This window comes from Medicago sativa, chromosome 2 (genome assembly GCF_051527215.1).
Source record: "Medicago sativa cultivar Bolivia chromosome 2, Bolivia_mono, whole genome shotgun sequence".
Taxonomy (NCBI): domain Eukaryota; kingdom Viridiplantae; phylum Streptophyta; class Magnoliopsida; order Fabales; family Fabaceae; genus Medicago; species Medicago sativa.
In genome coordinates, this window is record NC_140750.1 from 60,908,064 (window position 1) to 60,980,152 (window position 72,089).

The 72,089-nt window shown below is 35.2% G+C and overlaps 4 protein-coding genes, 1 long non-coding RNA gene and 1 other non-coding gene across 7 annotated transcripts in view; 4 read left to right on the top strand and 2 right to left on the bottom strand.

The window, feature by feature from the left end:
* Positions 1-37,837: 37,837 nt before the first annotated feature.
* Positions 37,838-37,944, top strand: LOC146949355 (small nucleolar RNA R71). The gene has a single exon (XR_015029551.1). It is a non-coding gene; the product is annotated as a small nucleolar RNA R71 (small nucleolar RNA).
* Positions 37,945-41,528: 3,584 nt separating this feature from the next.
* On the top strand, positions 41,529-43,102 carry LOC146949356 (uncharacterized). Its single transcript, XR_015027231.1, has 3 exons — positions 41,529-41,667; positions 41,767-41,906; positions 42,404-43,102. It is a non-coding gene; the product is annotated as an uncharacterized LOC146949356 (long non-coding RNA).
* LOC146949357 (O-methyltransferase family protein) lies at positions 42,567-45,766 on the bottom strand. Its single transcript, XM_085745398.1, has 4 exons — positions 45,330-45,766; positions 44,125-44,461; positions 43,884-43,948; positions 42,567-42,967 (listed from the first exon to the last, which is right to left on the bottom strand). Exons 1-4 carry the CDS (start codon positions 45,690-45,692, stop codon positions 42,668-42,670), a joined length of 1,065 nt encoding a protein of 354 aa, XP_085601524.1. The 5' UTR covers positions 45,693-45,766; the 3' UTR covers positions 42,567-42,667.
* Positions 45,767-50,840: 5,074 nt separating this feature from the next.
* Positions 50,841-56,008, top strand: LOC146949358 (pfkB-like carbohydrate kinase family protein). 2 transcript variants are annotated; one of them, XM_085745396.1, is made up of 6 exons: positions 50,841-51,268; positions 52,761-53,036; positions 53,813-53,998; positions 54,829-55,024; positions 55,120-55,226; positions 55,692-56,008. In XM_085745396.1, the coding sequence occupies exons 1-5, from the start codon at positions 50,903-50,905 to the stop codon at positions 55,209-55,211; spliced, it is 1,116 nt and encodes a 371-aa protein (XP_085601522.1). In that variant the 5' UTR covers positions 50,841-50,902; the 3' UTR covers positions 55,212-55,226; positions 55,692-56,008. The 2 variants fall into 2 exon arrangements, with proteins under 2 accessions (XP_085601522.1, XP_085601523.1); XM_085745397.1 differs by having other exon boundaries at positions 55,120-55,213.
* Positions 56,009-65,406: 9,398 nt separating this feature from the next.
* LOC146949359 (mitogen-activated protein kinase 19-like) lies at positions 65,407-70,692 on the top strand. The gene is made up of 10 exons (XM_085745399.1): positions 65,407-65,722; positions 66,554-66,962; positions 67,073-67,200; positions 67,306-67,365; positions 68,216-68,365; positions 68,485-68,640; positions 68,771-68,982; positions 69,084-69,185; positions 69,635-69,798; positions 70,089-70,692. The coding sequence occupies exons 1-10, from the start codon at positions 65,699-65,701 to the stop codon at positions 70,508-70,510; spliced, it is 1,827 nt and encodes a 608-aa protein (XP_085601525.1). The 5' UTR covers positions 65,407-65,698; the 3' UTR covers positions 70,511-70,692.
* Positions 70,693-70,830: 138 nt separating this feature from the next.
* The window catches only part of LOC146949360 (uncharacterized), a 6,665-nt gene continuing 5,406 nt past the window's right edge, over positions 70,831-72,089 (bottom strand). Inside the window, exons 2-4 of the mRNA XM_085745401.1 lie at positions 72,085-72,089; positions 71,213-71,728; positions 70,831-71,046 (exon numbers count right to left, since the gene is read on the bottom strand). The exon at positions 72,085-72,089 is cut by the window's right edge and continues 588 nt beyond it. Coding sequence (XP_085601527.1) covers positions 70,909-71,046; positions 71,213-71,728; positions 72,085-72,089 — 659 coding nt within the window. The 3' untranslated portion in view covers positions 70,831-70,908. The remainder of the gene's footprint in view (positions 71,047-71,212; positions 71,729-72,084) is intronic.

Consider the following 72,089-nt stretch of genomic DNA (forward strand, 5'->3'; position numbering starts at 1 on the left):
CATTTTGGGTCAATTTGGTCCCTAGGGGCATTTTGGTCATTTCACACGAAATTTTGACAGAGAGAGGTTACTTTGAAGTACCTCATTTATGTAGTTGGTTCATTTTAGTCCTTTTTGTGTTTTTTTATTGGTTTCACTTTACGTTGTTTACAATTTACATTTTTTACCCAATTTTATTTTAATTGCATTTTAATCCTCAAAGTCTCATTATTTGCATTTCAGTCCTCAAAGTCTTATTATTTGCATTTTAGCCCCATTTTTCATTTCAAGTCCTCTGAGTTGTTCAAGTTGTTTTTTTTATTCCTTTGACAGTTGACATTTTAGTCCTCAAATGTTTTAATTTCATTTTTAGTCCCTTTTCCATTATTGCATTTTGGTCCATGTATTTTCAATAATTGCAGAAAGGCCCTTAGGTCTTAAACTCAGCAAGGCCGAGTTAGTTACAAGTCCAGACAGGTGTCAATAGTCCATTGGCTACCAAGTACACATGGCAGCCTATATAAAGGCCATATCATCAATGCACAGGGCAATCAATCCCATTCACAACACGCCACATCATCAATCACAGAAACAGATTCCATTTTCTCTCTCTTGGCAGTTACGATCAAAAACACCAAGAAACCCAGAAATTCATCCCCAATTCATCAAACCCTAAGTTTTCAGAATCACAAATTGAACCAAATTGAAGTGAATTTCGTAGTAGTTCTCAGAGATTCACCAAAGAATCATCATCATCGAACTATATTTTTCTTATCTTCTTGCAATTCAAGCTCAAGGCGATCACAAGAAGAAGATTGAAGAAGAGAAGAAGAAGAATCGAAGCAAGTTTTGAACCAGTGAAGAAGAAGAAGAGAAGAATACCGATTTATTTTCGGTTCAAACTTACCAGAAGAATCTGAAGCATTCTTGAGGATCTTTTGTTCGAATCTTCACCTCAAAACCAGGTAATCACCAAACACTTCTTCGTTTTCATCGCAATAGCTCATCGAAGGTTTACAAACACAAATAAACGGTGAATCGAAGCAGATTAACAAGTTCTAAGACTTGTTCTTTCACAAAACTTTGAAAAGATTGAAAAATTTTGAAACCGAAACCCTAAAATGTAGATCTACGAAGATTCACCGTTTATTTTGAAAAACTAAGTTCATATTCGTAATTAGCATGAAAAATAGAACAAGTTAGGGTTTAGATCCATGCAGATCGGAGTAGTTTAGGTCTTGCCGGAATCTGGAATTCACGGCGGTGACGATGAAGATTCCGATGAATCTTCATCGTCTCCAGCCGTTTCATTCCAGAAACCGGCGGTGGAGAGATGAACAAGGGAAGAGAGAAGTGAGAGCTTCTCTCACTAGAACGAGAGAAGTGAAAGAGGTGAATGAGGTGAACCGGTCCCCTTAGGCTTTTATAGCCAATTGAACCGGACCGGTCTAACACCGGTCCATCCCTGTGCATCCTCCATCGTTGGATTTAGGTCTGATCCATTTGGATCAATCCAACGATCCTGGGGCATCCTGAGTTGGATCCTGGACTTTCTGGTTTGGGCATGGGCTTTGGGTTGTGTTTCCTGCGTCCTTTCTTTGATTGCTTGCTATCTCCACTTCATTTTTTTGATAATTGCACCCCTACGTGTTCAAAAACTTTGATAAAAAATTCCTAAAAAATCTTCTATTGCTTTTCTTGATATTTTTGTTGATTCTTAGTGAGTTTTACTTGTTAAAATTGGTTAGAAAAATATAAGGGAAATGTGGATTTCTTGGTTAAGTTTAGTACTTGTAATTTTGTTAAAATCTTGTTAAAGCTTCCAAAGATTGTGTGAAAACGCTTGTGAATGTCATGGATGCTTGAGATTTGTTCTTTGTGATATCTTTGCATATTAAAAGCTATAAAAATATATGTGATGTTTCTCATTAATATTTTCACTTGTTTTGTTAAAATTTTGTGAACTTTTACTATGTTCTTGATTCTAATACTTTGATACATGACAGTGCTACTTGATGAGTGATTCTATGATGTATATGCCTCTGAATTTGTGGTTATTTTACTGTTTGGTGTGCTGATTTGTGACTTACTTGTTTTACAAGTCATGTAAATGTTTGTTTGTAAAAATAAATTGTCAAATGTGCCTAAAAGTGTGTCATAACTCTTGGCTTGGATATGTTCCTATAATCCCCACATTGTGGCTGCAATAAGATCTTTAGAAAAGTGCTATGATGAGAGAATTATAGGTCATGTGCACATTGAGGAGTTATGGTAAAATTTTAGTGTATTTTGACACTTTATTCTTGTTAATTTTACCACTTTTGTCTAACACTTTCTTGCCTTATTTCCTTACCCTATTATATCTTGTGCTACTAACCCCTTTCATTTCATGTTTCATACATTCCATAAGCATAATTCATTCTTTAGCTTTAGTTTTATTTCTTGCATTTCAATTCTCTTGACAAGACTTAGCATGTAAAAATTTAGGGATTTTTGTATTTTGCTTCATGCAATTTTAATTTCTTGCAAGACCATAGAATGTAAACTAGGGCATGTGTAAAGGACAATGGACTCTAACGATGTACACCGACACAAGCACCGACACATGCACACACATCACATGGATACTTTAGATGTATGCCTAGGGAATGTATGTTTTAGATGTATGCCTAGGGAATGTATGCTTTAGATGTATGCTTAGGAATCACGATACTTAGAAAAATTCTCTTTTCAAAGAAACATGAACCACTTCACTCAAATAATTTTCCAAAGAAACCATGGGATCAAAATCCCATTGAATTTTCCCTTTGCTTTCTTAAACAAAAAACCTTAATGAATTTTAATCATACCTAGACCCTTTTGCAAAATAACTAATCACACCTCACATTTTCCAAAATCCTATGCCCTTGAGGACTCTCTCTCTTATTCTTCAAAATTCCATTTTTCAATCTTAAAATCAACCAACAAAAACAAAAACATTTTTGTTTTTTGGAAGAGAACTACATGGAGTTTGATCCCTTAAAAGGGTATGTAGGCAAGAGGCCAAAACCTCTCCAAGTCCAATAAAACAAAATTCAAACATCTTCTTCTCCCTCCAATTCTTGACTTAGTGAACTCTTAGGTGTAAATATCATTTTTCAAATAGCATTTAAAAATAAAGTGCGCGCGTAGAAAGTAAAGACGGTTCCTATAGGATACTATAGTCGTTATGGGTGCCTAACACCTTCCCGTAGCAAAAACAACTCCCGGACCTCGATTCTCAAGGGTTTTTTCTTATTTTTTTCCTTCCCAAGAAAAAATGAGATATCAAAGGTTAAAAAGGTTCAAACTTAATCAATGTTTGACACCCGAAAAACCAAGATAAAACAGCTGGCGACTTCACTGGGGAGATTCGAGAGTTACGCCTAGTCTTTATTTTCACTTGCGCTTTTGTTTTTACTTGCTTCTTTTTGCTTTCTTATGTGAATAAATGTTTAAATTCTTGCTAACGTGTGGGGGTGAGAATATCAAAAGTCCTACACCCGGGCTGAGTGAACTTAGGATTTAGGGGGGATATAATCGACAATTCATTCCGAGGGTTGCCTCGTGTATTGGATTATGCGATCAATCCCACATAGCTGAGGCATTTTGGGGGTGATGTTGTCGGCGCGTGTTGTCGCGTCTAGGCACTTTACTTCTAATTGTTCTATGACGCTATGAACCGTAGATAACCGAACCCATCCATGGCCATTTTCTAGGATGTAGTGCGGAGGCTAAACCGAGTGTTGTCTCGAGTTTTAGTCGTCACGCGATACTACACTCAAGTTAGACCTTCTTACGGATAATCATGGAGCGAGTGTTTGTCTCGTGACACCATGATATACGTCGGAGAGGTTGCGACTTGGGAACTTTGTAGAACCCGGTTACTATTATCCAAAGCCCTAGATTCACCGGACACCGTGTCCACCCTTTGACTCCTTGTCTTTGAATTTCAACCCACCATGCTTTCTTCGTACTTGAATATGATCATGCATACATGCATACATGCATAAACTTTTTTCCATGCATTTATCGAAGGGCTTAGACAAATTGAATTTGTAAATATTGTAGGAATGGGGAAGACTAAGTCCTACAAGTTCAAGGAGGTGGATTTGGCTAGTTTGAGAGATTTGGCACTCAAGATCAAGGATCCGACCGGTTTTCGACATCGTTATGGGGCCTTACTTACTCTTCTCCGGACTAATGTGGATGAGAAGCTTGTACACACTCTAGTGCAGTTTTATGATCGAGATTATCGGTGCTTCACTTTTCCCGACTTTCAGTTGGTGCCCACACTCGAGGCTTATTCTTGCTTGATGGATCTATCTATTGCTAAGTGGGTACCTTTCGCGGGACTTGAGAATCCTCCTACTCCTTTGGTTATTGCCTGTGATCTCTATCTCAAGACTACCGATGTTTCCAAGAATCTTGTCACTAAGGCTCACATCCGAGGATTCACTTTGGAGTATTTACTTGAGAAAGCCAACCTCAAAACTACTTATCAGGACACTCTTGAGGCTATTCTTGCACTACTCATCTATGGGCTTATTCTCTTTCCAAATCTTGATGACTTCGTGGACATGAATGCTATTATGATCTTCCACTCCAAGAATCCGGTTCCTACTTTGCTAGCTGACACATACCATGCTATTCACGATCGATCCGGCAAGGGTCGTGGATACATTCTTTGCTGTGTACCTCTCCTCTATAGGTGGTTTATTTCGCACCTTCCGAAGTCTTTCCATGATAATCCAGAGAATTGGACTATTTCACAGAGGATCATGGCTCTCACCCCTAATGAAGTGGTTTGGCTCACTCCCGCTGCTAGAGTCAAAGAAATCATCTTCGGTGGTGGGAAGTTTCTTAATGTACCTCTTCTTGGTACCCTGGGTGGAATCAACTATAACTCGGAGCTCGCCTTGCGACAATTTGGTTTCCCGATGAAAGAGAAGCCCATCTATCTTGCCACATCTCCATATTTCTTCCATTACTCTAATGCTCCCACAGGAATAAGAGAAGATTTCATAAAGGCTTGGTCCAAGCTTCGGAAGAAAGAGGTGAAGCATATGGGTGTGAGGTCCGGTATTGCTCATGAGGCCTATACTCAGTGGGTGATAAACCAGGCCGAGAAGATTGGCATGCCTTACCCCGCCATGAGAAATGTGTCTGCATCTATTCCAACCATGCCTTTGCCTCTACTTCCACCTACTCAGGAGGTGTATCCGGAGCATCTAGCTATGGAGAGCCGAGAGAAGCATCAGTGGAAGACTAGATACTATGAGGCTGAGAATTTGATCATGACTTTGGATGGAAAAGATGAACAGAAGACTCATGAGGTTTTGACATTGAAGAAAGAGTTAGCTAAATCTAGGAAAGAAATTGAAGAAAAGGATAAGTTGCTTATGAGAGATTCTAAGAGGGCTAAGGGTGCCCGTAACTTCTATACCCGATACTGCAGTTATGAGTCTGAGACTGAGTCCGAGGATGATACTTCCACTTCCTATGCTTGAGGATTTCGGTTTCCTGTTGTTATTTTCAGTTGTTATTGTTGTTTTACATTTCAAAGTCTATCCCTTGGCTTAGTATTTCAAAGGGAGTTATCTTGTAAGACCTGGTGATGTTTGAATGTTCCCGTTTGTTTAGTAATGTTTACAAATTTTTAATTCGTCTAAAACCCTTTGATAACATAAAAAGAGTCTTTTTTTGCATATGCATCTACACATCTCATGCATCATATGCATTCATTGGTCACAAAAGACTTCTCTCGTGCTCATTGCCTCCTGGTTCTTCTGCCGCAGTCTGAAAAGTAGCTCGTGCTCGTAAGGTTTACCAACCAGATAGAGTTCATCAAACAAGATTGTACAAGAGAAGAAACATGGCCAACTTTGAAGAAGAGAATGCTCAGCTCCGTGCCGAATTGGCTGCTATGAAAGATGACTTGGCTAAGGCTCATGACACTATGTCTACTCTGATGGCTGCACAAGAACAACCAGCCACATCTGTTCCAGCTTCTACTGAAATGATTCCATCTATCCCATTATCCACTGTGGTTTCTGATGCTCAGTTTGTTATGCCCAATGGACGCCCTTATGGACTCTCAGCTTTCTATGCTCCTAATACTGCAGCTGGTATTTCTGGTATTGGAAATCAAGGACAGATTCCTGTGACAACTTTTGCTTCTACATCTACCTCTATGCCTGAAGTGACCACTGTTGTTACCGATCCTGTTGTACACACTGTGCAACAGGTAATTGATGTTGACACTCCGCGTGGACAAGACCCTATAATGGAGGCTATGGGAAAACAGTTAAGAGAGTTAGCTGGAGAACTCCGCGAGGTCAAAGCTAGACGTGGGAACGGTGTTTCTGCGAAGGCTCGTGATCTATGCCTGGTATCCCAATTTGAGGTTCCTAAGAAATTCAAAGTGCCAGATTTTGACAAATACAATGGATCTTCTTGTCCACATAGCCATGTCATTCGGTACGTCCGAAAAATGGCCAACTACGCACATAATGATGCGCTGATGATCCACTGCTTCCAGGATAGCTTGATGGAAGATGCGGCAGACTGGTACACTGGTTTGAGTAAAGACAATATCCATACTTTTGAGGAACTCGCTGCTGCTTTTGAAAATCATTATGAGTTTAACACCCGCTTGAAGCCAAATAGGGATTCTCTTAAGTCTTTGTCTCAAAAGTTAGATGAAACCTTCTGTGAATATGCTCAGAGGTGGAGAGGGGCAGCTGCCCATGTTTCTCCCCGGCTTGATGAGGAAGAGCTGACACAGACATTCCTGAAAACTCTGAAGAAGGAATACGTTGAAAGAATGATAGTCTCTGCCCCAAATAATTTCTCCGACATGGTTACTATGGGAACTCGTCTAGAGGAGGCTGTCAGAGAAGGTATCATTGTTCTTGAAAAGGGTGAGTCCTCAGCTAGTGCGCCAAAGAAGTATGGCAATGGTCACCATAAGAAGAAAGAATCTGAAGTAGGGATGGTATCCGGTAACCAGTCTACAGCTGCTACTCAGTTACCCCTACCCTACCAATATATGCAGTACTCTCAACATCCTTTCTTCCCACCATTCTACCAGCAATATCCTCTGCCACCGGGTCAACCACAAGTGCCCGTTAATGCCATTGCTCAGCAGGTACAACAGCAGCCTCCTGCTCAACAGCAACAGCAGCAACAACAGGGTCCTCGGCCCAAGACTTATTTTCCGTCAATACCAATGCGGTATGCTGATCTGCTCCCAACTCTACTCGCTAAAGGCCACTGCGTCACCAGACCAGGCAAGCCTCCGCCTACGCCATTGCCTCCCCGGTTCCGACAGGATCTCACTTGTGATTTCCATCAGGGCGCTCAAGGCCACGATGTGGAAGGTTGCTATGCTCTGAAGTACGTTGTAAAGGATCTGATAGACAGAGGACGGTTGACTTTTGAAAATAGTGTTCCTCATGTTCTTGACAATCCACTTCCAAACCATGCTGCCGTTAACATGATCGAGGCTTTCGAAGGAGTTCGTGTTCCTCGAGAAGCTCCCACTTTAAATGTCCGTAATGTTGCTACTCCTTTGGTGCCGTTACATGTCAAGCTTTTCCAGGCTTCTTTGTTTAATCACGATCATGCTTCTTGTTCGGAATGTCTTCAAAATCCTATGGGTTGTTGTATGGTGCAAGGTGATATACAAAGCCTAATGGATAGCAAACATTTGATTGCCAGTGATGTTTGTGTGATTGTGCCAGTGTTTCATGATTCTCCTGCTACGGGTGTGCCACAGGCAAAGAATGTTGAACCCTTAGTAATCAGGTTACCTGGCCCGATATCTTATGCCTCTACTTAGGCAATCCCTTACAAGTATGATGCAACTATGATTGAGAATGGGGTGGAAGTGCCTCTGGCATCCCCAGCTACGGTTGATAATGTTGCTGGAGAAATTACAACTCTGAGAAGCGGAAAGGTCCGTCCACCCTTGTTCCAAAAGAAGGTGGTTACACCTGTTGCCATAATAACTCCACCAGTTGCTCCTCCTGTTGACAAGAACGCCGGCCCATCAGGCCAGTCTATTGAAGAGTCTAATCTGGACAAAATTTTGAGGCTTATTAAAAAGAGCGATTATAAGATTGTAGACCAGCTGCTGCAAACTCCGTCAAAAATATCCATCTTGTCTCTGCTCCTGAGCTCAGAAGCTCACAGGAAAGTGTTAATGAAGGTACTGGAACAGGCCTATGTTGATCATGAAGTCTCCGTGGATCAGTTCAATGGAATAGTGGGTAACATTACTGCTTGCAATAACTTGGGGTTTGGTGATGATAAGTTCAATGGAATAGCTCCCCGAAGTAGGGAAATACCACAATTTAGCTTTGCATATCTCAGTACACTGTAAGTCTGACATGATATCCAATGTGTTGGTGGACACTGGATCATCCTTAAATGTAATGCCTGAGTCTACGCTGAGACAGTTGGGTCATCATGGAATTTCTCTGAGGGGAAGCAGTTATTTGGTTAAGGCTTTTGACGGATCTCGTAAAGATGTTCTTGGAGAAGTAGATTTTCCAATTACCATTGGTCCTGAGACATTCCAGATCACTTTTCAGGTCATGGACATCAATGCTTCTTACAGTTGTCTCCTCGGAAGATCGTGGATTCACGATGCTGGGGCAGTAACTTCTACTCTGCATCAAAAGCTCAAGTTTGTGGAGTGGTAAGCTTGTCACTGTACATGGTGAAGAAGCGTATCTGGTTAGCCAAGTGTCATCTTTCTCTTGTGTTGAAGCAGGGTCCGCTGAAGGGACGTCATTTCAAGGCTTGACTGTTGAAGGTGCAGAACCCCGGAGAGCTAGTGCTAGTTTGGCTTCATTGAAAGACGCCCAGAAAGTTGTTCAAGAGGGGCAAGCTGCTGGCTGGGGCAAAGTGATACAGATTTTGGAGAACAAGCGTAAAGAGGGCCTTGGGTTCTCCCCGACCTCAGGCGTTTCAACAGGGACTTTCTATAGTGCTGGGTTCATTAATGCTATTGCTAAAGATGCTGCTGAAAGTAGTTATGAGCCTACATTTGTTGTATCAGGAGGCACCGTGAGAAATTGGGAGGCCATTGATGTTCCTTTAGTCATGCATGCTTCCATGTAATGTGTCTTGTTGCTCATGCTTTTCTTTGTTTTCAAAATAACAATCCTTTCGCTCTGCCCAAGGCGAAAGTGATATCCTTGTAAGGGCATGTTTGTTTCGGCATTGCCGTTATCAATAAAAGTTGTCGTCTTTTCCGCGACTCTTTGTCTTTGTACTTTTTAGTGCCTTTTTCTTGGAAATAATGGTAATGCCAGAAAAAACCAAAACATCTGTATTTTCTTATTAATTTGAGAAATCTGCATGAAAAACATTTTTCTAAAATCATCCCAATCATATTATGCAGATTGAACCATAATAAACCCGTTGAACACAGTGACCCTATGGTTCCTCCAAATTTTGAATTCCCTGTATATGAAGCTGAAGATGAGGAGGATGATGAAGAGATATCGTATGAGATCACTCGACTGCTTGAGCAAGAAAGAAGAGCCATTCAGCCTCACTACGAAGAGATTGAGCTTATCAACCTGGGTACTGAAGAGAACAAGCGAGAGATCAAGATCGGTGCTGCACTTAAGCCAGAAGTGAAAAAGAAGATTACTCAGCTTCTCCGTGATTATCCAGATGTCTTTGCATGGTCCTATGAAGATATGCCGGGTCTAGATCCCAAGATTGTGGAGCATCGGATACCGACAAGACCTGAAAGTCCTCCTGTCAAACAGAAATTGAGAAGATCCCGTCCAGACATGGCTCTTAAGATCAAGGCTGAGGTGCAAAAGCAAATTGATGCGAGCTTCCTCATGACAGCTGAATATCCTGAGTGGATTGCCAACATTGTACCAGTACCAAAGAAAGATGGGAAAGTTCGAATGTGTGTTGATTACAGAGATTTGAATAAAGCCAGACCGAAAGATAACTTCCCATTGACCCATATTGATGTGCTCGTTGACAGTATTGCTCAATCTAAAGTGTTCTCCTTTATGGACGGTTTCTCTGGCTATAACCAGATACGGATGTCACCTGAAGATAGAGAAAAGACGTCCTTCATCACTCCGTGGGGAACGTTCTGTTATAAGGTGATGCCGTTTGGCTTGATAAATGCTGGTGCAACGTATCAGAGAGGTATGACTACTCTGTTTCATGATATGATTCACAAAGAAATTGAAGTGTATGTTGATGACATGATTGTGAAATCAAGTGATGAAGAGCAGCATGTTGTGTATTTGAAAAAGATGTTTGAAAGATTGAGAAAGTACAAGCTGCGGTTGAATCCTAACAAGTGCACATTTGGTGTAAGATCTGGAAAGTTATTAGGCTTCATTGTCAGTCAAAGAGGCATTGAAGTTGACCCTGACAAAGTCCGAGCCATCAGAGAGATGTCGGCCCCTCAAACTGAAAAGCAAGTCAGGGGTTTCCTCGGACGCCTGAATTATATTTCAAGATTTATATCTCACATGACTACTACCTGTGGGCCAATTTTCAAATTGCTCAGAAAGAATCAGCCGGTTGTATGGAATGATGAGTGCCAGGAAGCTTTTGATAGCATTAAAGAATACTTGTTGGAACCACCTATCCTTGTCCCGCCAGTGGAAGAAAGGCCTTTGATTATGTATCTGTCAGTGTTACATGATTCTGTGGGTTGTGTTCTCGGTCAACAAGACGCGACTGGAAAGAAAGAACATTCTATCTACTATCTGAGCAAGAAATTCACCGACTGTGAGACTCGGTATGCAATGCTTGAAAAGACTTGTTGTGCTTTAGCTTGGGCTGCCAAACGCCTGCGTCATTATATGGTGAACCATACAACTTGGTTGATATCCCGAATGGATCCAATCAAGTACATCTTTGAAAAGTCGGCTGTTACTGGAAAGATTGCACGTTGGCAAATGTTGTTGTCTGAATATGATATTGTGTACAAAGCTCAGAAAGCAATCAAAGGAAGTATCCTTGCTGAGCATCTTGCTTGTCAACCTTTTGATGATTACCAGCCGATCAAGTTTGATTTCTCGGATGAAGAGATTATGTATCTAAAAGCAAAAGACAGTGAAGAACAACTGATCGATGAAGGGCCGGATCCCAGTAGCAAATGGGGGTTGGTATTTGATGGTGCTGTCAATGCTTATGGTAAAGGGATTGGGGCCAGTATTGTAACTCCGCAGGGGTACCACATTCCCTTCACTGCACGAATAACTTTTGAATGCCCAAACAACGTGGCTGAATATGAAGCATGCATCTTGGGCATTGAAGAAGTCATTGATATGAGGATTAAGCACCTCGACATCTATAGAGACTCTGCACTTGTTATTAATCAGATAAAAGGTGAATGGGAGACTCATCATGAGAAGCTGATCCCTTACCGTGACTATGCAAGATGTCTGTTGACATACTTTACCAAGGTTGAGTTGCACCATATCCCTCGGGATGAAAACTAGATGGCTGATGCCCTTGCTACTCTGTCTTCCATGTTTCGTGTGAACCACTGGAATGATGTGCCCGTAATCAAGGTACAGCGTCTTGATAGACCCGCTCATGTGTTTACTATTGAAAGCATGCCAGATCAAGCTGATGAAAATGTGAATGATGGAAAACCTTGGTATTATAATATCAAACAATTCTTGCAGAATCATGAATATCCACCTGGTGCTTCCAATAGGGATAAAAAGACCCTGAGGAGATGGGCTAGTAAATTCCTTCTGGACGAAGAAATCCTATACAAGAGAAACTATGACATGGTCTTGTTGAGATGTGTTGATAAACAAGAAGCTGAGAAATTGATGCACGATGTACATGACCGCACTTTTGGGACCCGTGCTACGGGTCACACTAAGTCAAGAAAGCTGTTAAGAGCCGGCTATTACTGGCTGACCATGGAGCGTGACTGCTACAGACATGCCAAGAGGTGCCACAAATGTCAAATTTATGCTGACAAGATTCATGTGCCTCCACATGCCCTCAATGTTATATCTTCCCCATGGCCTTTCTCTATGTGGGGCATTGACATGATCGGAAGAATTGAACCAAAAGCTTCTAACGGACATCGTTTCATTCTGATGGCAATTGATTATTTCACCAAGTGGGTTGAAGCTGCTTCCTATGCAAACGTGACCAGGCAAGTGGTAGTGAAATTTATCAAGAATAACATCATCTATCGATATGGTGTTCCCAACAAGATCATCACTGACAATGGTTCCAATCTGAACAATAGCATGATGCAAGCTTTATGTGAAGAATTCAAGATTGAACATCACAACTCTTCTCCTTATAGACCTCAGATGAATGGTGCAGTTGAGGCCGCTAACAAGAATATCAAGAAGATTGTTCAGAAGATGGTCACTACTTACAAAGACTGGCATGAGATGCTACCTTTTGCCTTGCATGGTTACCGTACTACGGTGCGCAGTTCAACCGGGGCAACGCCTTTTTCTCTGGTATATGGCATGGAAGCGGTTCTCCCTCTGGAAGTGGAGATTCCATCTCTTCTAGTGATCATGGAAGCAAAATTAACTGAGGCTGAATGGTGTCAAAGTCGGTACGACCAGTTGAATTTGATTGAAGAGAAACGTATGGATGCCATGGCTCATGGACAGTTGTATCAAGTGCGAATGAAGAATGCCTTTGACAAGAAAGTCTGACCTCGAGAATTCAAGGAAGGCGAACTTGTATTGAAAAGAAGGATAGGCCAGCAACCCGACCCAAGGGGCAAGTGGACACCTAACTATGAAGGTCCTTATGTTGTCAAGAAGGCTTTCTCTGGTGGTGCTTTGATTCTCACACACATGGATGGTGTTGAACTTCCGAATCCTGTAAATGCCGATATAGTCAAGAAATACTTTGTCTAAAAATGAAAAGAACAGCGTGGTAGGTCAAAAATCCGAAAGGGCGGCCTAGGCAAAAATGCGCTTCCCGGTGGATCGAAAACTCGAAAGGGCGGTCCAAGCAAAAGTTAGGGACAAAAAAATGAATATGAAAAAGCTCGCTGAGATTGCACGCAACTCAGGCAAGAATGAGCGTCTCGATGAGCCGAAAACCCGAAAGGGCGGTTCATACAAAAATGAGATTGATAATAAAAGACAAGTAACTATATCCGGCAAATCACCATCACCCCTTGCGGCATCTGCAACTGTCAATGATCATCTTCATCAGAAGCTTCTGTACTTGTGAATTCAAAATTTCTATGAAATGTAGCGGTCATCGTGTTCAATGTACCACCAACCAATAAAATTACCATTTTCCAAGCTTTGTAAATCCGTGGAGTTAGGCCTTTGGCTGACTCTCACTCTTCTACATCAATGTGAGCCTGTGCTTTTGTTTGAAACTCTATTTTCTCTCTACTTTTAATACTATATACAAAATACTTCCTTTCTATTTGATAATGGCAATATCTGAAACAAATACCTTTGAAAATTGAAAAACCTTTTTCTGTCTATTTTGAAAACAAACATGAGCAATAGGATACTTTCAAGTGAAGCATGCATGAATAAATGTATATCAATGTCTATTTCAATACATGTTACAAGCAGGTGGTTCCCCAGGATGATCTGTGGTCAATGGCAAGAATGAAAAACAGAATGAAAAATGAAAAATGAAAATGAAAAGCTCGCTAAGTTGAAAACCCGAAAGGGCGGCTTAGGCAAAAATGAGAACCCCGCTGATTGACGACCTATGAAGGCAATTCAGGCAAAAATGGGGCAATGAAAAGAATTTATTCCCGGTGAATCGAAAACCCGAAAGGGCGGTTCAGGCAAAATGGGATTGAAAAATGAAAGAATGAAAATGATATGAAAATGCGAACATCCAATGTTTACCCAACACTGACACGCCTAACGATGGCGACCAGTATCAAAAAACCTTCCAAGTTCCCTCCTCTACAAGTTTTGTATGTGATATGATATATTGCCCTCAGCCATGGCTTCGATACGTCTCTCAACGATGATCTCTCCAAAGAGGATTCCTGTGTGTATATGTTATAGCACAAGCCACCACGTGCCCAATCTTCCAATGTTTTGCCTGTCTCTGCGAAACTTCCCTGCCAAATTGTAAACCAATCATGCATTTCCAAGCATTCATACATGCATAATCATGCATTTCATGTGCCCATACATTTGATAATATTGTTATACCATACATACATGTTGCATTTCCAATCTCAACTTCAATTTAGCTCAACCTCAACTTCCAATTCAATTCAATTTCAACTCTCAAATGTCTATGTCTATGTCTATGCCTATGTCTATGTCTCTGTTAAATTCTCAATTCAATACCATGTCTATGTCTATGTCTCTGACTATTTTCAACTTCCAATGTCTCTTTCAATGTCAACTTTCAATTCAATTCAAATTAGTGCTAATCCACTCTCAATTTGCTTTTGGGCCAACAATAATGGTCATGTCTATCTTCAATTTAAGTCAAATGTCAGTCTACCCTCAATTCGTATCTTGTTAAATCAAAACTCCAATGTATTTTGCTATATGTCTTGTTATAGGTCAAGTGGCTAGTTCGATCCAAAGAACAGCTTGTACCTGCTTATATGCTTGTGTTTCCGGTCAAACGACAAGTTCGATCCAAAGAACAGTTTGTACCCTGCTTATGTTTTGTTATCGGTCAAACGACAAGTTCGATCCAAAGAACAGTTTGCACCAACCTACATGTTGTGATATTGATCAAGCCGCAAGTTTGATCCAAAGAACAGCTTGTATCAACTTTTTGTCTATGCCTCCAGGTCAAATAGCAAGTTCGATCCAAAGAACAGTTTGTACCTGTCTATCTGTTTGTGTTATTGATCAAGTAGCAAGTTCGATCCAAAGAACAGCTTGTATCTGCCTATATGTCTATGTCTCCGGTCAAGCGACAAGTTCGATCCGAAGAACAGCTTGTACCTGTCTTGTATTTCTATTCCCAATCGAGCAGCGAGTTCGATTCAAAGAACAGCTTGTACTCACCTTCTGTTTGTATTACATGGTCAAGTGGCTAGTTCGATCCAAAGAACAGCTTGTACCTATCTTTTGTCCCCTGGTTTGTCTACCCTGTTAATGTCTACCTAGATCCCCAGTGACATGACATGCTCTGTAGACTCCAGTTGTTTGTCTTGCATTCATAATCGAAATGTTGCATGGCATTCATGTTTATTGCTAACGTGAGAGCGTATTTTTATGTCCAAAAACAGCGCAAATATTAATATTTAAGTATCTTCGTCCCGTCAAATCAAAGACTTCGTCTCTTGACTCTCCGGACAAAGAAACTTAAATAGGGGCAGTTGTTATACCCTAATTTTGGACCTAAAAATACTTGATCAAAATCTCTTTCCATCTCTGATATGTGTCTTTGACTCTTGAGAGGTTGCCAATTTGATATTGTTTACCCTGATATTTTACTATGTTTTAGCTGCATACTTTACTGTCTTTGTTTTGAAAATTTTCAATTGTGACTTTGTCAATGTTTTCTTGCATTTTAGGTCATCCAAAGGGTTTTTCTTGCATTTCAAGTTATTTGAAATTGTCTCTGATCAATTGCATCTTTCTCTGCATTTTATTTCAATGTTATTTGCAAAATTCATGAAAAAGGGTATTTTAGTCATTTCATGCATCCAGGTTCATTTTAAGTCCTTGAAAATTGTCTTTAAGCCTTTTCAACTTGTTTGTATAAATCTTTGTTTCATTTCTATGTTAAAACCCATTTCAAAAATTGCATTTGAGTCATTTTGAGTCAGTTTAGTCCTTGAGGGCATTTTAGTCATTTCCTGTGTTAAAACTCTTTTAATCCCTAAAAATTGGCTCTAAGTCTTTTTTAATTTGCCTGCATAAGCTCTTGTTTTAATTCCATGTTAAAACTCATTTCAAAGATTGCATCTGAGTCATTTTGGGTCATTTTGGTCCCTAGGGGCATTTTGGTCATTTCACACGAAATTTTGACAGAGAGAGGTTACTTTGAAGTACCTCATTTATGTAGTTGGTTCATTTTAGTCATTTTTGTGTTTTTTTATTGGTTTCACTTTACGTTGTTTACAATTTACATTTTTTACCCAATTTTATTTTAATTGCATTTTAATCCTCAAAGTCTCATTATTTGCATTTCAGTCCTCAAAGTCTTATTATTTGCATTTTAGCCCCATTTTTCATTTCAAGTCCTCTGAGTTGTTCAAGTTGTTTTTTTTAGTCCTCTGACAGTTTACATTTTAGTCCTCAAATGTTTTAATTTCATTTTTAGTCCCTTTTCCATTATTGCATTTTGGTCCATGTATTTTCAATAATTGCAGAAAGGCCCTTAGGTCTTAAACTCAGCAAGGCCGAGTTAGTTACAAGTCCAGACAGGTGTCAACAGTCCATTGGCTACCAAGTACACATGGCATCCTATATAAAGGCCATATCATCAATGCACAGGGCAATCAATCCCATTCACAACACGCCACATCATCAATCACAGAAACAGATTCCATTTTCTCTCTCTTGGCAGTTACGATCAAAAACACCAAGAAACCCAGAAATTCATCCCCAATTCATCAAACCCTAAGTTCCCAGAATCACAAATTGAACCAAATTGAAGTGAATTTCGTAGTAGTTCTCAGAGATTCACCAAAGAATCATCATCATCGAACTATATTTTTCTTATCTTCTTGCAATTCAAGCTCAAGGCGATCACAAGAAGAAGATTGAAGAAGAGAAGAAGAAGAATCGAAGCAATTTTTGAACCAGTGAAGAAGAAGAAGAGAAGAATACCGATTTATTTTCGGTTCAAACTTACCAGAAGAATCTGAAGCATTCTTGAGGATCTTTTGTTCGAATCTTCAACTCAAAACCAGGTAATCACCAAAAACTTCTTCGTTTTCATCGCAATAGCTCATCGAAGGTTTACAAACACAAATAAACGGTGAATCGAAGCAGATTAACAAGTTCTAAGACTTGTTCTTTCACAAAACTTTGAAAAGATTGAAAATTTTTGAAACCGAAACCCTAAAATGTAGATCTACGAAGATTCACCGTTTATTTTGAAAAACTAAGTTCATATTCGTAATCAGCATGAAAAATAGAACAAGTTAGGGTCTAGATCCATGCAGATCGGAGTAGTTTAGGTCTTGCCGGAATCTGGAATTCACGGCGGTGACGATGAAGATTCCGATGAATCTTCATCGTCTCCAGCCGTTTCATTCCAGAAACCGGCGGTGGAGAGATGAACAAGGGAAGATAGAAGTGAGAGCTTCTCTCACTAGAACGAGAGAATTGAAAGAGGTGAATGAGGTGAACCGGTCCCCTTAGGCTTTTATAGCCAATTGAACCGGACCGGTCTAACACCGGTCCATCCCTGTGCATCCCCCATCGTTGGATTTAGGTCTGATCCATTTGGATCAATCCAACGATCCTGGTGCATCCTGAGTTGGATCCTGGACTTTCTGGTTTGGGCCTGGGCTTTGGGTTGTGTTTCCTGCGTCCTTTCTTTGATTGCTTGCTATCTCCACTTCATTTTTTTTGATAATTGCACCCCTACGTGTTCAAAAACTTTGATAAAAAATTCCTAAAAAGTATTCTATTGCTTTTCTTGATATTTTTGTTGATTCTTAGTGAGTTTTACTTGTTAAAATTGGTTAGAAAAATATAAGGGAAATGTGGATTTCTTGGTTAAGTTTAGTACTTGTAATTTTGTTAAAATCTTGTTAAAGCTTCCAAAGATTGTGTGAAAACGCTTGTGAATGTCATGGATGCTTGAGACTTGTTCTTTGTGATATCTTTGCATATTAAAAGCTATAAAAATATATTTGATGTTTCTCATTAATATTTTCACTTGTTTTGTTAAAATTTTGTGAACTTTTACTATGTTCTTGATTCTAATACTTTGATACATGATAGTGCTACTTGATGAGTGATTCTATGATGTATATGCCTCTGAATTTGTGGTTATTTTACTGTTTGGTGTGCTGATTTGTGACTTACTTGTTTTACAAGTCTTGTAAATGTTTGTTTGTAAAAATAAAGTGTCAAATGTGCCTAAAAGTGTGTCATAACTCTTGGCTTGGATATGTTCCTATAATCCCCACATTGTGGCGGCAATAAGATCTTTAGAAAAGTGCTATGATGAGAGAATTATAGGTCATGTGCACATTGAGGAGTTATGGTAAAATTTTTGTGTATTTTGACACTTTATTCTTGTTAATTTTACCACTTTTGTCTAACACTTTCTTGCCTTATTTCCTTACCCTATTATATCTTGTGCTACTAACCCCTTTCATTTCATGTTTCATACATTCCATAAGCATAATTCATTCTTTAGCTTTAGTTTTATTTCTTGCATTTCAATTCTCTTGACAAGACTTAGCATGTAAAAATTTAGGGATTTTTGTATTTTGCTTCATGCAATTTTAATTTCTTGCAAGACCATAGAATGTAAACTAGGGCATGTGTAAAGGACAATGGACTCTAACGATGTACACGGACACAAGCACCGACCCATGCACACACATCACATGGATACTTTAGATGTATGCCTAGGGAATGTATGCTTTAGATGTATGCCTAGGGAATGTATGCTTTAGATGTATGCTTAGGAATCACGATACTTAGAAAAATTCTCTTTTCCAAGAAACATGAACCACTTCACTCAAATAATTTTCCAAAGAAACCTTTGGGATCAAAATCCCATTGAATTTTACCTTTGCTTTCTTAAACAAAAAACCTTAATGAATTTTAATCATACCTAGACCCTTTTGCAAAATAACTAATCACACCTCACATTTTCCAAAATCCTATGCCCTTGAGGCCTCTCTCTCTTATTCTTCAAAATTCCTTTTTTCAAACTTAAAATCAACCAACAAAAACAAAAACAATTTTTTTTTTTTTTGGAAGAGAACTACATGGAGTTTGATCCCTTAAAAGGGTATGTAGGCAAGAGGCCAAAACCTCTCCAAGTCCAATAAAACAAAATTCAAACATCTTCTTCTCCCTCCAATTCTTGACTTAGTGAACTCTTAGGTGTAAATATCATTTTTCAAATAGCATTTAAAAAAAAGCGCGCGCGTAGAAAGTAAAGACGGTTCCTATAGGATACTATAGTCGTTATGGGTGCCTAACACCTTCCCGTAGCGAAAACAACTCCCGGACCTCGATTCTCAAGGGTTTTTTTTATTTTTTCCCTTCCCAAGAAAAAATGAGATATCAAAGGTTAAAAAGGTTCAAACTTAATCAATGTTTGACACCCGAAAAACCAAGATAAAACACATACCATACCCCAAGTTACACAGTTTAAATATCTTAGGTACATAGTACAAAATGACGGATAAATAGAAGCAAATGTAAATCATCGTATTCAAGTTGAGTGATTGAAATTGAGAAGAGCCTCATGTGTTTTATAGGATAAGAAAGTACCACTTAAGTTGAAAGGAAACTTTTACCGGACAGCGGTAAGACCGACCATGTTGTATGGTACGGAGTTTTAGGTGATTAAAAGCCAACACGAGAATCAAGTAAGTGTCGTGGAGATGAGGATGTTGCGCATGATGTAACACCCCAATTTTTAATATTAGTTTATTAGTATTATTTTTAGATAACATTATATTATTGTTATTATTAATATTGATTGTTAGATAGTATTAATTTATTTATTTGAATTCATTGGGAGAATAGGTAAGGAGAAAATGGATGGGTTGATGATGAGTCAATAATTAGTTATTTTTATATAATATTTAGTTTTGTTTTATTTAGATTTAAGTTTATTTTATTTTAGTATTATTTCCTTTTTGAGCTATTTTACTTCAATTGCATATTATTATATTTCAGGAACGAATATTTGATAGATTGAGTCTTGGAGCAAACGAAAGAGGACTAGGAGCTGATTCGGGTGAAAAATACGAAGATTGAAGATGAAAATATCATTCCCCAAAGTCAGAAGCTTGGCACGGCCAGTGCCAACACTTGGCACGGCCGTGCCACCCTCCAGAGCCACTTTTGCTGCTTTTGCTTCATGTGCAAGCTACCTGTTTTGACCGAAAAGCTCGTGGTTTCTTGTGGAACATTCTAGTAAATAGTTGCTTAGGTTTTAAGTCGACAATAGAGTAGCCATCTATCAATAACAATCATCTTTTGTTCTTGGAATTCAATAAGTGACAAATGTCTTTCTTAATAAAAATTCTTTTCTTTATTTCTTTATTTCATTGTTATTTACTTTATGCTTTTCTTCTTCTTCTCCATGTCTACGATGAACATGAGTGATTAGACTTCTCTTGTCTTGGGATTGTTGGATAAGTCTAATGACATAATCCTAATCAAACCAAGCCTTAAACCTTAATTTAATGTAACCCTAATTTCTAATCTAAATTCACCGTTTTAACATGAATTAACCATTATCAAACTGTAAAAGCGAAAGTGGAGGGTTTGATAATTTGTTAATTCATCATTCCAAATATCAATTCATAAAACGAAAGTGGAGTTTTCATATTCGAAGAAGTAAATTTATACAAGGATTGCGAAACATGAAAATAGTCTAGCAAACCTTGAGACATATAAAGTTTCGAGCTTCAAGGATTCCAAAGGCACTCACCCATGAAAATAGGTGTGGTTGTTGGAGGAACACACTCACTGAGACCGAAAGGAGATGTGATAGGCTAAAGAGAAACTTGTCTTTAGAAATTAGGTCTAACATAAAGTTATAAGTTTAAGGGTTTGTTTGTGAAGGATTCGTTATTATGATGAACCAATAATCCCAAGGCTCCCTTTTATTATTATTTTCTACCGTTTAAAAACCCCAACTTTGCAATTTAATCTCTTCTAATCATCAACTAAAGTTAACTGAATTGAACAACTCCCTGTCAGAACTATACTCTTTTTATTACTACATCGGTAAATCGAGCACTTGCGGTTTATCCAGTCAGTTGATTGGGTCATTAAAGAGCGGGAAAAAAAATAATGTTTATAAGAAAGTAGATTGCGAACAGAGGTGGATTAGTAAAATTGGTAGAAAAGAAGTGTAGTTAGTGAGATGAGTAGTGTTTTAATAATTTAAATAGAGGGATGTGTGAATAGAAAGGCGGAGAAGTTACAACAAGAATAGTAACCAAAATAGAGATGCGGATAGTAACCATGTTAAAAAGATTAAGTGAGAAACAAACCCTTGCTAAATTGAGGAGAAGATTAGAGAATTAAGGTGACAACAAAAAAGATAAAAAGATAGCGGAGGCAAAAGAAGAAAACTATGGTTAAGAGGAAAGGAGGCATAAAGAGATGGCCAAGGAGAGATTCAACGAAATTAATCAATTTGCAAAACATCGAGGTAAGGGGAGAATCTTTGCACTTTAGGGTAACTTAATCTATGATGGGAGGTTGTCTTTAATTTTAATATGTTTTTGTTGTTATGATGAGATTGTGTTGAGAGATTTATGATGAACAAATTAAAAGATAAAAAAAAAATTTAAAAAAAGCTAAAATAGTTAAAAGATGAAGTTGAAAGATGAGAATTGAGGAACACTTGTTTAGGTTTTTAAATTGAGTTTTTTAGCATTAAAAAGGGTGGATAATCCAGTAGGTTAGCAAAGAATTACTGTTTGAATGATAGTGTAATAATGGGGTGAAGATTAGGGTCGAGTTTGGAGAGTATATGATCAAAAACTGAGTCGAAAAGGATTCCCCAAAATAAAATCGCAACAGAACTGCGATTTTGCTGTCACCATGCGTTTTTTACTGTCTCGGTTTGGCAAGATTAAGTTCCGAACTGGGTTTTGATGTCTTCATAAAAGTTGTAGATAAGGATGTTATCTTTAACTAGCCTTTGAAGTGACACAATTTAAGCGTCTAGAATTCTAGATATGATTAAAATACTATACAAGGGTCAATAGGGTCGTGCTCTTGTCGATTTCTGTAACGGAACACCAAAAATATAAACTAGGACTTTTCTGTTCATAATTAGGATTTTATGTATTCATGAAAGTTGTAGATAAGGATGTTATATTTCACTAGCCTTTGGAGCCACTCTAGTTAAGTATCTAGAACTCAAGATATGGTGAAAATACTACATAGGGGTCAGCAGGGTCGTCCTATTTCCCCAAATATAGGAAAATCAATTTGTCTGCCTCTCTATATTCCGAATTAGGTTTGGAAGTCTTCATGAAAGTTATAGATGTGTGTGTTAGATTTAATTACCCATTGGTTTGAGTCCATTATTCCCTCTAATACTTGAGTTATTATTTAAACACCACGTCTAGGTCATGCTGCGTTTTTCAGGAAATTGCAGCACAACTTTTTTTTTATCGACTCTAAAACAAATATGAAAGAGATAGTGAGTCTAAGCAATACGTTAGCGTGTCAAGTAAAAGTAAGGGTCCTTAAAAGATATTCCTAATGAAGAAGTGTGCTTAGGCATAAATAGGAGTGACTACCTCAAGGTAATGACAAGTTCAAAACATGAACTTGTGAGAGTGGCTTAAGACAATAGAAGATAGTAATGATTAAACTATATATGAAAATATGTTCCTAAACTTAACGAGCCTAAAAGAATAATAGGATACAACTAATGAAGGATGTGTTCTAAACATGATATTGAAATAATTGAGATGTAAACTATATATTTGATATGTAGATATGATGTTAATCGATGAATTAGATGTTAGCGTTGAAATATGATGGGGTACTTTGATAGTATAAATGTTATATGGCAATGATGCACTCCGTAATAAATGATGTTGTGGAAGACTTGAAGGTAAAGTAGAGAGAGTTGTAAGAGGGTAATTCATGAACTAATAAAGGTGAAAATAATAGAAAATCAAAGTAAAGGGTAATTGTAGAGACATGTATATAAGAAGAGAGAGAACGTAGGAAAGTTTTTAGGTTGAAGAGAAGAAGAGTCAAGTTCAATAGTGAGGTCGAATTAGAGAATTGATGACGATAAGGAGATTGTTAGGATGAAATCTAGACAGAGATAAGAAGTTAAGTATGAAGTAACGACCTTAGGTTAAAATGACATGAGTGTGGTCGATTTAAGAGGGTATATGATGTTGAGAGAATTGATAGGACAAAATAGAATGAGAATAGAAAGTTTTGTGTTAATTAATAAATAATGTAGGGATAATGTTAGCGATGAGACAAGATAATGAATCACTAGAGAGATAATGACGTAAGTTAGAATGGATGAAGGATGATAAGAGTGAATGAGGTAATATGGCGCAATGTTGTTTTATATAGGGAGAATATAAGTGGTAGCTGTCACCACAATGGTGATGTAAAAACTTAGGCTTAAATGCACTTTTCACCCCTTATGTTTCAAAAAATTACGATTTTGGCCCCCTTTAAAAAAAATGGATATTTTGACCCACTAACTTTCGGCCCTCTTTTGATCAGCTGATTTTATGTCAATTTCTCAGTCTCTGATGGTGTAAACATACATGGGGATAGAAGGATGCTGATAAGTTGAGTCCAAACTTGCATGGTGTCCAAACTGACATAATAAGTGGAGTCCAAACTGATAAGTGGATCCTTCTTTAGGGGGGCCAAAATTTACACCATGCTAGTTTGGACTTCACTTATCAGCATCTTTCTATCCACATGACAGTTTACACCATCAGAGACTGAGAAATTGTCATAATCTCCATCAAAATCAGCTAATCAAAAGAGGACCAAAAGTTAGGTGGTCAAAATATCCATTTCTTTTAAAGGGGGCCAAAATCATAACTTTTTGAAACATAGGGGGTGAAAAGTGTATTTAAGCCAAAAACTTAACTGAGAACGAAGAATGGAGAGCTGTCGTTAGGATGAAGCACTTAGTGCACGAAGAAAGTTAATGTTGAGTATAGGTTTTAAGGACGATATTGAGTAATTATGATGTCGAGTAATTATATAATGACGATGTTGTAAAAGGTTGAATGATGAAGTAACAACCATGTTTTATAATGTTGAATAATGACGAATGACGCACTTGTTTTATAATAAGTAAAATGAAGAAAAGAACTATGTTGTGAAGATGAATTGTTGTTGTTGATGTATTTTCTATATGTTGTTAGTGAGTCTTCATGCATCATATCATATTTAGAACCATGTTGAATGACGAATGTTGTATGTATGTTCAGTAACACAACTCTGACATACAAATGTTAATTAGAAACCAGTATCGGGATCCATATAGCTCTGGGAAGTATGTGTGATATATGTATGTCTCATGTTAGGTGTATATGAAGTATGTGTGATATATGTGGTATATGTGATATGTGTCAATGTGATGTATTGTGCGTGATATGTGCATTTCTTTAATGTGTTAAAACTGAAAAATTATGATAATGATGATGTGTTAATGATGTTGTATAACCTGATGAAGAATTGTGAATATGTTGTAAATGATGTTATGCCTATTTATATAACATTCATGTATCCCAATATATGTTACAATTAATATTCTCACCCCTTTGTTGTTGTTGTTGTGTATTATGATGTCTATACTTTTGGGGTACAGACACTTAGGACGAGGAGCTCTAGTTTGCGGAACGTTTAAAAGGTGGCGACGGATACATACTTCCGTAGCTATTATCTAATTATTTCTGTAGTCGAATAATCACGCGCTCTGATATGTAACACTAGGGTTAGGGTCAAACGTTGAATGTTTAATTTTTAGAATCTTAAGTATTTGAAATCATTATGATATTTTCCACAATGACGATTGAGAATCATACATGTTTATTTGATGAAATATTTTTGAAGTATTTTCCGCATTATGAAATATAACGTATTATTTATTATTCGAATGAATGATTGATGAGTATGTGCAACATCCTTTTTGTTTAAATTTATTTGCATTATTTATTAAATCAACGTTGAGAATTAGGGTGTTACACATTATGAGTGGTAAGACTAGAAGGGATAGGATTGGGAATGTCACCATTAGGAAGATAGTGGGGTAGCACCTATGGTAGAAAAGTTGGTAGAAATTAGAATGAGATGGTTTGTGATGACATCTCGTCATTACGTAATTTTCTATGTAATTTGATCACATTTTGGTGTTCACAAGGCAACTTAAGCAGCAAGAAAAGCGGAAAAACTGAAGAAAATACAAAGAAGCAAAACGTGTCACGATTGGCATAAAATGTGACACGATTTGAGAAGACCAAAACATGCATTCGACATTGTGCAAAATGTGTCACGATGGCAAAAATGTGACACGATTTGCTGAAACCCTAATTTAGCTGTTTGTTACTAAAGGGAAAATGTGTCACAATTTACTTAAAACGTGACACGATTTTAGGCGAATTTATGTGCCTATTTAAGCTGAAGTCTATTCTAAAGACAATTACGATTTGAAGAGAGCAAAGTGTGATTTTGAGACTACAAGATAGCTAGAAGGGCGATTTCTTCATCCTTTTACCAGTTCATGTATGTATTGATTCCTCTAATGATTATGTTATTTTTTAAACACCATTATGAGTAGCTAAATCCATTAGAGGTTAGTTCTGAGATGATTCTTTGTAACCCTAATTGAACCATGTTGCTGTGAAACTCTATTTATTGTGAAAGACAATCTAGTTTTTATTTAATTCAATTGTTCTTAGTGCTTTTTATATCCTGATCAAATATAAACATGATTTAGTGAGAACGAATGACTACTGACCCTAGCTTTCGACTTAGACCTAATTGAATTGTTCTAATAAACATGGTTAGTCTAGGAATGGATAATCCTTTATTAGTGATATTAGGTTAACGTGCATTAAACCTTCAAAGTTTATTAGACCACCTAAGAAATTAGGGGCTGTAATCCTAGAAGAGGGTCCTAACTCAAGGGATTGATTATGACTATATTGTTAACTATCGTGGAACTAGAGAATCGTTCATAAGAATAGGTGCAGTATATCAATTAGGGGAACATCGATGATTCGAAAGACCTAAACTCATCTCTCTCTTATTCTTCAAACCAACTTTATTTTCTGTCATTACTTTTATGCAATCAAACCAATCAACTGCCTAGTGGCAAATCAAAATAACTTTTATACATCCTATTTTACAACGTAATTGAATTACTGAGATTAAAACCAGTCCTTGTGGGAACGATATTTTTACTACTTCGATAGTATTTGGTACACTTGCCAAACTTCTATCAGTTTGGGTATGTAAGAAAAACCATTAGAAAGGATTTAGAGGTCAATGAGTTGAATCCAAATATGATTTATGATAGAACAAAATGTCGTAATTTGATCCTTGCAGTCGAACTCACTTAGTGAGATAAGGCTTTGTTGTTGTTATATAAAAACATAATATTTTTATGGATTGATGAATATGCATTGATAAAAAATGTTAATGAATCTATTAAATTTTATTTCGGTGGATAATTTTTTCTTATTCTTGAAATTCTAATTGATTTTAAATTAATCAATAAATTTTGTTCTATCAATTAACAATGAAAATAGTTTTAGAAGGAAACAACGAAAAATATTTAATTTGATGATACTAGTATAATATTTGAAATAATATATAATTTAGTACAGACTTATATTCAAATATAAGTGTATAATAATAAAAGGATATGCAGTTAAAAAGGTGGGTCATGTCCAAAGTAAAGATAATAAAGGAGCCCATATATCCTCTATATTTCTTGGACTCATGAAGCCCATTAACATAACATTAAAAAATATAACTAAGAAACTTAACCTAATTGCACTAAGAACTCCATTTACGAACTCTTTATAAATGTGTTCTTAAGTTCATAATTGTTTTGTCAAAAGAAAAAAAGTTCATAATTGTTATATGTTCGGCCGCTATCTCTTTCATTCTCCCTCTTTGTCTCTCTCCCCCACTCTCCATATTATCTTTCATTTGGCTATTTAATATATCTAAATCACTCGTCTAGATATTAGAGATGTTTAGAGGTATTTACATCTATGGCTGAAATGGTTGTGATATGTACGTGGATACATCCTTTGTAATTTCAGGGAAGTCAATTGTGTGTGTCTACGTTCTATTAAAGGATATTTATTTTATTTTATAATATATTGATCTATATTCTTTGATGTTGGCTTCTTTTCTCTTGAATAATCTTGTGTTTTTTGTTCTCTGCTAGATCTACAATGAGGCAACGAAATCTGACTGACGGGCTACTATTTTATGCTAGATTGAATGTAAATCAATGATGTTGTCTTGTACTTCTACGTCTTCCGTGATAGTACTTGCCTCTATATTGTTTGTTTTTGGAACATCCACGACAAATCGGTGAGTTCTTTGATTAAATATGAGAAAAAGGTAACCCTGAACAAATACACGATTTTGTGTTAATTTTTAATATTTATGAAATTAATATATAATCTTTTTGATCTATTGTAGTTGATTTTGAATAATTGATTTTATTTCAATGAGTAATACGTTACATAATTCATCTATTCGATATTTTTTATGCTTTTCTTCTATTCTTAAGTATTTTATAAAGGATAAATTTTTTACTTGATTTATAAATATTATCTGTAACGACCCGATTTTAGGATTTTATTTATTTAATTGTTTTATTTATTATTTAACTGTTTGATGTGTTGTATTTACTGATTATTTGGATTTTAGAGATATTAAGTATATCTTAGTACTTTTGGGTATGGAGAGTTATTTTATGAAAATAGTAGTAACTTAGGGTAATTAATAAAATAGTGGTGTACGAGTAATAGTGAGGGTTTTAATGAAGTAACTGTGTAGTAGCATTTTATGAGTGGTAGAAAGTTACTAAGTCCATTAGTGAGTGTGACTAAGCCCAAGAGTATATAAGAGAATAGTCTTTGTGAAAATAGGGTTAAGAGCTCATAAAAGAGACATAGAGAGAGAAAGTGAGAAAAAGAGGTAGAAGATGAGAATTCAAGAGAAAAGGAGATCTAACTTGGGGGGAAGCTCAAAAGGGAGATTAAAGTGAAGATTAAGGTTGCTTTTGAAGGTTAAGGTAAGAGGAAAAGTTTATATTTTCCATTAAGTGATTATGAGTGATAGGGTAGTTATGGGTTATAGAATAAGTTATTTTTTAACTTATTCTCGAGAGGGTCGCAATATAACCTCAAAAACAACTATTAGTGGTGATGATCAATTCCACTACTATTAGTGGTGATGATGCAGTAATGAACGAGTCAGGCGCACTAATTAGTGGTGAGTTATATACAAATTCCCTTGCTAATGTTGTTGAAAATGAAAATGGGGTTTCCAGGGTTTCGCTGATTATGGGGACTCCGACTCCGATGAAATTGGGCAAGCTTGGTAAGAGGTTTCCTATCAAGCTGAAGGATCTTCTTGATAATGGGATTATGGAGGGATTGAAAGTGAGATATGTCAAGGGACAGAAGGTATATTGTTTTGAACTTTTTTTATTTTGGTCTGGTTTGTGAAATTGTGAATGATGTTAGGATTTTTTTTTCTTGTGGTGCATTAGTGTGATATGATTTTATTCGTAAATGATGTAGGCGCATAAACGGGGAGAAAAGGAGTTACAAGGCATGATTAAAGACTCCGGCATTTTGTGCTATTGTCGGAGTTGCAAGGGGAATCAGACAAGTAAATGGAGGGATGGTTATCGTTTTTTTTCTTGAGCAAGTGCCACCGGAAATGGTGGAAGTTGAATCTCCCTCCAAGATGCAACCACATAATAATTCGAGCCATTTGGTAATTAGTATTCCAAACGATGACTCTCAAGTGGATACAACAGATACCACTATTTTGGGATAACAGGCTGATCTATAAGAGGAGCAAATTGAAGATTACAATGATGATATTCTAGCAAAGATTGCATCCAAAGAGGTTCCACTTGAACTCCATGTGACCGAGGTTGAATTTGGTTGATAATAGTCAGAATAAATTGCCAATTATCGAAACAAGTAATGATAACAGTCAGAATAGGTTGATGGATGATCTCTCTAACTACCCTCCCCAGCGTTGCCCAGTTTTGAAAAAAGCACCTCTACTTGAAAGTGTTTTAAAGAACAAGACCGTGAAAAAAGCACCTCTATTGTATCTTACGATGAACTAACACAATCTAACTTTATATCCCATTCTTCATCTTCTTCCTTCCCCCCATTCATCACCTTCATAAAAAAAAATCAGAAAAATTTCAGAAAACACAACCAACATAAACCAATCGAAAAACATTAGTGACATAATTATTTTCTCTCAAAACACATAAATCTTTCAACTCTTAAATCATTGGCAACAACAAACAAAATTTCAGAATAATCAAAAACCCACAATTTATAACACAAAAAACATGTTGCCAATGATTTAAGGGTTGAAAGATTTATGTGTTTTGAGAGAAAATAGTTATGTCATTAATGTTTTTTGATTGGTTTATGTTGGTTGTGTTTTATGGAATTTTTCTGAATTTTTTTTATGAAGGTGATGAATGGGGGAAGGAAGAAGATGAAGAATGGGATATAAAGTTAGATGTTGTTGGTTCATTGTAAGATACAGTAGACATGCAGTATATAGGGGTCCTCTTTTAATAAAAAAGATCAAACAATTTAAATTAAAATAATTAATAGGATTTATGGTGGACAACTCTTAAGGTTGGTTCATCATAGACATTTGAGATTAAACTTAACAGTCATGATTTATTTAACTAGCGGAGGCAAACTTGAGGGACCAAGACATGAGCTTTATTAATTATGCGACCAAAATAAAACTGAAAAATTAATTAGAAGACCAATGACCTATTAAGCCTTAATTATATTTAATATAGATGGTTAACACTTAAGTTTGTTCTGTCTGGAGGTGGGAAGTTGTTGTATTCCATCTAGCTCGATACAAATAATTTTTCTTAATTTATTTCATCGTGGTTCTTACACAACCAGATGTACTCCCTCCGTTACAATGGAATTCCAGAAAAATAAAATCTCATTTTTAAACTTCTTAATAAGTGTCTTATTTTATTAGTACTTCATCCGTTTCTTTTTAATTGTTTTTTCAGAAAATTAAGATCAAATTAACTATGTGTATTTTTTTCACATTTTCTTCTTATTATATTATTTTTTTTGCGCACTGATCAAGCGTTGTTTCCCCTGGGAATTGAACCAGGTATTTTTCAGGTACGTCCTTGGAAGGAGCTCCTTACCACTGGAGCCCAAACAACTTTGTTTATTATATTCTAATTTTAATCCACCAATAAATTTTCTAGTTTTTTGTACATACTTTATTTTTTCAATAAATTTAATATGTTATCTTTCTCTCGTAACAAACAATCGTCGGTTATTATCTTTTTCTTCAACAAATTCCTATTTTTTTAAACTCTCTCACATAACAAACAATTGTCAATTTTCTAAATATTGTGCACATCTTTTTAATTGTCATCCTGTTCTTGTTCTTGTATCTTGTTGTCAAATGAGTTTTCAACTATATATTTCTCCCTCTTCACCTCTCATCAGCCGTTCCAATGAGTCTTCCACTTTTTCTTCCTTTAGAACATTCATGGAGTTTTTTACTTTGCATTTGAAATTTTTAACAATTGTTACTCATCTTATTTATAGAATTTTAACTCTTTTTGGAATCATTGTTTGTAACAAAATTTTGTTTAAATTTGAAGATAATTGATAGATCTCTGGCAAGTGCACCAAATACTATCGAAGTAGTAAAAATATCGATCCCACGAGGACTGTTTTTAACTTCAATAATTCAATTGCGTTATAAAAATAGGATATATAAAAGTTTATTTTGTTTTGCCACTAGGCAGTAGATTTGGTTTGATTTTAAGAAATCAATTAAAAGAATAAGATTTGATTAAGAAAATATGGAGAGAGATGAGATCAGGTCTTCGAATCCTCTATGTTTCCCCTAATTGGTTACTGCACCTATTATTACTAATGATTTTCTAGTTTCACGATAGTTAACAAATTAGCCCTAATCAATCCCTTGAGTTAGGACCCTCTTCTTAAACTACAGCCCCTAATTCCTTAGGTGGTCTAATAATCCTTGAAGGTTTTATGAACGTTAACCTAATATCACTAACAAACGATTATCTATTCCTAGACTAACCATGTTTATCAGAACAATTCAATTAGGTCTAAGTCGAAAGTTTTGGTCAGTAGTCATTCGATCTCACAAAATCATGTTTATATTTGATCAGGATATAAAAAGCATTAAGAACAATTGAATTGAATAAAGACTAGAAATTCATTAATAAACAATAGAGTTTCACAGCAACATATGATCAATTAGGGTTACATAGGTTCATCTCCGACCTAATCTCTAAGAGATTTAGCTACTCATAATTGAGTTTACAAATAGCATAATCAATGGAAGAATTAAAACATACATAAACTGGGTTAGAGATGATGAAATCCTCTCCGCTGCAGCCTTCTGGGTGTTAAAATCGCACTTTAGCTCTCCAAAATCGTAATCCCCTTTGTTTGAGACTGACTTCAGCTTAAATAGGCAAGTTCTGATCGCCCAAAATCGTACCACGATGGCACAAATCGTACCACGATTGGTACTTTAAACCTTAATTTCCTTTAAAGCCCTTCTTGAAATCGTATTACGATTGGCTGGATCGTATTGCGATCCAGCACCTTCAAAAACATGCTCTCTGACTTCAAGAAATCGCATTGCGATTCCAAAATCGCAGTACGATGGATTCATTCCAGTTCTTCCAATTTTGATGCTTTTAACTGCTCCTGGACACTTAATGTTGCTTAGAACTCTATCAAAATGTCAAAATAAGTCCTAAAAATTACGTAATGACAACATGTCATCACAACCCCAAACTTAAACCATTCCTTGTCCTCAAGGAATTTGCTTGCAACAGTGACAAACGACTGTAAAATAACAGTTACCTGAGAAAACGATAGTACCCAAAAGTTCATTCTCCTTCTAGCTAAAGATGAGCTAGTTTGACTTGTTCGCATCCACCAATTCACAACTCCTCGCATCAAATTGAAATAGGGTTCTACCAGTCGACATGCAGGTCTACATATTACCATACGCTTGAAAAGTTTCTAAATATCAATCAAAGTCAATATCATTACACACTTTTGAGGTCTTTAGGGTTATAACGGGGCTTAGGTGAAAGGTGGGATATATTTGGATAAGTAGGCTACACAAAATTTGAGTTAGGCATTCCTACGGAAGTTAAAACACAAAATTCAATCCCTCAATCATATCACCTTGTGGAAATACAATCAATGCAAAGGTACTAGAGAACATTTTTAACATTTAGGGACAATCGAGTTTGAAGTTACTCGGATTTTCAATGTTTTGTCCCTTTTTCATCATTCAAATTTTTTTTTTTTTGATACACCATTTTTGTGTATTTTGCATGACAATTTCATATTCATTCATTTTTGTTCTCTTATTCTCTAGTACCCCCACCCCAAACTTAATTGGTTGCAAATTCCAATAGCAACCCCAAACTTAATCTTTAGCAACATCCTACAATGCCTTAACTCAGAAAATACATTAAGGGACAAGTCCTAAAGGTCTCTAGGCTTGTAATGTAGTTTGTCACCGAACAAAAAGTTCTAATCCTACCGGCTCAAATTGGCTAAGAAATGGATAATATATAACAATTAAAATCAGGGTAGGCTTCAAAAAGGCTCACAGGACCAAGCACTTTTGCCTCAGTGTGCATATGACAAAGACCAATCAATAATAGAGAAACAATGCAAGTTCTAGAAATGTAGTTGCATGGAAAACTAATCTAAATATAAGTAAATTGAAAAACAAGATTTGGCAATGAACCTTATGGCTGAGATTTCTGGGAGTATGTGACTACCTAGCAACGTCGTACACTTCGCCTTTGAATCAAGTCACCCCTCCTTTTGAACTTTTGGAATACTGTTTCATCAAACAACTGTTACTAAACTGGAATAGGTCACATGAAACAAAACAAATTCATTAATAATAAACAAGTGCAGGAGCAATTACAATAGGGAAATAAGTTCAATGGACTTTGACATTAAAAAGAAAATAAAGAAAATAAATTGAAAACAAAGTAAATCTAGTGGGTTGCCTCCCACTCAGCGCTTCTTTATCGTCACTAGCTTGACTGCTAAGGATTCTCAGAGGTCCTTCAGAATGAGTGCCACCCTTCCTTTTGGTAGGTCGCCACCTAGGTATGGTTTAACTCTTTGTCCATTTACTTTGAAACTTCGATCTCCTTCAGGTGTCACTAGTTCAACAACTCCATATGGTGACACACTTTTGACCAAGAATGGTCCAGACCATTTTGACTTGAGCTTCCCAGGAAACAGCTTCAACCTGGAATTATACAACAAAACTAGTTGTCCACAGTTAATATCCCTAGACACTAAGTTTTTGTCATGATACCTTTTTGTCCTGGCTTTATAGATGAGCGCATTTTCATACGCTCTAAGCCTCATCTCCTCAAGTTCATTAAGTTTCAAAATTCTTTTCTTACCAGCGGCCACTTGATCAAAACTTAAGGCCTTAATGGCCCAATAAGCTTTATGTTCTAGCTCAACTGGAAGATGAAATGCCTTCCCATAGACTAACTGATAGGGTGAGAACCCAAGATGGGTCTTAAAGGCTGTCCTATATGCCCACAGTGCGTCATCTAATTTCCTAGACCAATCTTTCCTATTTGACGCAACTGTCTTCTCCAGAATCTGTTTCAGCTGTCGGTTTGAAACCTCTGCTTGACCACTAGTTTGTGGGTGATAGGGAGTTGCAACTTTGTGCTTAATGTTATACTTTTTGAGCATATTTTCAAGAAAATTATTGCAAAAATGCTTCCCCCCATCACTGATCAATACTCTAGGGGTTCCAAACCTAGTGAAAATATTCTTTTGAAGGAAGTTGACAACCGTTTTGGCATCATTAGCAACACATGGTATCGCTTCAACCCACTTTGTGACATAATCAACACAGACTAGAATATGGAGATAAGAGTAAGAGGAAGGGAATGGTCCCATAAAATCAATACCCCAACAATCAAATGGTTCAACTTCAATGATTCCTTTTAGGGGCATTTCATTCCTCTTTGATATGTTACCTGTCCTTTGGCATCTGTCACATCTTGTGACAAAGTCGTGGCAATCTTTGAAAAGGGTGGGCCACCAGAATCCACTTTGCAAAATTTTTGCAGCTGTTCTTTCTCCACTGTGGTGGCCTCCATAAGCTGAGCTATGGCAGTGCCACATGATACTATGTGCTTCCTCACCTGCAACACAACGTCTAATCAAACCGTCAGTACCTACCTTAAACAGATACGGGTCATCCCACAAGTAGTGGTTTGCATCTTTGAAGAACTTTTTCCTCTGAGGGTAGGTCAGATCATCAGGAACTATGTTGCCGGCCTTAAAGTTTGCCATGTCAGCAAACCAAGGTCTTTCTCCAATAGCAAACAGCTGTTCATCGGGGAACTCGGCCTTGAAGGCCTTCTCCTTCTTTGTCACCTCATCATTCTCCAACCTTGAGAGGTGGTCAGCTACCACGTTCTCGACTCCCTTCTTGTCACGAATTTCAAGATCAAATTCTTGCAATAATAGGATCCACCTCAACAGTCGAGGCTTTGAATCCCTTTAGTTAAGAGATATTTGAGAGCTGCATGATCTGTAAAAACAATGACTTTGGAGCCTATTAGATAAGAACGAAATTTTTCCAATGCAAAGATTACCGCAAGCAATTCCTTTTCAGTTGTGGAATAGTTAACTTGATTTTCATTTAAAACCTTGCTTGCATAGTAAATTGCATGAAAAAATTTGTTCTTGCGTTGGCCTAGGACTGCACCAACAGCATAATCACTTGCATCACACATAAGTTCAAAAGGTAAATCCCAATCGGGTGCAATGATTATTGGTGCAGTCACCAACTTGTTTTTAATCAAAGAAAAAGCATTTAGACATTCAGAATCAAAATTAAACTCATTTTCTTTGACCAAGAGGTTACAGAGGGGTTTGGAAATTTTAGAAAAGTCTTTTATGAACCGCCGATAGAAACCGGCATGCCCCAAGAAACTCCTCACTCCTTTAACATTGATGGGTGGAGGAAGTTTCTCTATAACCTCTATCTTGGCTTGGTCCACCTCAATGCCTTTAGCACTTATTTTATGCCCCAAAACTATACATTCAGTTACCATAAAATGACATTTTTCCCAATTCAAAACAAGGTTAGTTTCGGTGCATCTTTTAAGTACAGCATTTAAATGGAACAAGCATTGATCAAAAGACTTACCAAAAACAGAAAAGTCGTCCATAAATACCTCAATGTTCTTCTCTATCATATCAGAGAAGATGGAAAGCATGCACCTTTGAAAGGTTGCCGGTGCATTACACAGCCCAAAGGGCATCCTTCGATAAGCAAACACTCCAAATGGACAAGTGAAAGCAGTCTTTTCTTGATCCTCCGGAGCCACTGCAATTTGATTATACCCTGAATACCCATCCAAGAAGCAATAAAAGGCTTGGCCAGCCAATCTCTCAATCATTTGATCCATGAATGGTAATGGAAAGTGGTCCTTTCTTGTTGCGGTATTCAACCTCCGGTAGTCTATACACATTCTCCAACCAGTGACGGTGCGGGTAGGTATCAATTCATTTTTTTCATTTGCTACCACCGTCATTCCTCCTTTCTTGGGTACCACATGAACTGGACTTACCCATGAGCTATCTGAGATAGGGTAGATCATACCTGCATCTAGTAACTTCAGCACCTCTTTCTTCACCACTTCCTTCATTGTTGGGTTAAGTCTCCTTTGAGGTTGAACCACCGGTTTGTATTCAGCCTCCATGTGTATTTTATGCATGCAATAAGCTGGACTAATACCCTTCAAATCAGAAATGTTCCACCCCAAAGCTCCTTGATTGTCTCTTAACACCCTCATTAATTTTTCTTCTTCCAAAGGTGTCAAGGTATTGCTGATGATTACTGGTTTAGAGGCATCCTTAGTGAGAAAAACATATTTCAAGTGAGAAGGGAGTTCTTTTAATTCTGGATTTTTCTCTCCTTCTCCACTCAAAATAGGAGCATCCATAGAGTACTTACCCATTAATTCTTCTATTTTTACCGGACCCAACTCTTGCTTGCTTTCTTCCAGTTGCTTAACACACTCACTTACTTCAAGATCTTCATCATCTCCACCTTTTGCTATAGAATTCACAATTGCACGTTCAAGAGGGTGTGTTGGTTGATGTTCACAAGAGTCATCTTTAACTATTTCTTCAACAATGTCAATCCGGTAACACTTGGGATTTTCATCTTTGTGCTTCATGGCCTCAAAGATATTGAAAACTACCTGCTCCTTATGGAATCTCAACATTAACTCTCCTTTCTCAATATCAATCAAAGCACGGCCCGTTGCAAGGAAAGGTCTTCCTAGAATGAGTGGCATATCCTCATCTTCAGCCATATCTAAGATCACAAAATCTGCTGGAAACACCAAGTCATTAACCTTGACTAGCACATCCTCAAGCACACCGAAAGGATAAGAGATTGACCGATCAGCTAAAGTAATGGTCATTCTTGTTGGTTTTGGTTCCCCACACTTAAGCTTCTTCATCATTGAAAGAGGCATCAGATTGATACTTGCTCCCAAGTCACATAAAGCTCTTCCAATGTCTACCGGTCCAATTGAACAAGGGATAGTAAAAGCTCCAGGATCCTTCAACTTAGGTGGCAGCTTCTTTTGAAGAATAGCACTACAATTCTCAGAAAGTGATATGTTCTCATCATCCTTAGGCTTCCTTCGTTTAGTCAACAAGTCTTTCATGAACTTAGCATATAACGGCATTTAATCAAGAGCTTCGCCGAAAGGAATATTCACCTGAAGTTGTGAGAAAAGTTGCATGAACTTCTTGAATTGACCTTCATCCTTTTCTTTCTTCTTTGAAAGGTGAGGGTATGGAAGCTTCACATATGATGGAATAACCTGTGGTTTGTCTCCATCTTTCAGAATTTGACTCTTCGACTTCCTCAAGATTGAATCTTCATCAATTAACTTCTCACTTTTTTCTCCCTCTATTTTTTTCTTCCTTTCGTTTTCAACTACTCCATGATCATTTTCTTTTTCAACTACACCCTCATCATTTTTTTCAACTACATCATTCTCCTCCACCTCAACTACATCATCAACCTTCTTTGGAGCTTTTGGAACTAAAGGTGTCAAAACCTTTTTGCTCCTCAATTCAATAGCATTACAAGACTCATTCTTAGGGTTGTCTTTAGTGTTACCTGAGAATCCGCCTTTACTTTGTTCAGCCAATTGCTTAGCTAATTGCCCCAGTTGAGTTTCAAGCATCTTCCTAGAAGCTTCATTGTTCTTTCTTTCAGCTTCTTGACTCTTCTTCATCTCTTCAAAGTTGCCTTGAGTCATCTTCATGAAGTTCATCATAGTTTCCTCAAGAGCTGATGGCTTCCTTTGTTGTTGTTGAGGAGGAGTGAGCATCTGAGAGTTCAAAGCATTGTTGTTTGAGTAGCTTAGATTTGGATGCTTATTGATGCCTGAATTGTAGCATTGATTCTGCCTTTGATAACCTCCCATGAAGTTAGCTTCTTCATTTGATCCTTCTGGAACACATTCACCGTTGGGATGTTCTTCACCACATAAGTCACACTTGATTGCAGCTACTTGTTGTTGCTTATGAGCCAAAGTGAAGCCTTGAAACTCCTTAGTTAGAGCTTCGATTTGTTTGTTCATAGCTGCTTGGTTAGCAAGGATAGCAGTTTGCTCACTTACCCCAAACACTCCTCTTTCTTTCTTCTTAGCTTGATCACGATACTCATTGCCAGTCATGTTTTCAATTAGAGCTTGAACTTCATGATCAGTTTTGCTCTTGAGACTACCTCCCGCGGAAGCATCTAAGAACATTCTAGTGTTTGGTGTTACCCCCTCAGTGAAGATTTGGAGGTATTGTTTCTCGGTGAACTCATGATTCGGGCATCTCTTAAGAAGTAAGTTAAATCGCTCCCAAGCATCATACAATGATTCACCTTCTCCTTGCTTGAAGTTAGAGATCTCCATCTTCTTGTCCCAATACTTAGACATAGGGAAATATTTCTCCAAGAACTTCAGCTCTAACTCTTCCCATGTTTGGACAGTCCCGTTTGGTATTGTTAGCAACCAATCTTTCGCTCTTCCCGTCAAAGTGAAAGGAAACAGCCTTAGCTTCTTTTGTGCTTAAGTCACGGTGGCTGGTTGCACACAAAACTCACAAGTTTCAGCAAAGCGGCTCAAGTGTTCATGAGGACTCATAGCTTCAGTCCCATCGAATTGCTTGTCCCTCAAACCGTTGAGGACAATTGTCTTGATGTCGAAAGCTACGGGGTTAGCTGGTTGAAAAGTGTGGGTCAGTTGACCGCGATGAGTGGCTAACCCGTAGTCTCCTAGCTTAGGTCTTGGTGCAGGTTCTCCCATGATAACAGATTTAGGAGAAGCAGATGTTTCAGATTCAGTTGAGAGTGACTCCGGTATTTGTTCTCGAACACCCGGTGGAACAGACTGAGCTAACCTTTGCGACCGGACAGCTTTCCGAAGTGCTCTAGCAGTCCTTTCAATTTCCGGATCGTACTCTAAGTCGTCTGAGCTCTGTTTACCTCGCATAAACAGCAAAATACCTTAGTAGCACTGCACAACGCAGAGTAATCAAGTGAATATGAAAACAGAAAAATAAAAATAAAAAAACAGAAATTTAAATTGCAAAAACCCTAAATTATAACGTAATTGCCTTGTTGAAATAATTCAACAGTCCCCGGCAACGGCGCCAAAAACTTGATAGATCTCTGGCAAGTGCACCAAATACTATCGAAGTAGTAAAAATATCGATCCCACGAGGACTGTTTTTAACTTCAATAATTCAATTGCGTTATAAAAATAGGATATATAAAAGTTTATTTTGTTTTGCCACTAGGCAGTAGATTTGGTTTGATTTTAAGAAATCAATTAAAAGAATAAGATTTGATTAAGAAAATATGGAGAGAGATGAGATCAGGTCTTCGAATCCTCTATGTTTTCCCTAATTGGTTACTGCACCTATTATTACTAATGATTTTCTAGTTTCACGATAGTTAACAAATTAGCCCTAATCAATCCCTTGAGTTAGGACCCTCTTCTTAAACTACAGCCCCTAATTCCTTAGGTGGTCTAATAATCCTTGAAGGTTTTATGAACGTTAACCTAATATCACTAACAAACGATTATTTATTCCTAGACTAACCATGTTTATCAGAACAATTCAATTAGGTCTAAGTCGAAAGCTATGGTCAGTAGTCATTCGATCTCACAAAATCATGTTTATATTTGATCAGGATATAAAAAGCATTAAGAACAATTGAATTGAATAAAGACTAGAAATTCATTAATAAACAATAGAGTTTCACAGCATTCATCTCCGACCTAATCTCTACGAGATTTAGCTACTCATAATTGAGTTTACAAATAGCATAATCAATGGAAGAATTAAAACATACATAAACTGGGTTAGAGATGATGAAATCCTCTCCGCTGCAGCCTTCTGGGTGTTAAAATCGCACTTTAGCTCTCCAAAATCGTAATCCCCTTTGTTTGAGACTGACTTCAGCTTAAATAGGCAAGTTCTGATCGCCCAAAATCGTACCACGATGGCACAAATCGTACCACGATTGGTACTTTAAACCCTAATTTCCTTTAAAGCCCTTCTTGAAATCGTATTACGATTGGCTGGATCGTATTGCGATCCAGCACCTTCAAAAATATGCTCTCTGACTTCAAGAAATCGCATTGCGATTCCAAAATCGCAGTACGATGGCTTCATTCCAGTTCTTCCAATTTTGATGCTTTTAACTGCTCCTGGACACTTAATGTTGCTTAGAACTCTATCAAAATGCCAAAATAAGTCCTAAAAATTACGTAATGACAGCATGTCATCAATAATTAACAAGAAACAAACTTTCTTTAATAAAAAAAAAACAAACAAACTTTGTTTAAGAAAAAAACAAACAAAAAACAAACTTTAGTTTTTCAAATAGATAACATTAATTAGTTTTATTGAAATAGATAAGAGTAATTGACAAAGGGTATAATTGACAAATCGTACCCTTAAAATACCGAAAGATAGTTAAATAAGAACGAACAATTCACCTTAAAAAGACATTTAAAAAGAAATGGAGGGAGTAATAATTACCAATGTTCTGGACCTATCAAAAGACCAATCCCACATTGACACCTGGTCTAAACTTACACCGCCTTAAGGCCTCGCACCTGAAGGAACATGACAACTTTAATAAACCACATCACATACAAGCACTCCCCCGCGCAAGGATCACCCTACACGTGTACTCTAACCGTTCTTAATCACACACCGCAAAACCCAGAGGCGGTCATTCTCAAAGCGCGCCTATATAAGGCTGACATTGCTTCACGCTCAAGGTATGATTCACTTTTCACAACACCTTCTACACACCCTTTCTCAGTTCCATTACTGATTTGAACATTGGAGTGTTACATTGTCAGACACCTTTCGTTCCAATGCGAAGACTCATCGTCACCGTATAGGAACACTTTCCGCCACCGTTGCCTCTCATCCATCCTCACCAGACAGATGAACTAATATTGTGGAATATCAAAATTCGACCAAGAGCTTTTGAACTCTGCTGTTGTGCTCGATTGTTTGGCTTCAACTCTCCAGGTTGTGAAATTTGGAACTGTCCGTGGATCAGAGCATGATCTGTTTCTGGCTATATTTTTTATGGAAAAGGAAGTGCTTGAGAGGACAAATTTCTTTGTTAAATATTTGTGGTGCAAGTTAAAATTGTTTGAAGAATTTAAGGAGAAGTTGTACCTCATCTAAGAAAAAAGTCTCTTTTGCTATACTTGAATTTCATTATTAGGTTGCGGAAGCAACTGATTCATGTCTAGAATGTATTTTTTTTGCATACAATACCTATGATTGGAAGGTGTAACATTGTTCCCGCAAGAAATTGTCTACATATATGGTGACTGTATTTTTGTCCAAAAGATAGGCTTGCAAATGAGTATCAAGTTTGCGTATTTATTTGTGCTACAAAAAATATGTAACTAAAGGTGCTATGCATTGGGAAATCAATATATGTCTACTTGAAAATTGATACTATTTATCTGTGATTATCTTTTTATATTTTACTAAAGAATGCCACTAGCTTAATAAGCCGGGTAAGGGTCATTCTTGCCAAAGAATGTGCTACATTAGTTGTCTTTCTCTTCACAAAAGACACTGAAAAATTAATATTTGCATCTATTAATTAATAAAGTTATGTTGTGTTTATCATTTTGAAAATTCTCTAAATTATTATCCAAACAATAGAATTCATCTAAAAGTATTTAAATTCACTCAAAACATTACATTACCTCAAAACATTCCCTCATCCAAACACACTCACGAATTTTTCCTTTATCTATACCAAAAGCTAGAAAAGAAACAAAAAATAATGAAAGGTTTGTAAAAACTTGTTATGTTAGATCCTTTACCTTTTGAGTGAGCTAAAGAAATAGACACTTGATATCACCAAACCTAAGAGACATTTTTTATATACTCTAATATAATTGGAAGGCTTTTGCAATTTTCTAAGTGTCAAAAAGTATTTAGCTGTTGTAAACAAGGGATGAATTTTTACTATATAGAGTGATCAAATAAGTTTATTTGTTGCACACAATGGAGAAAAAGTATGGCTAAAACTTTCAGGTTTATTTATACTGTGATTCTCCTTATTTGTCTACTTCTTGCTGTTATTGACATCAATGGTAAACCATTTTTCTTAATATTTTACATTTTTAGTCTTTTCCTGAGACAAAATATTTCATGTTGCTAACATATTCTTTTTTTTTTGTTTTACATCACAGCATTTTCTTTTCCATGTAAGACTAACTCTAATTGTCCAGCTTATTTATGCGAATATCCTAAAAATCCAGAGTGCGTTGATCGTAAATGCATATGTTGGTAACCATTACAGTCAAGTTTGATATTCCCTTTGTCCCAAAATGTAAGCAAAAAAAACTCACTTTCTGTCTCAAATTATAAGTAAAATAGACACATTTTTATCCTATTTAATCTTGTTTTTTTTTAAAAACCATCTTTTCCAAGAAAAACTTTTACTTATTCTCAAGAAAAACCATCTTTTATCCTCTCTTAAAATTGTGTGTATTTTTACTCCGAGGATTTATGTCACACTTTGTTTTATGATATTTTCTCGTGCCCATAAATGTCCTTGACAAGCTCATAAGTATATAAATTAATTATATTTATCAAGTATAGATTTTCACCTTTTTAAACCTTTAAAAGATATGGAGAACATACATCAACATGATCCAAGAATTATACTTGCCTTCATTTGATTTGGTTAACAACGTTGTGGTGAAGTTAGTTTATTTGTAGGGACGGTACTTAGAAACAAAAACATTGTTTTCTCATATTGATGGAATAATCCACTCTCTTGCTTTCGAATATGCAACATTGATATATTTATATGGAATGTAACAGAAGTTGATGCGACGAAACAAAAATGGCGATCTCTAATTTAGCGGGGATGAAATTCACACAAAAAAATTTTATGGACCCAAATCATAAAGTTAGGGATCATTGATATATTTAAGTCATATTTTTTATTTTTTAAAAATATTCATTTTCAATTTTGTTGTTCAGATTTATTTTGGACTGCTGTAAATGCCATCCTTATTATCACCGATTACAGGTACAAGTCAAAGTTTACAAAATCCACAAATCACAACAAAGAGTTACTTAATTTCATTTCTGAAACTCAAGAACAATGTGAAAATAATCCACATGAAAGGATTTGAAAAGATTGAAACCTGCAGAAATTGCAAGCTGCTTAAACTGTTCTTCAGTCCTGTGCTTTCCTTTAGCTCTGTAGATTGTCATCACAAATATGTCGCCTGCGAGCGATGCCCTTGTTCTGTGGCTATCATCTGAATTCTCCGGCAACACTGGCTCACAAGCAATTAGTTTTCCTCCTGCTGGAAGTGCCTTGTAACAGTTTAGCATTATGCGCTTGATTTCTTCATCTGTCCATGTTGTTAACACCCACTGCCAAACAACACAGAGTGATGTTATTTTAACATAAAAAAATTAATGTTGTATTCACATACCATAAAAAATATATGCCACTAATAAATACTAGTGTTTTTACTATGAAAAAAAAACACTTATAGTGTAGGACAATGTTTTTGTTTTGCAGATGACATTTCTCATACACAATATATGTAACAAAAGTTGCTGCAATTTTATTGGCAATGATAGAGGAGAGATGAGGGTTCAACGAGCAGAGATGAGGGTTTAGCGAAACGAAAATGTAAAATACATCTTTATTCTTGTATGTTTAAGATCACGTTAAATATAAAGGGTCTTAAACTCTAAATTTGTATGAAAACACACGGATTATGTGAGAAAATTAAATATAAAGAGTCTTAAAATCTATTTGTGAGAAAACACATGAAATGTTAGCTTCTTAGTTCACGTTACAACGGCCTTTTGGACGCACAGTTGTGGTGAAAAGAATTGGAACCTAACACGTTATTAGACTATTTAATGGTTGCTTGGAACAGCTTTGCAAATCCAATTCTCACGTGTTAGACAACTTTGCCGTGAAAATATGGAAGCTACAAATATGTACCGCGATCTGAATGTGAATTGCCCGACCTAGTAGGGTCTCCTTTCCATTCGTACACACAAGAGTAAAATTCACAACCTATATACACATACCATCTATAGGGCATATCTATCACTATGCCATATATTTTAGTAGATTTTTTGTTGGAGTGATTTAGTAGGACGACAATGCCAATAGATATACTTTGGTACAACTTTTGTTTTTTCCAACCCGTGATTGCACAATTTTTAATTTGATTGTTACTCTTGCACAAGTTTTAGTGCAATTAGGCCAATCAATAAAAATAGAAAGATACACAAAAAGGAGTACTTTGGGGAATGGATTGTGACACACCTTCATGAAGATAGCATCTGCTTGGGGAATATATTTGAACATGTCACCACCCACATGAGTTACACCTACGATAATTAAAAAAATTCACATGTCACAACCGAATACCACTAACCACAAATCATAACCCAACATGACAAAATAATTAGTGGGCTACTATTTAACAAAGAAAATGCTAATTAAAGCCTAAATATGAAATTATAACAAAGAAAGTGCTAATCAATTATCAACTTATCAAACAGACCAGGAATTTGTGGTGCTTTAGCCACAACTTCAGGAAGATCAAAATTCAACCCTTGTTTAATATTAGGATATTTCTGCAAGATCATACGAAGACAATCACCACCACTACCACCAACATCAACTAGCTTCTCCACATTTTGAAAGCCATGGTAACCCTCAAAAAGGGCCTTCATGAAAGGCACTGATACCCCTGCCATGGCCTTCAACATTAACTCATTCATCTCTGGTTTCTTTAGGTAATAGTCATAAGCTCCTTCACCATTAGCCCTCTCAAATGGTTCCTTTGATGGGTCCAATACTGCTTCGTGTACCAATGGCCATGCTTTCATCAATGCATCCTGAAACACCCATTGTTGGCTTACATTAAATTCAGCTCAAAGTTTGAAGTGACTCAATTCATATGACAAATAACTAAAATTTGTTACTTGTAAGTTGTAACTAAACAAAATACTAGTAACTTGTTACTTGTAAGTTGTAACTAAACAAAATACTAGTAAAAAGCTAGTATGGTCGGTAAGTATAGCTCAACTGACAACGTGGATATTGCTAGACTAAACACTTTCACCCTGGTTCGATCAGAGACATGCACTTATGTGTACAAGTTTTAGATGATGTTTGTGACTTTGTTTTCGAATAAAAAATATAAGCAAGAGTACTCCTACATTGGGAAAAAAATATTCCTCAATATAAAAAGTAAAAAGAAACACTATATGCTACTTTTTTTTTTAACTAAACTCATAATCTCTTAGATACCATCAATCTACAATATAACCACAAGACTCTACAGTGTAACCAACATTGGAAATCTCATGAGTCATAATTCGTATATTATTTTCAATTTCAAACCTACAACCCTCACCCAAACAAGTAGTAGCCCTCTCTCCAACAAACAAATTAAAACATTTTACACTTTTTTTTTAAAAAATAAAATTGATTATAGAAAAATGATATAACTAAATGTATATGAAAAAAAAAAAATTAGTACAAACAACTTAAATATGATCATTTTTTTCACGAAAAACAAATTAAAATCCTATTTATCGGTTCATTATTGAACACATTCATTTTCACTCTAATTTTATTTTCGAGGGAATTTGATTCTAAATTCTTATTCTGCAATTTTTTGGCATATCTTACTTTTATGCAAAAACATTTGGAATATACTAAATATCACTTTTTTTTGTAGAATATACTAATTAATCTAACCTGGTGGTGTTGAAGCACATAAGCACCATACGAAACCCCATTCTCATCACTCACAAGCGTTTTCCCAACGTTAGACAACGAATACTTCCTCTCACCATCCCCAATGTGTTCCTCAAACACCCCATAACTAGCCAACATACGTAACACGCGCTGAAGATTCTCAGCGTCGCCGCCACCATCAGGAACAACACGCGCTAGGATCTGAGCGGCGGAGAGTGGTGCGTTTGCACCACTTTCCCAGATTGCGTCGGCGACGTTGAGACGGACGACGGCGTGTAGGGACATAGGGACGCTTATCATGTTTGCTAGCTCGAGGATGGCTAGTCTTGCTTGTTTTTGGGTTTCTGTGTTGGTTTCTGCCATTGTTGTAGAGAGTTGTTGGGTTTGGTTATGGTTTTTGTGTGGTTTTTGTGTCTGGTTTTTGGACTAGATAGTTTAAGAAAGAAAGAAAGAAGGACGGTTGGAATTTATATGAAGATATAGGAACTGAATTTAATGTAAGATTTTCTTTTGACTCAAAATTTAATGTAAGAGATGGTGAAAAGGGTAAAAGCCGTAATGTAAAGGTGAAGAAGAAGTTACTATAAAAATGATTTTTTTTTTTTACCAATATACAAAAAGTGGATTTGAATTTTATTTTTTACGGTAAAAGATGATTTCATTATTGAATGTATGACCGTAAATCAAAAACTAAAAAAACTAAAGTATAAAAAAAAAGGTTTGTTGTTCATGTAAGGTAGCTTAGTTCAATTAGTAAAAACATACATTATTATATGTAAGGGTTGGGGTTTGAACCTAGACACCCATATATTTACCTCGAAAAAATGTAAGTTCTAACCACCATCCTACTTGACAAAAAAAAAGTTTGTTAATGAGTGTTGTCAAAACACTTTTCAAAAAAATTAAATGAAAAAAATATTCTATTTTTTTTTTTGACAAACTGAAGAAAATATTCTTTAAAAATATCAAATATTTCAATGTTCAATGTATTGAATATACCTATTTTCATAAATATAAATTAAAAAAAGTGGATATGATTTTAAATATCATAGTTCATTTAGTTTACCATTTTCCTAAAAAATATTTCAATGTTCAATGTATTGAATATACCTATTTTCATAAAAATAAATAAAAAAAAAAAGTGGATTTGATTTTAAATATCATCGTTCATTTGGTTTACCATTTTCCTAAAAAATATTGACAGTTTGGATGTTTGTTACTTTTTACTAAGGCTTTGTTTGCGAGTTGGGTTTTGGAGGGGAAATGAGGGGAAGCAAAGGCTTATGGAGAGGTAAACTCTTGTTTGCGGGTTTTAAAAAAACAAGGGAAAGGTTTTGGGGGGTTTACAAGGGCTTCGTTTGTTCAATTTTAAAGTTCCTCCAAATTGGGGGGTTTTGGGGGGTTAAACATACAAATTGACAATTTTGCCCTCATAATAATTCAAATTAACAATTTTAGATATAACCCAATTATTACGATCTCTTTTCAAAACAACTTTTTCAAAACAACTTATTTATCCAAAACAGCTTATTACAACATCTTTTCAAAAAACAGCTTATTCAAAACAGCTTATTACATCAAAAACAGCTTATAACGACCTCTTTTTCAAAAACAACTTATTGAAAACAGCTTATTCATCCAAAACAGCTAATTACAATCTCTTTTTTAAAAAAAAAAAACTTATTCAAAACAGCTTATTTATCCAAAACAGCTTATTACGACCTCTTTTCAAAAAGCAACTTATTCAAAACAGCTTATTCATCCAAAACAGCTTCTTACGACCTCTTTTTCAAAAACAGCTTATTGAAAACAGCTTCTTCATCCAAAACAGCTTATTACAATCTCTTTTTCAAAAACAACTTATTCAAAACAGCTTATTTATACAAAACAGCTTAATACGATCTCTTTTTGAAAAACAATTTATTCAAAACATCTTATTTATACAAAACAACTTATTACAATCTCTTCAAAAAACAACTTATTCAAAATAGCTTATTTATGCAAAACAACTTATTACGACCTCTTTTTCAAAAACAACTTATTCAAAATAGCTTATTTATACAAAACAGCTTAGTACGATCTCTTTTTCAAAAACAACTTATTCAAAACAGCTTATTTATATAAAACAGCTTAATACGACCTCTTTTTCAAAAACAACTTATTGAAAACAACTTATTCATCCAAAACAGCTTATTACAATCTCTTTTTAAAAAACAGCTTATTCAAAACAACTTATTTATACAAAACAACTTATTACGATATCTTTTTCAAAAACAACTTCTTCAAAACAGCTTATTTATACAAAACAACTGATGACAATCTCTTTTCAAAAAACAACTTATTCAAAACAGCTTATTTATGCAAAAACAACTTATTACGACCTCTTTTTCAAAAACAACTTATTCAAAACAGCTTATTTATCCAAAATAGCTTATTACAATCTCTTTTTTAAAAACATTATTCAAAACAGCTTATTTATCCAAAATAGCTTATTTATGCAAAGCAGCTTATTGGATGAATAAGTTGTTTTCAATAAGATGGTTTTTGAAAAAGAGATTGTAATAAGTTGTTTTGGATGATTTTCAATAAGTTGTTTTGGATGAATAAGCTGTTTTCAATAAGCCGTTTTTAAAAAAGAGGTCGTAATAAGCTGTTTTGGATGAATAAGCTGTTTTGAATAAGCTGATTTTGAAAAACTTGGTAATAAGTTGTTTTGTATAAATAAGCTGTTTTGAATAAGTTGTTTTTGAAAAAGAGATCGTAATAAGCTGTTTTGCATAAATAAATTGTTTTGAATAAGCTGGTTTTTGAAAAGAGGTCATAATAAGTTGTTTGGATAAATAAGTTGTTTTGAATAAGTTGCTTTTGAAAAAGAGATTGTAATAAGCTGTTTTGGATGAATAAGCTGTTTTCGATAAGTTGTTTTTGAAAAAGATGTCATAATAAGCTGTTTTGGATGAATAAGCTGTTTTGAATAAGATGATTTTCAAAAAGAGGTCGTTAAAAGCTGATTTGCATAAATAAGCTGTTTTGAATAAGCTGTTTTTTGAAAAGAGGTTGTAATAAGTTGTTTTGGATAAATAAGCTGTTTTGAATAAGCTTTTTTTGAAAAAGACGTGGTAATAAGCTGCTTTTGCATAAATAAGTTGTTTTTTGAAAAGAGGTTGTAATTGGCAGTTTTGGATAAATAAGCTGTTTTGAATAAGTTGTTTTTGAAAAAGAGATCGTATTAAGCAGTTTTGTATAAATAAGCTGTTTTGAATAAGTTGTTTTCGAAAAAGAGATCGTATTAAGCAGTTTTGTATAAATAAGTTGTTTTGAATAAGTTGTTTTTGAAAAAGAGGTCGTAATATGTTGTTTTGCATAAATAAGCTGTTTTCAATAAGTTGTTTTTTGAAAAGAGATCGTAATAAGTTGTTTTGTATAAATAAGTTGTTTTGAATAAGTTGTTTTTTGAAAAAGATATCGTAATAAGTTGTTTTGTATAAATAAGTTGTTTTGAATAAGCTGTTTTTTAAAAAAGAGATCGTAATAAGCTTTTTTTATTTATAAATAAGCTGTTTTTTAAAAATAGATCGTAATAATTTATTTTTTATGAGATAAGTTGTTTTGAATAAATTTCAAGATAAATTACAAAGTATAACACAATATATTGTTTTTAAGAGAAAAAATGGTAAAATAGTAAAATTATAACATAAGTCCTCCATTTCCTTTCCTTGTTGGTTTTTTAACTCCCAAACAAGGGGAAGGTTTTCCCTCCTTTCTCATTTCCTTCCCTTTCCTTCTCTTCCCCTCCTTAGCCTTTCCTTTCCTTCCCCTCAAAACTCACAAACAAAGCCTAATTGAAAGAAAAAAGTTGGCTTACGATTTTCCTAAAAAAATATTGAAAATTTGGATGTTTGTTACTTTATACTGCAATGAAAGACAAAAGTTAGATGAATTTGATGTAACTTTGAGCGGAAGCACTCACACGATGAGCGTGGCGTGGGGACGGAGCTCGTCATCTTGTGAAAAATAATGCATCTCTAAAGTGTATTCTAAAAGTACTTTTGATCGATGATTGTTGTGTCATGTATAGGCATGACAACAAAACTCATACCCGTGGTTACCCACCAGAACCAAACCCAATTTAACGGGTTTTCCCCGTTTTGATTGGGTTTGGGTATGAGTTTGAGTTTTCCCCGATTTCAAAACACGGGTATGGGACGGGTAACGGGTATATAGGTACCCACCCCGAACCCATACCCAAACCCGTCCCGAATGAAGAAAACTTCTTAATGCTGATATGTCATGTTATTTTGTTTGATAATTGTTGTGTTATAAAAACTACCATTGATATTTAAAGGAGCAACTAAATCAATCGGTCTAACAAATGTTAAAGTGAACACATTGTTGGATAATGCATTGCAATATTTCTCTAGGGGTTGCAAAAAAAATTCTATTTTTTATTAAAAAAAATTATTCAATGCGGGGACGGGGATGGGGCGGGGATACCCGAACCCGTCGGGGACGGGGATGAGGTTCAATTTCTCATCCCCGTTGGGTATGGGTAGGGTAACGGGTAAGTATATGAGAATCGGGTATGGGGATGGGGAATGTAAAACCCGTCCCCACCCCGCCTCATTGCCATGCCTAGTCATGTATGGCTACTACGAACATGATTAAATATATTCATTTTAAAAACTTCACATTTTGATTTCTGCAAAATCATGTTGGTATGATCAATGTGATACCAAACATATTCTTAATTTTCTTGTGGCTGCAAATAAGGTTTCTTCCTTGCCTCAACATATTCTTAATTTAATTAATGGATTTAAGAAATGTTTTTCATTTGGGTTTTATCTTCTGTCTAACTTTACTTAAGTGTGTGTGAGGTGAAAAGGGAATAATATAAGTAAATTGTAAGGATGTGGTTAAAATCAGTTCGATTCATTGATTTTTTAGATTACAAAATAAAAAATCATGAAGTAAACGAAACTATATCAGTTTAGGTTAGTTTTAAACCAAACCAAACAAAATCTGATACTATTTCTTATTAAAAAAAAAACTGATACTATTTTGGTTTGTTTCGATTTGGATTTTCAAGGTTTTGTCTGAACCACTTACATCCCTGTAGACAACCATGGAAATGACAAGAGGAAGAAGCTAGATGTGTTTATTGTCGTGTTTGTTATAAAGATGGTGAGGAGAATTAGACGAATTGATCTCTATTTTAACCTTTTAATCTTAGCAATTAAATTTAGTTTTGCCACATGTCGTTTATCTATGCATTGAAAAGGAGTAAAGGGAGGAAAGTTTTTTTTTTTCCTCAGAGTAAATGGAGGAAAGATATAAATAGAGAAAAGTTGAACTTACATTATTTTTTTTTATTTTTTTTTTTTGACAAAAGTTGAACTTACATTATTGAATACATGTTTAAAAATTAAAACAACTCAACGTATAACAATTAATTTCTTTAAAAAATCCTATAAAAAAATTGGTTTAAGCCCACTAAAAAAGAAAAAAGAAATTAAAATTGGTTTAACAAAGTCAGCACCTTGAGCCCGTAGCGGTGGTGACTGGTAAGATCCAAAATGAACCAAACAACCCTTTCATCACCACACCATTACCACCTTACAAATCAACCAAACTCAAACACTTTCATCACTTCATCCAAACCCATTAATCCAATCCAATTCCTTCGATTCAACACTCCAAATCGCCAAAACGACAAACAAAACCACCCAGTTCTGCGTTTCGCCGTAAACCCATCATCACAGACTCCACCAGTCGTTGTTGTCGGATCCGCCAATGCCGACATTTACGTCGAGATCGACCGCCTCCCGAAGGAAGGCGAAACAATCTCGGCGAAAAGTGGGCAGACGTTAGCCGGCGGGAAAGGTGCTAATCAAGCTTGCTGTGGTGCTAAATTATCTCATCCGACTTACTTCCTCGGTCAGGTTGTTAGTTAGATATAGTTGGATATTAGTTCAATATTGTTTAATGTAGTTTCTTAATTAGTTTTTGATTAGTTACAATTTGGTTAAATTAGTAGTTTACTTATAGTGTGATTAGTTATGATTAGTTAGAATTTTGTTATATTAGTAATTTACTTATAGTGGATGAGCGTATAGCAGATAAACTAACTAATTGAATTTGTAATGTTTGGTAAAATTAGCGATTAAAGTAGCTTACAAATATGAAATGACTTAAAATTTGCGATTGTAGGAGTAAGATTGAGATAAAACGTGATAAGCTATAATCTACTTGAATTAGCTTATCACAAGCTGCTATAAGCTCATAAAAAATAAGCTATAAGCTCATGTAAAAGTAACAGTTACCAAACAGGTCTTTGTTAACTAGTTGAGCTTATAAGCTATATGCTATAAACCATAAGCTGAATTTTATGTCTTATTTATGATTACTATGACTCTGTTGGTAAAAATAGCTAATAACTGATAAACTAGATTTTTTTACTCACCGATAGCTCGCTTATAGCGGATAGTTGATAAGTTAACTGACAGGGGATAAACTAGCCGGTTGAATTTGTAGTGTTTGGTGAAATTAGCAGTTGAATTTGAAATAGATTATAATTATGAAAAGACGTAAAAAAGATATTTCATTAATATTTAATTTGTTTTAATTAAGATAACAGTGGTAAAATCTGAGACAAATAATGATAACCTACACACTTTAAGCTATACGGTACTTCAAGCAGCCTATCGAAATATGCGGTAAGCTACTAAAAATAACCTATAAGCTTGTGAGAAAATGTCGGTTATCAAACAGTACTTTTCTAGTCATATGAGCTAATCAGCTAGTTTTATTGTGCTTGCCAAACAGACCATAAATTTGAATTAGTTGTGTTTAGTTATGATTAGTTTGAAGATGGTTATATTAGTTTACTGATTAGTGTGATTAGTTATGATTAGTTAGAAGTTGGTTATATTCGTTATACTTTATAGTTGATTGAATTTGCAGTGTTTAGTAAAATCAGTGGTTGAATTAGATTATAAATATGAAATGAAATCAAAAAGATATGTTAACTAATATTTAATATAAGCTCTACGCTTTAAGCTATAAGGTACTTATCAAAATATGTTGTAAGCTATTAAAAATAAGCTACAAGATAGTGAGAAAATGACGGTTATCAAACAAGACTTGTTTTAGTCATACGAGCTTATAAACTATAAGCCTATATCTTAATGTGCTTGTCAAACAGACCTCAAATTAGAATTAGTTGTGATTAATTAGCAGTTGGTTGTATTAGTCTACTAGTTAGTGTGAGTAGTTATCATTATGTAGAAGTTGGTTATATTAGTTATACTTTATGATCACTAAATAAGTTGCATCCTCATTGTATCAATTTTTTCGCGTATCAATTTCAAAATCAATCGTTCTATGATTTTTATATTTTGCTTTATTTTTGTTCTACTATGATTCTCAACGCAGGTTGGGAACGATGCTCACGGAAACCTCATCACTGATGCACTTCGAGATGGTGGTGTTCGGCTTGATTATCTTGCCGTTGTGCCTTCTGCTCCAACTGGTCATGCAGTTGTTATGCTTCAGTCTAGTGGCCAGAATTCTATTGTTATTGTTGGTGGTGCTAATGTGAGTTGTTGGCCTCAAACTCTGCCACCTAAGCAGTTGGAGGTTGTTTCCTCCGCAGGGATTGTTCTGTTGCAGAGGGAGATCCCTGATTTCGTTAATGTTCAAGTGGCAAAGGTTGGTCCTTTAGATTTTCTTTTGAGAAGATGTGAAATTGTCTTCTTTTTTTTCTTTCTTTTTTTTTTTGACATTTTGTTGCCAATTGCAATCGCCACTTTTGATCTGGAACCGTGTGTATTTGAAGAGAATTGATTTTGTAGATATGATTATGTTAAAACTGAGTTTGAAGTGATCTATTGTTGAACATTTCTTCAAAATTGATTACGTTAGATAAGTGCATGTTTGGTTTCACTTTTTGAGGAGGCAAAATTGATTGAATCATACTGTTGTGTTTGAGTTTTCTCGGGTGATGTTGACCTTGCCTCCAAACTTGAATCTAATTTGAACCTGAGATTTGAAATTTTTGTAATTTTGCTTCTAAACATAAATAACTTTACATGCAATTTAATAAAAATGAAATTTATTCAAAATTAATTTTCACCATTGTAGTATGCATGAGACTGAGAGTAACAAAAAATACTTGTATTTTTATACTAGGCAGAAGTACAATTAATTCTAATATTTTCTACTGTGAAACCGGACACAGTTAGTTGGAGAAGCAGACTGGGAGTGATTTTGTAGACCTTTTTATAAGAAGAGGCCATTTGAAAATAGTGTCCTACACAAGTCATGAATTCATGACCGTGTTGCAAATAAATTTATTGAAGTCTAGTGGAGAAACTTATATGCTATGCACTTCGTACGGTGATTATATGATATGTTTCATGTGAATTTCATGTTCCATCCGCAAGATTCTTAACTAGCCAAAATGTATTTTGGTATGGTGCATACAGGCTGCAAAGAATGCTGGTGTGCCAGTAATATTTGATGCTGGGGGAATCGATGCACCTATTCCACAAGAATTACTGAATTTTGTTGATATTTTTAGTCCCAATGAAAGTGAACTTGGTCGCCTTACAGGACTTCCGACTGAAAGTTTTGAAGAGATTAGACAGGCTGCTGCAAAATGCCATAAATTGGTGAGTTAAAGTAGTGCCTTACAGATCACATTGCAATTCGTTGCACATCGTTCTACTTTTTTCTTTTGAACAACTGCATATTGTTCTACTTGAATGTTATATCCATTGCCATATTCGTTGACATGCATGCATATGTGGGCATTAGAAGCAGAAAGAAAGTATATTCCTGTGGATAAGAAAGAAATGGTCTTCATGTAGATATGAAGGAAATGATCATGGTGTAGATATTCATGAGGTTCTCACTGCTTGCTTTTCTTTGGTTGCCCTACTTCCCAAACAAGGTTTTGAAATTTCTTTTGTGTTGACTGTTGAGGGAAATAGAGCTGGGGTAAAATAGGGAGAGAAGGATTATATAATTTTGATTTGACACAATTTTTCCTTAAATCCAATTACATGCACCATAAGGTGAAATTATGGAGGAAAAAGGTTACTAGTAAACAAATGAACTATTGAATTTGCTAATAGTACAACCTCAACCTGGTACTATAGGCCCCCTGCCATGGTGCGGTTCAGGGGAGGGTTGGACTTGGATCTATTGTAGACATCCTTGTCTTCCATTTGCAAAAGTTTGATTCCACAACTCAAACCTGTAACCTCCAATCACATGACGGTAACTCCAACTATTGCACTAAAACTCCTTTTCAAACTATTGAATTAAATTAAATTTTCTATTTATTGACTGTGCCATCGATTTTACATTGTCTCTTCAGGTGTCTTGTTTGATCCCTGAAGGCTTGTAGATTGATGTTACTTTTGTCTCCGTGATATTACAAGAGTCTCAGTGGTTACTTCTCTGGCGTTATTTTAATCAAAAAATTCTGAAATTTCAGGGTGTTAAGCAAGTTCTTGTGAAACTTGGTGCCAAAGGATCTGCCCTTTTCATAGAAGGAGAAGAACCAATTCAGCAACCTGCCATTTTTGCTAAAACAGTCATCGATACAACTGGAGCTGGTGATACTTTCACTGCTGCTTTTGCTGTGGCCTTGGTGGAGGGCAAGTCCAAGAAGGAATGCCTCAGATTTGCCGGTATGTGTTGCAGAATGTATTTTGCTGTGTATCTTCTTGGACCTTTCTCTGTGGAAAAATGTGCCTAACTAATACGTGAGATTTTACCACAACAGCTGCTGCAGCTTCTCTATGTGTTCAAGTTAAGGGAGCCATTCCCAGCATGCCGGATAGGAAATCTGTTCTCGAACTTCTCAATCATCATTGAAGGTACATGCAAAAGGTCAATTTCTGCTTAACACTTTCATTTGTTTCATTCTTGTGATTTACTCTTTCATTCTTGTTTTTTTTTTTGTTACACTTTCATTCTTGTTTAGTCAAGAACTATAATTTAGATTTCTAGAGGACGAGCCTGGTGTCTGGAATCAGGATCTCTAAATGCTATATTAAATAAAAAAATGATGCTCCTGACTGTAAGTAAATGAATGCTCTATGCTATACTGTTACCTGCATGATTGAATTACATAATTCTTATTAATTCTTATTGAATTTCTTTAGATGCACTTCCTGTACAATTAACACGTGCATTTATAAAAATGATTCTTTACACTTGATTCTGGTTTGTGCTTTAAATATGTTATTTCTCTTTCCTACCATTATTCTTTTAAGCTATACATGTGAATCGCGTAGATTAACACAAAATTGATTTTCTGTGACTGATAAAAGTATAATAACTTTTGGTTGTTAGGATTACAATGACTGTGCATGGCAAAGAGAAGACCCTTGTAAATGACAGAAAACAAAACTTGTATGAAGAGGCTTTTTTTGTAGATGGGCACTTCTCGAGGCTGTAGGTTGTTTGTCATTTCAATAAGACAAGGTTAGTTTAAAGGGTTCACCTAATAGTCATGGTTAGGTTTTGAAAGGTCGACCCTTAGGTAAATTGTATAAAATGGATGGTTCAGGTTTGATTTTGGAAACTTGTTTAATAAGTTTATGATGAAGTTGTACTTGAATGATTACTTGTAAAATCCCTTCCCTGTCTAAAATTTCGTTTTGTCTTCATTTATTTCTTCAAAGTTTTTTATTAGGCTTTTGCATTATGAGTATTAATTTCAACTAATCATTCGTTGAAACGTCCAAGTTTTGAGTGTCAATTATGGGATGGGATGAGATGATATAATATTTCTTCAATACAATTTGTTGATCAAAAGGACTATTCATCAACTGTGATGTGAACATTTAGCTTGGTGGCAAGAGCACATAGGAAGTTGGAAGGAGCTATTCAAAGTAGTGATGACAAAATAGATGGATTGGATTAATTTAAATGGTAATTGATGGATGAAAACAATTCATTAATTCATTAAAAGTTTTTGAAAAAAAGGCACAGTCAAGTTGTATATCATTTTATTTCATTAAAACCTTCTAAGTAGTTGCTGGAACTCTCTATGAGCTAAGTTTAGTAATAAGAATGTCACTCCTATTTGGGCTCCAATTAAGTTTTGAAAATTGGTATTCCCACATCAAAATTTACTTTAAAACACATGGAAAATACCCTATTACCCTCATTTGCAGTTAACTACCGTTCGCTAAATGCAACGGTAGTTAACTACAGTTGGTGCAAGGGTAGCTGCAGCTGGGCCAACTGCACTTAACCACCATTGCACTTTCGTGAAAATGAGATTGGAGAGTTTTTGTGGGGAGTTTGAGTGTTTTTTGCTTCTAGCATTATGCAATGCAGAAACTAATGTTGCTTTCTGGAATATGTTTAGATCGCAACTGTAGTTAACTACCGTTGGAAAGACTGAACGATAGCTTGCTACCGTTGAAGTCAAATGCGTAATTTTCATGTGTTTTTTTTTTATCAACTTTTGAGGTGGGAAAAACAATTTTCCTAAGTTTTTTTTTTGGATAAATTGGGTTTGGCTTTCTAGAGCTTAAATCTTTCCACTCCCAATATGCATCTCGATTTATACTTGAAGAAGAAAAATAACAAGTTTTTATTTCGTTCAAAAGTATATTTTTAAACAAAAGCACTTTTTTCTGTTTAAATAGAGTGCGTCAACTTTATAAACTCTTGTGAAAAGTTCTATTTATGCAACGTGAGACTTAAGTTCTTTTTTTTCAATAGTGTTTTTTTCTTTATCATCAACAGAGAAAAAAAAATCTACAACAAAAAGAATCTGACTAGTATTCTTAGTGGCGTTTAGCCTGGGAATGGACAGTTTTTTCCCACCATGGGAAAGTGTCCTTTTCCAGGACAGGTGGCAGTGGAAAACCAGTTAAGAAAAAAAGAAAAAAGAAAATAAAATTTGTTTTTTAATGCTGTTTGTTTGTTTACTACTGCATCACATCTAATATCTCCAGAACATAGTAATGTAAGCTCAATTCCTTCCATCTTCTCTCCAACAACTAAAAACAACTTAACAATTTTCTTCGTCATCAATGGATAAAGGCCACCGAGTTTCCTTCTCTCCTCTCCTCTTCCCATCATCACTATATTAGCACAATTTTTTTTATATAATGGACTTCCAACCAAAATCAAAACAGAAAAAAAGGGTCTTCATCTTTGAAAAACTCATGACAGCCACCGTGTAAAAGAATTGAAGGGAGGAAGATTGACAACAAACCATAAAATAGAGAGACACCTTGTTAGTTTTATTAAAGAAGGTAAAAATGAGAAATTGTTTCTAACTTCTTGAGAATTGATTTACAGGAAACGTGAAAGTTAGAAAATCATGCTTAACCCAATCAATTCTAGGATCCATAATTGATTTTACAGCTGAGATCCAAACATGCTCAATCTTTGTTAAATCACAGTGACAACTAAAACCGTGTTTGTGGTTGTTTGTCGTGAGGGAAAGAGGTTGAAGGAGAAAGGAGGAGATGGATTGGAAAAAAGGAAAGAGATGGAAGAAGAAGGGATAAGATGCTTGATGCAGATCTCTTTTTTATTTTTTCAATTTTGTTTTCAATTATTTTTTAATAAATAATGACATGTTAATGTTTTTTTAAAATAATTGTTAATTGATAAAAAATAAAAGCTGAAAAAAATTAAATGAATAAATAAATAAATAATTGTTATTAAATGATTTTCGTGGGGCCCACAAATTGGTCACACAATACTCAACAAAAAGTATCAACAATTACCAGGTAATTAATCTTGGCCGTCTAAATAAAAAACTATTATATCAATGGCTAAAAATGCAACTTTTCTATCATGGGAAAAAACTATCCATTCCCATACTAAACCCCAACCGTATTCTTAATCTAAAACATTTTTTTTTTTTGGTACAACTTAATCTAAAACATATTATTAACTACTATACAACAATATTTATTTAGTCTAGTAAGTCAAATAATCCGTTGTTGACTTGTTGTGTTGTCATTTTAGCTGATATAGACGTTGTGAATTGTGATGTGAGCAACAAAGCATGCTATCCAAATCCAACCATATAACAGAAAAGGAAGTGGTCCACCAAATCATATCACAATCGGATATTAGATCTCTAAATCAATAGAAAATAAAGTTTTTTTTAACGGTTATAATTGCACATACTTTCAAAAAAGATACCAATTGATTGGAAATTTGAAGACAATCACTAAATATCAACAACTACTTTAATTAATTGGTCTACAATAGATCACATTTTCATTCAATCTCAACCATAAGATCTTAAAGTTCCACTAGTTCTAACATTAAATTATCTATGCTGGATATTTTTCTTAGAGTAATGATATTTTGACATTCATTTGATGACAACTTTGTTGACAACCTTGTTTTTCTCACTTCTTATTGGTCAAAAACAATGGAGAGAGAAAAAGGAAGATAGATGATAACTATATCATGTGAGTATGAGAGAGAAAGTTGTTCAAAAGTTGTCAAAAAGTGGTTGTTAAAATATCATTTCTCTTTTTCTTATCCTTGCCTCTTCCCTTGTTGGTCTATCCTCTCCTCACGAATTAAAGTAAAAGGAACATCTCTTCAACTAAATTAGGTGTTTTCTGCTTTCATTAACTTTACCCAACAACCAGACAAAGATTAATTATGTGTTTTACTTTCACGGAATGAAAGGAAAATTTGATTTCTGACATAAAATTGAACTTTCACGGAATGAAAGGAAAATTTGATTTTTGACATAAAATTGATTGTGTCTCTCGAATTAATTCTAACTCAAAATTAGGATTTATAACTATTTACTTTAAATATGATTTTTTTTCATTCAAATTTATTTACATATTGTTCAATTAACATTTATATAAAAGTTTAATTTATATACAATGTCAATGTATAAATATTTTAAACATGTATTTACATCATTTAATGAGTTAAAAACACATGATTTATAATAATTCATTAACAAATGTGGTAACACATGCATGTCTAGAATATTTGTTTTTGTACACTGACAATGTATATAAATTAAACTTTTACATAAATATATCCAAATATAAACAACTTCACATTCGATCAATTTTACAAAACAAATTTGATCAAACTTAATATTTTTCACCACGGAACCAAACATATATTAGCACATGTGAATAGTTGAAATCTGAAAGAGAAAATCAACATTCGCACAATTTGACCTTTTATATGAAACCATCATGCAAGAAGTTACATAATACTAGAACATCGACCCGTGCGACGCACAGGTCCAACCAACGAAGAAAAGCGACGAATAAGTTATATCATCTAATTGGGTTGTAATTTAATAGTTCCATAAGGAATATGATGTATTACATAATTATTATTAAGTTGACATCGTTAGAGTATGACATCATTAAAGTACAAATAAGAGACATGAACAATTTATGCAAACACATTCTTGGATTTACATGGACAATTTACAAAGCAAATTTTTATTACATTAGAATATATAACTATCTTTGATTTTTATAAACTCTAAATGGGAATGAAGATAGTGGAGGTCAGATGTTTGAGACATGCTAACCTCTAAGGCTTAAGAGAGGTTACACGTTCATTCAACATTTTGTTACTTAAAATAAATGGTTTCAAACATATACATTCAATCATAGTCAGATGTGCTTTACCATATGACCAACTAACTTACATTAAAAAAGGATAACTAATGATAGAAAAGTATCTTGGCCATTTTCGGATTGAAATTCCATATGGATGCATGTTAAAATCATAAAATAAGTTGAACTTTTTAAAACTTGATCATACTATTAATGTATCCAAACTGAGTTGAACTTGTTCAAATTTGAGTATTTTAGATCCTCTAAATTTATATGTAGGTGACCTGCTTAAACTATATATTATGTGATGTGATAATTGTTAACTTGTAGCTTTGCTTCTATCTCAGCTTGTTTGATGTCTTATAACTTTGCTTCTATCTCTTAAAATCATAAAATAAGTTGAACTTATTTAAATTTGAGTATTAACGATGTATCCAAACTTTGTTTAACTTATTTAAATTTTGTTTACGCTATATCAGCGCATAAATTTTTTTGTCTTTTATATTTAACACTATATCATATGGAATAATTTGCAAATACACTATATTATACTGAATCAAAATAAAGGTGGACATATAACTTAACACAAAAAAGACATATTCATTAGATTTTCTGAGGATAAGGAAACATCTTACACGTTACTGAAAATATAAAACAAAAATACATCTCTAAATCATCATTGGTAAGTCTGAGATTAAAAACAGAAACAACTTAAAAACGTATAAGAAAAATACATAGAACTAACCACATCTGAATCTCGTGTAATACAATTAAAATTCGATTTTATCTACAACTTGAAAAACCCCAATTAAAAATTTCTAAAACATGGATTGACTCAAAGAAAATATGGTGTATCCAGAATACCTCAAAAAAAATAAAAACACACATTTCCTTGACTATGCTGACCCGTGAGAGGGTGAAGATGATTTCTGCTGAGGGGGTTAAACTTTAATAATAAGAGATAAACATGAGCATATGAATGACATTCATTGCGTGACAAAGGGTTAGAAGGTCAAATGTTAGAATTTATTGTGTGGTAAAAGAGTATTTAAAAGATTGATCTTAAAGAAGAAGGTCAAACAATTGCATTTAAATGAGGAGAATTTTTTTTTGATTTGATGTGAATGAAATTCATTGCGTGACAAAGGGGTGAGAAGATCAAATGTTAGAATTTATTGTGTGGTAAATGAGTATTTAAAAGATTGATCTTGAAGAAGAATGTCAAACAATTGCATTTAAATGAGGAGAGAATTTTCAGATTTGATATGAATGGTAAAAGTGCATTTAATGAATGGGAAAGGAATGAGAAGGTCAAATGTGAGAATTCGAAATGCTTTAAGGACATTTAAATGAGAAATTCAAACAATTTAATTTGAAATGAATGACATTTATTGCATGACAAAGGGGTGAAGAGGTCAAATCTGCGTTATTGCGTTGAAATGGGAGGGAAAAAACTAGGTAAAAATAAGGGTTAGGGATTGCTTGACCAGACAAGCTTTAGAAATTAGAAACAAAGATAATTTGACTTGAACCATATTATTTTAATTTGCAATATCGTTTATTTTCTAAAAAAAATTATTTAATGCATTTCTTTTATTTGAACCGTGTTTATTTTTTTGAAACCATATTATTGAAAATTTGCAACCATATTATCTTATTTTCCAACCGTGTTCTATTATTGAAATGTTGCAACCATATTATTTTATTTTCCAAACAACTGTGTCCTTAAATGAAATGAATTGTCAAACAACCTGAATTTAAATGAATTTATGGCGTGTATTATGGGTTTAAATGAAATGAATTGTCAAACAACCTAAATTTAAATGTATTTATGGCGTGTATTAAGGGTGATGATGTCAAACCTGGAATTAATGCGTTAGAAATGGGAGGGAAAATGCTAAGTTAATTTTAGGGTTAGGGTTAGCTTGACCTAACAAGCTTTAATAAGTAAGATAGCATGAAAAATGGAAACCAAGCCTAAAAACAACATTTAAATCATGCATTGCAAATCTAATGTTCCAAATAATATTAGAACATGGTAGTCTATCGTAGACCACCATCGTGGTGGTTCATGCAATTATTTGCCTTAGATTTGTGAACTCATTTTAATCTAGTGATTTTTAATTATAGATCATAGTGGAATGTCCATTAAATTAAAATGGTCTACAATAGAGGTAGCATTGAAATGACTTGGTTTTTGAAATGTTAACGAAAGAGACATCAACTAACTCTTTGGTTTTGGGTGGGGGTGGGGGCGGGTATGATTATTTTATTTGTAAAACCTTCTTCTATTTTTGAGAATATGTTAAAATATCCATAAAGTTAGTTCAATGACCTCAAATCCATCGTTTACTTCAACTTGTATGATATGCTAAATATAGAAATGTTAAACTTATGGAATCATTCCCAATATTTGTTTAACAATGAACATATTCCTTTTAACCTTCTCTCTTTTGTCACGTGAGGATGCAAGAGGAAGACTTAATTACCCTTTTTTTCCTCTTTGGAAATGATTACTTTTTTTTTTTTTTTTTAGCATTTTTCCCACATGGAGATATTGACAAACATTTTTTTTTGGAAGTTTTACCCCACACCCCTACATTTATACCTTTACCCATACATTTGTTTTATAATTCCAATTTTGTCCTCATATACAAACTAAAAACCACCCCATCTGTTTTGACGTTTCTCTGAATTTTTGTTAAGCTTTCCGGAACAAGAAAAGGTGTGATAAAATTGTACAGCTTTTATAACGTCACGTTCTTGTCTGTCGTCGTCACCGTTGCCATATTCTTGCTTGCGGTCTTGAAATTTCTTTTCAATCTCCTGCTAAAATTCTTCTGGTTGAATCTTGGATTTAATATTAGTGCCTACTTTTCATTCACTTCTATTTCTCAATTTTATATTTTAATTTTAAAGTTAAGATTAGGGTTTTTTTATTTTTCAAATCCTTTGGAAATTTTTCTTATTCTTATATTCTGGAATTTTCTAGTTTTATTTTGTTTGTTGTTTTTTGTCGATTGCTAATTTCAATAAAAAAAGTGGAGAAATGGTGATTCCAGTAACAATAACATAGAGAACATTGACAAACCCATAAAACTTGAATCAATGATTCCAGTAAACAATTAAGAGAACAAACACAACCATATAAAGAAAGGATTCCGATAACAATAACCTTCCGGTTGCCAGATTTGATGCCGGTAAAAGAAAAATCTAATTGAATTGTTTCTGGATCAGAACGATTCTACTTACCGTATGTTGGAAACGTTTTCCAAAAAAATGAGGGTTGGGGTGAACAAGTGCAAGAGTGAATGAGTTTATTTTTATATAAAAGGGTAGATATGGTACTTTGTGTCAAATGTTGGGGTCAAGGTATAAATGTAGGGGTGTGGGGTATAACTTCCTTTTTTTTTAAAATGGACCTACATAAACATTTCATATTATGGATTTATAAACATGGACCTACATTTCTTCAAAAAAAATAAACATGGACCTACATAGACACTCAAATCAATAAAATTTGAGTTTTGAATCATGATATGATATGCTCTGCATTTGGTGCATTTTGATTCTCGCTGAACTAAAATATATTGATGTCTCTTTTATTTTTTATTTACAGTTTAGTTTGTTGGAATATTTTTAAGGTTAATACTTTTTTTTCCGTTATATTAAGGTTAATACCTACCTCAAATGGTCTATGTAATTTATACGATGTTTGAAAATAATTCATGTAAAATATAAAGTACACATTTTATCTATGTAATTTTTGATCTTTCATATTTTAATCATTTATAGAGGCTTTTTTTAGATATTGTCAAAATTACAAAGGTCATTTGATAAACGATTTTTTTTAACATGCTGACGGTTATTATGAAGAATCTAAAATTTACAAGGTTGTACCCGTGTTTTTAATTTTACAATGACTATTTTCAACCTCATCCAAATTATGTTGGTTATAATGTTTTCATGTTTGCTTGTACTTCATGATGTCTTTCCTCCATCGGATTTAGTTTATTTCCGTCATCCACGAAAACCATCGGAGTTAGTCTTAGAACGAGATAAGGGTTCTCTTGTACTTCATGATGTTTTTCGTGGATGGAAATGAGGAGAGTGGGAATGCAATAGATTTTGTCCAAATTAATCAAAAATTAATTTTTCGTACTTTCACGCGTGTGAGTTAGGGTCTTGCATGTACAATAGAACGATTTTTCATAATTATGAAAAAAATGCTAAACCTACATGTGGGGAATCTCATCTCGCACTCGCAAATTAAATGAAACACAAAAACAAAGTGTGGACGGTGACTCAAGCCGCACACGTGGAAGAGATGCAATAATCATGAGTGTGTGAAGGTTTGAGTCGCTCACGCGACAAAAAAGGAAAATGAAATTCTTTTAACGATTAAGACGACTAGGTATCAAATATCTCTTGACTACTAATTCAAAGCTTCTCTAGAGTAACTCTATACGCTAAGGGCCTACATTATTGCATGTGGATTCTAAGCATATATATAAAGGATAATTAGTGTTACACATACGCAACAAAGCGAGTATAGATACTAAAATGCGAGATCCCCAACATTTAAAATGACAATGTCATACCTTGAGTCACACTATTAGGGAAGGTCCCCGACATTTACAAATATATCATTTTTTACTTTAAGTCTTTATAAATTTTTGTTTTTATTTATTACATATACAATTTTTTGCATTGATCTTTCTTGTTTTGATTTATTGTTGGCAAACTTTACTCATTTTGAAATTGGTCATTAAACACATAGAGTATTTGATTTTAATCCCTTCATACATATCATTAATTATTGTGGAATGATATTTTGACATCCAATTTTCAACAACTTTTTAGGGACAACATTTTTCCTCCATTCTTATTGGACAATAACAATAGAGAGAGAAAAAGCAAGAGAGAGAATAAAAGTATAATGAGAGTATAAAAGAGAGTTGTCACAAAAGTTGTTGAAAATTGGTTGTCAAAATATCATTTCTCTTAGTTATTACAAGCACCAACTTAGATATGAATCAATTTTACATAAACTAAAAAAATGATCATCATCATGATAAGTCTTACGATTCACCCAAGATTACGATTCTATTTTACTACTCCCTCCGGTCACTATTATAAGCAAATTTTGACTTTTTAGATGCATTCAATAAATGATGTATGTGGTCTATATTGTAGACCACATACATCATTTATTGAATGAATCTAAAAAATAGAAATTTACTTATAATAGTGACCGGAGAGTACTAAAAAGATTAGTTTCTCCACGCGTAAATATCATACACTATTCCTTTATTAAAGTAGTTGTAACATGGAAATTCTAAACAAATTGGCACCGTCAATGAAATCTTGACCATTAAAAAAAAGCAAATGGCTAAGATCAAAAATCAAAATGTGGTCAATTTTGACTATTACATTTAATCCATTTCCTATATATTCAAATTAACAAAGAAATTAATTTGTATATTCGTACTTGCTTTCTTCTCAATTGGAATATTCGTACTTTGCTTCTTCTCAATTGGCCTCTTCTCTCTCTCTCTCTCTCTGAATTCTTCAGATCTTCTGAACTCAAACCGTTTCTTCTTCTGCTACACCTCAACATCTTCTTCTTCAACTCTTCACCATATCGGAACAACAATTTCGGAATTTTCGCTTTGTTTTGCTTAATTTTCAACTGTCAGCGTAAAATTCGATCTAGGTTTTACAGTAACATTACTTGTTTGATCTTTTTCTCCTGAAGGAAAGAAGAACAAGATGCAGAAAGATCAACTCAAGAAGGTTGTCTTTTTATTATGATTTTTGATTTTAAGATTGACCCTTTTGTGTTTAGGGTTTGTTACTATGTTTTGAACTGATATGGTGTGGAAAAAATGGAAAACTGGAAACTGGGGTGTGTGAAAAATGTGAAAAATGATATTTTTATTTGTTTGTTTAAAATTGGGTTAAGGATATAATTGTCAAAAGCACTTGTGATTGATTAATGGGAATTTTGCTGTAAAAATTGTTGCTTTATTGTGGTTCAAAATGGTTGCTGGATTTGAAGTTTAGTTTTTTATGTTTCTACTTTATGTGATTTTAGTTTAGAGGTTCTAATTTTGAATTTTGATTGAGCAGTAGTTATCACTGTTTAATTGTGGTTTTGTATGGATGGATATTATTCAGTGGCCATAGCATCGTTACTTCTGATCGAAAGTGTGTCCGGTGTCCAACACCGACACAACACTACACAATTGATTACATTCAATTATGCCATTTTCTCAAATTATTACGGATGTCAATGTGGTGTCTGTGTCAGTGCTTCATAGCTTTTATGTGCATTTGATTATTCCTAGTTGAAGTTTTTATATAATTTTGGAGTCTACTTGAGTCTAATTATTTGGCAGATTTTATATTTTAATGTTGCTTGGTGTGAAGATTTGTGAAATCATAATGCTTTAACCCAGTGTTTTATCGAGCTACGTGAAACTGAATGTCTAGGTTAACCTATCATACTTCTATGTAGTTATGTTTGGTTCCTACATTTTTCTCTACCAGTTGATCTGAGTTATTTTCTAGCTTTGGTGAAGAGTTTTATAGATCATAATATTTTGGAAATTTATTGATGTGCAGGATATTAAAGAGGTAAAGTTTTTCACTGAGTACGGAGACGCCAACAGATACAAAATTCTCGAAGTTGTTGGTAAAGGTAGCTATGGAGTTGTTTGTGCAGCGATTGACACGCACACTGGAGGAAAAGTTGCGATCAAGAAGATTCATGATGTTTTTGAACATATCTCTGATGCCATTAGAATCCTCAGGGAAGTCAAGTTGCTAAGGCTTTTAAGACACCCTGATATTGTTGAGATTAAGCGGATTATGTTGCCGCCATCAAAGAGGGAATTTAAAGATATTTATGTTGTCTTTGAGCTCATGGAGTCTGATCTCCATCAAGTCATCAAAGCTAATGATGACTTGACTCGTGAACACCAACAGTTTTTTCTTTATCAAATGCTTCGTGCACTGAAGTTTATGCATACAGGTCTTTATTCTTTCATTTTGGCCTTTATTTGTAATCTTGTTACACTTGTGTCATGTTTCAATAAAACGCGGTGCTTAATTGCTAATATTTTCTTTTCTGCACTACTGCAGCAAATGTATATCACAGAGACCTTAAGCCCAAGAATATACTTGCAAATGCAAACTGCAAACTCAAAGTCTGTGATTTTGGACTGGCAAGAGTTGCATTCAATGATACCCCAACAACAACTTTTTGGACGGTAATGTGGTTTATTCGATTTGAATTTTTAATAGAGCATGCGGAAGTTATGACTGTTTTTGAAAACGTTGAGGTTTTTAAAGCTTTCTTTTGTGGCATATTGCAGGATTACGTTGCTACAAGATGGTATAGAGCCCCTGAACTATGCGGGTCTTTCTTTGCTAAGGTATAGTTTGGCTAAAAAATTTGTATTTAACCGACCTGTGGTTATAGTTTGTGACACAACATTTGCTACAAGGTCATCTGTTCCCAGCTTTGGCAATAAGCTATTTTGTTGACTTCATTACTGATGCAAGTTTGAACAAATGATTTTCTGGATATTGTCATTGCATATCATGTAGAGCTTTTGTAACTGGTTTTCTTTTTATGGTTTGAGTTTTTGATTTATTGCACTCATAACTATGTGAATCCCCTAAAATTTTAATTTAAAATCTAACCACGTTTTTTAGGTTTTTTTTATTATTGAAACCATCCACGTTTTGAGGTTTGAGTGTAAGACAGAGCGGTGCGTAAAAGTTGAGTAACTGTTGATGAAGGGAAATTGAATAAAATCTTACCAAATCTTTTTTTTTTGAGGACCCAAGTCCTTACACTTGTAGGAAGGCTATAGATGACATGACATTAGAGTTAGGCAGCTAGTCGTAGAAAGGTTTGAATGTTCTTAAGATTTTATGTCAGCAAAATGGTATATTTTCTGTTGATCATTATCTTTTCCACTATTTTATGAGGTAAATCATGCTTATCAAATAAGGAGAAATTGAAAATGTGTTTGCCTAACTTGTAAAAATGTTGCACTTATTTCTGTCTGAAATGCTTTCTGTGTGTTTAATAGTAAAGAGTAATGCCTAGATTATAATAATTCTTGTTCAGGGAGGACTATTGATCTCTCCTGGAAGTTGAATTTATCTGTCCTTCAGGTAACTGTGTCGGTTTGTCTTGTTTCCCTGAAGTGGTTTGGTTGAAATGTGTAATTTCTCCTCTTTAATATTCTGACATCGTCATCATTTTTTATGCAGTACACACCAGCAATTGATATATGGAGCATTGGATGCATTTTTGCAGAAGTGCTTACAGGAAAGCCATTGTTTCCTGGTAAAAGTATTGTGCATCAATTAGATTTGATTACTGATCTTCTTGGAACACCACCGCCTGAAATTATCTCTGGAGTATGGACCACTCTTTTGCTTTTTAACATAATCTTAATTCTCACGAGATTGTCACTTTTTTTATTCGTGAAAAAACTATTTAAGTGTCTGACGGTTAATTTATTCAATTTTTTTTGTAGGTTCGAAATGAGAAGGCAAGGAAGTACTTGATGGAGATGCGGAAAAAACTTCCCGTGCCATTTGAACGGAAATTTCCAAATGCTGATCCATTGGCACTTCGCCTATTGCAAAGGCTTTTAGCATTTGATCCAAAGGATCGGCCAACAGCCCAAGAGGTATTTATTCACCTAACATAGAGTGTGTTATGCCCCCATCTAGTGGAGTCTATTTCAAGATCTTTCTATTGGAATTTGTCTTTTTCTTCAATATAAATCTGAAAGAAACCGTTGCGTGTTTGGTTCGCAGGCACTAGCTGATCCTTTCTTCAAGGGTTTGGCAAAAATTGAGAGAGAACCTTCTTCTCAGCCAATTTCAAGAATGGAGTTTGACTTTGAGAGAAGGCGGGTGTCAAAAGACGATATTAAGGAACTAATATACCGGGAAATACTTGAATATCATCCTCAGCTGCTTAAAGATTACATTAGTGGAACTGAAGGCACAAACTTCATGTACCCTAGGTCAGCCTAACAATTGTCTTTTTTTTTTTTCTTCCCCCCTTTCCGATGTAACAAAGTTGCACAACTATTGCTTATTATTGACTGATGTGTTTTCCTTGCAGTGCAATAGACCAATTCAGAAAGCAATTTGCTTATCTGGAGGAGAATAATGGTAAATGTGGCCCGGTGATTCCTCCAGAAAGGAAGCATGTCTCCCTTCCTAGGTAAGAATGACATGCACTAACCATGAAAGGCTCTGTAGTTATTGTATTCAATTTTTGTTATATATCATTGTTTGCTGGAAGATTGATTGATTTTATTATGGCTTGTTTTTAGTCCCTGGGTTGGTGTGTGTGCTTTTGTTCATGTGGTTTAAAGTCTGCTGTTTTTGATTTTTAGTGGTGGCTTTGGTTCCCTGTGTTGTGGGGTTTTGCCTTAGTTTCCTGTTGTTTTTAGTGTAAGCTCTGTAGTTAGTTTTTCTTTCTTTCCTGAATTTTGTAGTTTTATTTTTCATTTTCGCACGTCTTGTACGCGGGGTTGAGATGTGTCAATAAAATTTTGTCGTTTCAAAAAAAACGTTGGTTTGCATGTTGATATCGGTTCCTTTTTTAAACTTCATATTTTCGAATGAATATGTCATATAATCATATATTTTTTGTTTTGTTTTTGTAAGGTCCACTGTTCTCTCTAGTACAATTCCTCCCAGTACACAACCGTCTTTTGCTCCATATGCGAACAGACAAATCACACAAGAGGCATTCAGTATTCCCAGAGCAGCAGAATCAAATTCTCTAAGTCAATCAAAGGGTTTACGACCACCTCCAAGAGCGCCTGCAGGTATGAACTATATAAGTGGCATGGTACTTGCCATGGTTTTAAGTTGCAGTTGTGGTTATTCTGAAGACATATATTGTGGTAAAATGCCGACATATGACTGATGAAGGCCACAATTGCGGTTGTGATGCCGTTGCAGAGACCTCGAAAACCGTTATATTGTGGCCGCAAATGCAGTCTGCGATTTAAAGCCATTACTTGCCGTAATAAACAAAATGAATAAGAACTTGGTGGTACTAATTTGGTTTCATCTTTCTGTCCTCTAATTATTAACCCGTTTTCTTTCCTCACAGCCAAATCAGGAAGAGTTACAGGGCCAGTTCTCTATGACAATGGAAGAAGCACAAAAGATAATTATGACGCAAGGATCTTCTACCAAAATGCTATTCCTCAAGCAATCTCTCCACACTGTTTCCAAAGGGTTGCAAACGCGCACCAAACTAGCACAAAAACTACACCAGAAACATACAAGGATAATTCACAAGGCAAACATCAACTCTCACCGAAGAAGTGTAACGTGCCAGCTAGACCAGCTTTCGATCTTAATACCAATCCATATCACCAACAGAGCAAGAATGATCTGTTAAACGATCCTGTCACCGTTATTGACGCAAAATTGTTGAAGGCACGATCTCAATTTGGTGCAGCTGGTGCTGCCGCAGTAGCCGTTGCTGCTCACAGGCATTCTGCAGGCTTTCAGTATGGATTGACATAGATTAGGAGCTTTCAGAGAGATTTGCCATTAAATGCTGTGTCTAAGTTAGGAGTGAAGAAAGGTGGTTAACTTTTAGTTGGGTTTAGTTTTTGTTTTCTATTTCTGCTTTCATAATATCATCCTTGTAATTATATGTACATCATTTAATTAATTAATTAATAAAAAATTTGATTGTTTCTCTCTATCTTTTGATGCATAAGATATCCATGGTAAAAGGAGAACCTGAAATTGTCAATGAATTCTATTTCAATTTTCGCAACATTTGATTCTTAAATTATGAAGGTTATGCTGCTATGGCTGTCATACACTTGCTCTAAAATTGACTAATAAGAAAATCTCACAAGCTACAAAGATGAAGTGTTGCTGAGCTAAACATGTAAATTGCTAATCTTGAAATTTCAATAAGCATGATCTTTTGGGATGATAATATCAAAGTTGCTAACTGTCCATTCTGCTAGTTGGCCACCACTAATGTATATTTCAGTCCCCAAGTCAATTGATGGCCAGTGTCTCTCCACAGGTTCAGTACCTGGATCCTGCACCAAATATATTAGCAGCTAATATTGTTAATAAAGATACGAAGCATTTCTAATTTCTTCTACATTCATCAATGATCATTCTCCAATATTGATAGTGGAGCTTATAATTTAAGTTGTTTGAATCATCATTTCAAGAAAAAACTCAAGGAACATGAGAACTTGCCTGATAAAAATAGAGAGATTGAGAGAGTCTTCCAACATCAAGCTCCCAAGTTCTTGGATCACCAATCCAACCTTCACCTTTCTTTGTTGGATACCCGTACTCACCCCAAACCGGGTGCGGCAAAATTTGGAGTATCTCTTGAGGCTGCGGATTGCTATACGGATCAGATGGTATCACCGGTTTCTCCAAGTACATTGCATTTCCTGGAGCACGATAGAGAAGGTAGGCATCATAGGGGAACTTGGCCGTCTCTGTTCGATGAACTCGGGTGCCATTTGAGAAGGTATGATAAGGAGGACATTGTTCAAGATGGTTGGGTTTGCACGACGGTTCAGCTTCTGGGTTTATGTCCATTTCACTGTATCTGGTTACATCAGATGTGACATCCCCATCGCACGGCTTTCCATTGTTCTTCCAACAACTTCCCATGTCCATGAGGTAGAATTGGCTCTTTGGACCCCCTCCTTTCTTGATATCAAGTGTGAACCTTACCTTAAAATGTGGTGACTTTGGTACCTACATAATTTTATTTTATATGATGTATGACTTCCTAAGCATATGAGGAATAGAGTAAATATTCAACTTATCAATATTTCAAAATAAACCTTGATATATTTTGATGTTGCAAAATGTTAATCAATCCGCGACATTACTGACTTAGCTTCAAATTCATCCATGGTATTTCCAATTAATGACATTCTAGTCCCTAAAATACCAACGGATGGACAAAATTGATCATAGTTTTTCAATTTTAGGGATCTTTTTAGAATATTGATAATGTGAGAGTTTAAATCGGTACAATTTTCACGACCAATTTGAGTATTTACCAAGAAAAATGCTAATAAACTTAAAGTAGAGAAAAAACAACTCACAATTT

Excerpts from the sequence above, each read along its gene's own strand:
- LOC146949359 (XM_085745399.1), top strand. The coding sequence starts at position 65,699 with ATGCAGAAAGATCAACTCAAGAAG. Across the intron at positions 66,963-67,072 it reads ACTGAAGTTTATGCATACAG|CAAATGTATATCACAGAGAC; the intron begins GTCTTTATTCTT and ends GCACTACTGCAG. Across the intron at positions 67,366-68,215 it reads GCGGGTCTTTCTTTGCTAAG|TACACACCAGCAATTGATAT; the intron begins GTATAGTTTGGC and ends TTTTTTATGCAG.
- LOC146949358 (XM_085745396.1), top strand. The coding sequence starts at position 50,903 with ATGAACCAAACAACCCTTTCATCACCACACCATTACCACCTTACAAAT. Across the intron at positions 53,999-54,828 it reads CTGCAAAATGCCATAAATTG|GGTGTTAAGCAAGTTCTTGT; the intron begins GTGAGTTAAAGT and ends CTGAAATTTCAG. Across the intron at positions 55,025-55,119 it reads GGAATGCCTCAGATTTGCCG|CTGCTGCAGCTTCTCTATGT; the intron begins GTATGTGTTGCA and ends TTACCACAACAG.
- LOC146949357 (XM_085745398.1), bottom strand. The coding sequence starts at position 45,692 with ATGGCAGAAACCAACACAGAAACCCAAAAACAAGCAAGACTAGCCATC. Across the intron at positions 44,462-45,329 it reads ATGTGCTTCAACACCACCAG|GATGCATTGATGAAAGCATG; the intron begins GTTAGATTAATT and ends TGGGTGTTTCAG. Across the intron at positions 43,949-44,124 it reads TAAAGCACCACAAATTCCTG|GTGTAACTCATGTGGGTGGT; the intron begins GTCTGTTTGATA and ends TAATTATCGTAG.